This window comes from Saccopteryx leptura, chromosome 5, assembly GCF_036850995.1.
Source record: "Saccopteryx leptura isolate mSacLep1 chromosome 5, mSacLep1_pri_phased_curated, whole genome shotgun sequence".
Lineage (NCBI taxonomy): Eukaryota > Metazoa > Chordata > Mammalia > Chiroptera > Emballonuridae > Saccopteryx > Saccopteryx leptura.
The window spans coordinates 2,830,431-2,893,852 of NC_089507.1; the positions used below are offsets into that span (position 1 = coordinate 2,830,431).

The 63,422-nt window shown below is 62.9% G+C and overlaps 1 protein-coding gene across 4 annotated transcripts; it reads right to left on the reverse strand.

Annotated features, from left to right (window-relative positions):
- Positions 1–14,230: 14,230 nt before the first annotated feature.
- SH3TC1 (SH3 domain and tetratricopeptide repeats 1) lies at positions 14,231–60,634 on the reverse strand. 4 transcript variants are annotated; one of them, XM_066387721.1, is made up of 18 exons: positions 60,479–60,634; positions 44,422–44,644; positions 41,908–41,976; positions 40,469–40,596; positions 38,979–39,084; positions 38,107–38,253; positions 37,174–37,408; positions 36,352–36,485; positions 35,308–35,503; positions 33,390–33,523; positions 32,498–32,539; positions 26,798–28,465; positions 23,583–23,763; positions 22,362–22,512; positions 20,405–20,527; positions 19,265–19,415; positions 18,120–18,316; positions 14,231–15,272 (listed from the first exon to the last, which is right to left on the reverse strand). In XM_066387721.1, the coding sequence occupies exons 2-18, from the start codon at positions 44,594–44,596 to the stop codon at positions 15,015–15,017; spliced, it is 4,095 nt and encodes a 1,364-aa protein (XP_066243818.1). In that variant the 5' UTR covers positions 44,597–44,644; positions 60,479–60,634; the 3' UTR covers positions 14,231–15,014. The 4 variants fall into 4 exon arrangements, with proteins under 4 accessions (XP_066243818.1, XP_066243821.1, XP_066243820.1 ...); XM_066387724.1 differs by lacking the exon at positions 60,479–60,634 and adding an exon at positions 56,191–56,312; XM_066387723.1 differs by lacking the exon at positions 60,479–60,634 and adding an exon at positions 48,504–48,871.
- Positions 60,635–63,422: the final 2,788 nt, after the last annotated feature.

Below are 63,422 nucleotides of genomic sequence, written 5' to 3' on the forward strand. Positions count from 1 at the left end.
TGCTCGGATAACCAGGCTAAACAATAACCGGAGATCCCACCGATTGAGTCTCTGCTACTCCTCAGGCACAAACCGTCTGTGTCTGTCTAATCGTGACTGCAGACAGCCTCGGAGCAGGTCACTGACACGCCCACTGCACAGAGAAGACAGCAGGGCACAGAGAGGCGCAGTGACTTGCCCGAGCTCACACAGCGAGAGAGCCACAGAATCGGGGTGGGCACCCCGGCCATGGCACTCAGCCTCGTGGACAAAAGCTGCTTGGAAGCAGCTGATGCTACAGCTCGGACGAAGAGAGCCGATGAGCTAGGAAGGGGGGGCAGCGGTGCGCAGGCCCCCGCCCCACGGTGGGGTGTCTGATTGACGTAACGTGGTCGAGGGCCGCCCAGCGGGCGGGGCAGGAGTTGGTCTTTTTTCTTTCTCATAAGACAACAACCCTTACTAGCTTCGAGTGACCTCAGCCCAAGACTTTCTTGGAAATCACCCCCACCCCGCCCCATCCTCGACACGAGTTGGACGTGAACCTTCTCCTGGACCGGAGCGGCCTTCCACTCTGGGGGGAGACGTCCTGTCCATCGCGTCCAGCCAGGCGGCCAGCTGACTGTGCAGCTGTCCTGGGAGCTGCCCGGCCTCTGTCTGCCCTCCGCGGAGCCACTCCTGAGGTCCCTTCTCCATTCTCTCCAGAGCTGGGGAGGGTGGAGGGGGGTGGGGGTGGGGTTGACGCCCTGACACGTCGCTCTGGCCACCCAGGGTGTCAGGAATGGGCAGGGGTCCGCGGGGCAGGACCCTGAGCTGCGTCCCGAGGTTCCCAGGGGCACCCTCAAAGGTCTCCCTCTGTGGAATTGGCTCTCGTTGGTTAGAGGACTCACCCCTAAACCAATCACTGAGGAAGAGGGGCGGGATATGCTGATGGACTTGGCCAATCAGGGCTTAGCCTTGACTGGCCCTGGGTTCAGTCTCACCTGAGTTTCATGATCAAGGACAGGAAACCAGGCCCCTGTTGATTGGGAGGATGGGGAGCATTCTGGAAAGGCGCTGGGGTCTGCCTCCAGAGGTTGGTACTGCTGCAGGGTGGGTACCGGGGGAGGCATGCCAGGCAAGCTGGGGCTGGGGGGTGGGCTCGAGCCAAGGGCCCCCTGGGGAGGAGCTGGCGTTTGATTCCCAGCCTGATGGGGGACTGGGGAGTGAGCTGACTGTGTCCTTAAAGGGTGGCATTGACCACTGTGCGGGTGGAGGACGAGCCAGAGCTGAGACAGGGCTGTGGCCTCAGCATTGCCCAGGGCTGTGTCCTCAGCATTGCCCAGTCTCGGGCTTGGCCCTTTCCAGGCACTTTGATGGGCAGATCAGATGCCTTCTAACCTTTGGACTTCAGGCTGATGTGTGGGATGGAACCGGCCCCCCCACACTCGGCATGACACTGGAGTGGAGGATGAATGAACGAGCCGCGGTGTGCTCCCAGCCAGCGCGCGGCCGGGGCCCCTGTAATTTTCCTGCACGATGGGCAGGAAGCTGCAGCCATGTGGCGGCCGTGGTTCCCTGAGCCAGAGAGGCCCCAGCGTCACCCCAGTCTTCGAGGTGGCTTTGTGCAGACACAGCACTTCCCGTCCTGCTCTGGCCTCAGCCGTCCCGGTGACCTCACCCCCGAAACATGCCCCCCTCCCGCACCCCTTCTGCCGGCCTGGCCGGTGCAGGGCTCCCAGCCTGGCCCTCCAGCGTGTGGACGGAGCTCCTCGGCCTCCCCAGGGTGCAGCCCGGGGCCTTCATTTCCTGGGGCTCCCTCGGCCCCCCACCCTCTACTTTCCAGACTCACGGGCTCCCTGCAGTGACATCTGTCTCCCCCTCCCTCTGGCCCCTGCTCCCACCTGCTCTCTCCCGGGCGCCCTCTCTCTGTCCTCAGCACCCTCACCCGCCGCACATTCTTCCTCATCTTTCAACGTCCATTCGGTGTAGGCACCGCCACCCCCAAACCCCACAGGGTGGGGCAGCGCCCCTGGACTGTCCCTGGGCTTTCCCTAAACACCCTGCGTGGCATATGTCACCTCCGTTTTCCTGGACCACCGCAGCCTAGACGGGAACCCGGCCCCATTGTCACAAATCCTAAATCTGCGTTTTGCAGACGCTCCCTCCACGGCTAATGCAGCCCCTGCTCTCACGCTGCCGCTCCCGAGTGTTTCTGGAGGAGTCCGGCATGTCTCCGGGCTCAGGGGCTAACTGGGCACCCCGTCTTGTAGCACACGTGAGGCCACAGGACAAAGCCGAGACGGAAGCCCCGCCTGTGGGTGTGTTGTCCACTCAGGTGTCCCGGAGATGAGATGTCACGTGTGGAGTGGGTGTGGGAACGGAGGGGTGGGAACGGAGGGGTGGGAACGGAGGGGTGGGGGTGGGGGTGGGGGTGGGAACAGAGGGGTGGGCCCCGCCCCCACCCCGCCCCCACCCCGCCCCCGCCCCACCCCTGCCCTGGCTGCAGCTAAGGAGCCCCTGCAGGCAGTCTCCTGGTCCTGCGGGGGTGATTGCTGCTGGTAAGAGGGCCGCGTCCCCCCAGGCAGGGGGGCTCCCAAGAGGGCACAAGGAAGTGGTCCCATCGAACCGGAAGAGACCTGTCACCTGGCCATTTGGGGCTGTTCACTCCACGGAACATAATGGACAGAGAGGGGGTCACTGTACTGGCTGGGGTGTGCTCCTGACTCTCCAGGGGAAGTGGGGGCACATGGTCGGGGGTCCCTGGGGTGCCTCTTCCTACTCACATGCGTGTCCAATGGTAAAAGTTAATGAAAACTTATAGCAACCAAAAAAAAAAAAAATAGATTGGGGCGCCAGAGGCTCAGACCCCCAGGAATAAAGGCTAGGTCGCCCCTCAGCTCAGGAAGCCCTGCGTAGGCCGTAGGAGGTGGAAATTTGAATAATCATGTCTCCAGCGACAGATAGGAGAACTGTAGCAGTTCAAAGTTTCTTTTGTTTCTTTTCGCCAACTCTGTTGAGATACCACAGTCATATACTGCTGTGTAACTTTCAGGGGGACAACGTGTTGGTCGGACAGGTGTATACTGTAATCGAGTTACCACCATAGATGAACGACCGTGTCTCTTCTGGGGTGAGAACAGGAAGATGATCCCCTCAGCAGCTCTGAAGCATCCACTCCAATACTGTTCTCCGTAGCCGCCACGCTGCGCGTCACAGCCGGGCCTTACTCATGGCCTGGCTGGGTGCTTGTGCCCTCTGACCAGCGTCTGTCCGGCCCGGCCCCGGCTAACCACCACCCTACCGTCTGTTTCTACGCGTTCAGCTTTCCCAGGTCCCCCGCATGTAAGTGACATCGTATGGCGTGTGTCTCTCTCTCACGCACGTCACGTCACTCAGCAGACCGCCCTCCAGGTCCACCGATGTGGCTGCAAGTGGCCCGATACCAGTGTTTCGGACCCACGTTCCCCTTCCTGGGCCCTCCCCCGGGTCCCTGCTCTCCTGGGCATGCAGTCGTGTCCTAGGCGGGTTATACACCCCCTCCCCAGGGACCAGGAGCGTCTGTGTTCCGTGAGCAGCACGCCGGCCACACCGTGGGGGAAGGTCTTCCACGGAACCACTGGAAGCATGACGTCGTGAGCCGTGGTTTCCGTGAACACGACCAGCCCTGTGGGGTTCCCTCCCCGGCACAGCGGCCCTGCTCACCACGGTACGGGCCAGGGGGGGTCCAGTGGCCAGCACAGTACTGCGGGAGGAAGTCACGTGGTCGCTTGTACAACATCAAGGGCAATTTCAAGACCCTCCCCCGCCCACCCCCATCCAGGAGTTTCCTGTGCTGGACTTCAGAGTGCGGGGGGCGGGGAGAGACCAGGCAGGCAGGCAGGGAAGGGGTCTGGTGCAGGCTGCCTCGAGCTTCCCAGGGGTGGACTGAGAGGAGATTGTTAAGGCTTTGCACGGATGGTTAGTGGCAGGTGCGTCTGCAGGGGTGCTCTGGTGACCCTGCCTTCACCGCTGCACAGCGGGTGGTGTGAGGGGACCCCGGGCATGGCCCTGGTGGCATGCCCTCATCTCCACGTGAATGGGGTCAGGTGGGGACAACCCGAAGGGACCATGTGGTGTCATCCTGATAGAGGTTAGCGACAAGGACACTTATCCATCATCCTATCCAAACCTGGAAGCACATTCTCCTAAACGGGCCCCAGGGTGGTGGGAGGCTGGGCAGTGTTTTTCTCACACAGATTGCCGTTCTGCGTATTAACACGTTCGAGCCGTGTGTGTGTGTGTGTGTGTGTGTGTGCGCTTTCACAAGTGTGCGTGTGTGCGTTGTGTGCTGTGTGCGCGTGCACGTGTTTGCGTTGCATGTGCGCTGTTTGTGCACACGTGTGTGGGTATTGCTCTGCCTGGTGTGTGTCCGTGTCTGACTCCAGCCACTGTCTCGCCCAGCGGACGTCCTGGTCCCCGGGGCCCGTTCCCAGGCCAGGATGAAAGCTCTTCCTAGACTTGCGGTCCGGGACTCTTTCTGGAAGGAAGAGGCACAGACAGACGAGGGCGGGGGGCGTGTGGTGGCCAGCGGGGGCCAGGCAGAGGGCTCCCGGAAGGCCAGGGTCCCAGCGGGAGACAACTTGCTTTTCCGCTCATTCAGCAGGGAATCAGAGTGTGGCAGCGACTGAGAGAGCATCCTCCTCTGTTGTACAGGGTGGGGAAACTGAGGCGAGGGCGGGCACGCAGTGTGCCCAAACAACAGCCCGGGCGAGCAGCCCGTGGGGGCGTGGGCTGGGGCTCAGCACCAGGGCCCCCCGCCTGGCCTCACGGGCACGTTCCTGCCTGCCTCTCCAGTCACCAGCCCTGCAGGGTCCCTCCTCCTCGGGGCTGGACACTGGTGACACAGGAATGAATTAGACATGAGTCCTGCCCGCAAGGAGAGAGGGTCCCGGAACATGTATTGAGCACCACTGTGTGGCGTGCCCCCGGGACAGGCGAAGGAACATGTGTTCCAGTCTGCGTTCAGCAACATCTGAGCTGAAAGTGTCCTCGAGACCCCGTGCCCAGTCCACGTCACAGCTCTGCCACCCTCCCCGCCCCCCCCGCTGTGAGTCTCGAGGAAAGGGGGCAACTGTGGGAGGCACCGCGTCCTCGCACTGAAGTGGCGGTGATCTTGCTGATGTCACCCCCAGGGACGTGACTGACCTGCAGGTCAGTACTCACAGTGCTGCCCAGACGGTGCTCCGCTCTTCTGAGTGCCGCTCCCCAAGGTCCCTGTCCCCACTCTCTCAGAGTCAGAGGACCCCCCGGCCGGCTGAGGAAATGCCTGTGTGATGATGTCACCCTGACATGCTGACACAGGCAACTTCCACCCTGTTCGGGGAGAGCGGGTGAGAGAGAATGAGGACTTCTGCACACTTGGGGGGGCCTGGCAGCCACCCTCTTTGTCAGCTATCTCTCCTTTTCTGTTTCTGGCTCTCAAGTTGGAAAAAATAACTTTATTTTTATATAATGTGCTCCTTATTAGCATGATTATTACTGATTGTGTGTCTGATAACAAAATATCATTGTGAATCATTTAGAAAGTAGCAGAATATGCAGAAAAACTTTTTTTTTTTTAAAAAGTCACCTCCATAGTAGGTTGAATGGTGGCCCCAGAAGAAGGTGTGTCCACATTCTAATCCCCCCCCAATCCTGTGACTGTGGCCTCATTTTAAAAAGGGTCTTTGCTGACACGATCACGTTAGGGTCTCGACATGAGACCCTCCCGGATTACCTGGGAGGGTCCTGAACACTAGTGATAAATGTCCTCATGAGACGCAGAGACTGGGGTGATGCGGCCACAGCCCAGCGACATCTGGAGCCACCAGGAGCTGGGAGAGGTGGGAAGGACTCCCCCAGAACCTCGAGAGGGGGGTGACCCTGCTGACGCCTCGAGCTTGGACTTCTGGCCCCCAGGACTCGGAGAGATTAAATTTCTATTGTTTTAAGTCACCAAGTGTGTAGTAAGTTGTTTCAGCAAATGTCCCAACAGTCAGGGTGAGTCCTTGCTGACGTCAGGGTCACTGTCCTCTGGTCTGAGTCAGGGCGCGCGCGTGTGTGTGTGTGTGTGTGTGTGTGTATGTGTGACATAGTTAAGATCAGGCTGACAGACCTTGCAGTATCTTCATTTAAAAAAGAACACAACAGGCCCTGGCCGGTTGGCTCAGCGGTAGAGTGTCGGCCTGGCATGCGGGGGACCCAGGTTCTATTCCCGGCCAGGGCACATAGGAGAAGCGCCCATTTGCTTCTCTACTCCACCCCCTCCCCCTTCCTCTCTGTCTCTCTCTTCCCCTCCCGCAGCCAAGGCTCCATTGGAGCAAAGATGGCCCGGGCGCTGGGGATGGCTCCTTGGCCTCTGCCCCAGGCGTTGGAGTGGCTCTGGTTGCAACAGAGCGACGCCCCAGAGGGGCAGAGCATCGCCCCCTGGTGGGCAGAGCGTCGCCCCTGGTGGGCGTGCCGGGTGGATCCCGGTCGGGCACATGCGGGAGTCTGTCTGACTGTCTCTCCCCGTTTCCAGCTTCAGGAAAAAAAAAAAAAAAAGGTAAAAAAAAAAAAAAGAACACAACACTATTTCATGAGAATTTTCTCATTCTATCAAGTAATTTTTGCAAAATTCACTTTTTTTTATTAGCAAATACATATTAAAAATACACGTTGACTTTGTACACTCTGGAAGATACAGGAATACGGTATGTAAGAAATAAAAAAAATTATGTTCGATTTGCCAACCAAAGATAACCATCATTTCTAGGTCTGTGCATCGGTCCAAATCCTATCCGGACATGTAAAATGGTACGGCCCCACTCTGGAAAAAATGATTGGACAGTCCACACTCCCCCCCCCATACCAAAAAAAAAAAAAACCCGCAAAAAACTAAACACGCACATATGACACTCCTGGGCGTTCCTCACAGAGCAGAGAAGCCCAGGTCCACAGCTGAACCTGGACAAGTGACCTCAGCCTTTCTGGGCGACGGCCCGAGGCTGTCGGGCCACGGACGCTCCAGCGGAGAGGAGGACGCTGCCCGGGTGCAGCCACCTGGGTGGGCGGGTCTCAGAGGCATTCTGTTGATTTTAAGAAGTCCGTCTCACAACGTCACAGGCTGTGGAATCCCATGTACGCGCCCACTTTGGACGGACGAGAGGTCGGACACGGGAGCGGGTGGGTTGCCTGTAGTTAGGACAGGGAGGTGGTGGGACCCGGGAGAGCCTGGGTTCGGGGGGCGGGGGCGGCGGGCGGGTTGTGTCCGATGGCGGCCGAGGCCACACACACATCTGCACGCGTGCTAAGACGACGCGGGACCGTGCGCCCGTGGCACGTCGGTGGTCCCGGTCTCCACGTGCGCTGTGACATCAGAGGCCGTCCCCGGGGAAGCCGGGCGAAGCGTCCACGGGGCTTCCCTGTCCCATCTGTGCAGCTTCTTTTAAACCAGTAATTAGTTCAACATAAAGAGTAAAAAGAAAAAGAAAATCCCGCCAGGAAAACAGAAGCCAGTTCAGCCATTTCCAACAGGTGGTTGTAGCCGGCCGGGTCCCACAGGGATGGGAAAGCAGTTCAGCCAATACTCCAGAGCGCTCCTCCAACCCCCGGGGGGCCCACTGCCGCCCTCAGGGCCACCCCTGCCTCCCCGGAGTTCAAGCTGGACTTCCAGCCCGGCCAACAGGCAAGTGCTACCTGCTGTTCGTTTTCTGTCTCCGTCTCCCAAAGGGCAGTGCGGCTTGTCCCCGGCTGCAGGGCGAGAGCCCTCACAGGGCGGTCAGTCACATAAACAAACCATTAACAAGGTAAACCAAGTGTCAAAACACACACAGGTGAGGAGGAGGCGCCAGGAAGGGACAGGAAACAGCCCCTGCTGGACGATGTCCAGGCTCCAGTCCAGCCTGCCTCCCTGCCCCCGGGACCTCCTGACCACCCCACGGTTCGCAGGGACACACCCCGCCCTGGATGCAGGTTGGGGGCAGCTGGCAGCCGCAGGTGAGGTCTGGCTTCTGCCCTTCCCAGCCCACGTCTGGGCCTCGGCCAGGCTTCATCCTGAAAACGCCACATCCCCGGCCGGCCGCCCAGCACGGGTGCGGTGGTCCGAGCAGGAATCTGAAAACCGGCATCTGTCAGACAGGCGGCCCGGCCAAGTCCTCGGCAGCAGGAAATCCAGCAGATCTCCGCTGGCCCGTCCTCGGGGGAGATTATACATGACAGAAACTCAGCGGCAAAAAAAAGTCCCAGGAAAAGAGGAGCTCAAGGGATTTCTGAGAAGAGAAGAACATTCTGTTCAGTGCAGACATTCTCCAAAAATCTCCCTCCATGGGGCTTCAAAGCCCTTTCCCAACCTCACAGGTCACACCTGCCTCCGGGTCCCAGGGAGGCTGACACCCTCTCCAAGTCCCCCCCAGCCCTGGGGAGCCCCCGCCTGCTTTCTGACCAGCTTCCCACGCATTCTTACCCCTGCATTGGATACACGTGTTGCCAATGTCTTCTCCAAGCTGCCTGGTCTTTGTCCCGGGTGTCTTTCACGGGCATGGTGTGCTCTCGTAATGTGGCCAGACGTGTCCATCTTTCTCTCTCGGGGGGGAGGGGTCTGCGTCTAGCTGGAGACGTTCTTCCCCACCCCACCCCACCCCACCCCCGCTGGTGAAAATGCTCTCACTTTATTTATTCGTTCTTTTGTTGTTCTTAGAGGTTCACATTGTATCTGCTTTCCATACTTTGTTTCGGCATCTGACAGCAGCCACTCTGAGGAGGCGGCCAGGCAGGGACGCGGCTGGGCACCCCTGCACCGGTGGCGGGAGGACCCCTCCTGGAAGTCAGGGGTCCGCGCGTTGGCGAATGCGGTGCCAGGCTGCCTGTAGCCTCCTAGGGCGTTGTTTGACCCTGTCCCAACACTGGCCCGTATTCATGAAATAATTTTATCGTAAACCACCGGTTCTGATAAGGCAAAGCCCCCCCCCCCCCATTTTTCCTCCTTCCTTAGGAGTGCCCTGGCTGTCCCTAGCCCCTTGTTCTGCCTTGTGAAGTTTGGGATCTGTTTGTGAAGTTTTACCTAAACCCTGTGGGATTTTTTTTTTCTTTTCTTTTTTGGAATTGCCAGGAAGCCACACGTCAATGATGAGAAGGGACTCTTGGCCACATTGAGTTCTCCTGCGCATGAGCACACTCAGCATTTGGTTGGATTATGTCGGGGGTCTCTTGTCGACTTATCGTGATATCTAAACGGTCGGCGCGTGAGTGGAAACTGCATCCCCCAAGCCTTGGCGGCTGGTCCGCGGGGACGGGCGGACTTCGGCTCACACCTCCCTGCGGACGCGACGCTCTCTCCATCCTCCGGGCCGGGCCGCCTGGGCCCCTCTCGGGGTTCTCTCCCTCAGCGGTCAGCTTGTCTGTGATGGAAACGTGTGTGTGTGTGTGTGTGTGTCTTTCACTGTCGTCCAGGCCGGATCTTTTCCCTCGCTTCGCCACGCCTCCTGGGACCTGCCCTCCGCTGGGACGCTGACTGGAAGTGGTGGACGCCGGCTGGCCTCGTCCCGGAACTGACCACTTCTTCGGCTGCCCTGTCAAATGTGGCGGGAAACCCTGTGCAGGTTGAGGCGGGCTGTCCCCACTGCGGACGGTGTTGGTCACATTCAGGTGGGGACAAAAGAGCACCCGTGGAAGGCTTTTCCCATGACTGCGGAGAGGGCTCTGGGTCGTTCCGCCTGGGCCCAGGTGTTGGCCGGAGGTGGGAGGGGGGCGTACGAGGGCTGAAGCTCCCGGAGAAGCCCTGGAGCTCATAGCCCGCAGCCTCCGGCCGGCCCGGGGCCCAGGGCAGGTCCAATACGAGAGGGCCGCCCCTGCGGGCCAGGCAGAGGTGAGGAGGTGAGGTCCCGTCCTGCCTGACCGCCCCGTCCCAGGCAGGGCCCTCTGGGGTGTGTCCTGGAAAGCGGACTTGGCAGGGCTGGGACTGGGTCAGAGCCCAGCCACCTCACACTCAGCTCTGGGATCCCGCCGGGTTGGGAACGGGCGTGTCTGCCCGAGCTGGACCGGGAAGCCAGCAGGGTGCAAAGTCATGACTGTGCCCTTGGGGCCCTCCCCGCCAGCCTGCTGCCCCGGGCCTCCCTGGGTGCCTGGGCAGGGCCAGCTCCTGGGGCAGGGGCAGGGGCTGCCCCATGGGGCAGGTGGGGTGGGTGGTGGGCAGAGAGGGGGTCCCAGTCCTGGTGAGGAGTCTGCTACCTCGGTGCCTCCCCCGGCCTCCCCCCCCCCCCCAGCAGGGCCTGTTCTTGAGACATCAGGTCAGAGCCTGAGACATCAGCTCTCCCTCCCTCGGATTTCTCTGGAAACCCAGCCCCGCCCTCCTGCAGCCTCATGGCCTCCCACCTGATGGATCCCCAGAGAGGTTCCCTTACCCCTGTTTGTTCTGGGAGGGGCGCCCCTGCTTCCCGGAGACACCTCAGGCCCTGCGTCCCCTCTTCCCGGGACGCCTGCAAACCCAGCCCAAAGACAGAGTTGTGTAATCCTGGTTTGGGTTCTGGCCGGGCGGTGAGGGCCGGTCGCAGGAGCACAGCAGCCGGCGAACAAGGGCCAGCTTGCAGCTGAAACGGCTGCATCAGGGGGAAGAGTCCAGAGCCCAGACCCCTCAGGCCTCGGGTCCTGCGCAGGGCAGTCATGCCCTCTGCTGGGGAAGGGCCCTGGGTCCCACAGCTGCTAGAGGGTGGCTGGAGCCTGCGATCCGACACCTGGCCCTCCCTCCCTCCCTCCTTAATTAGTTCCAGGTGTGGAAGTTAAACCTCGAGACTGGGCACCTGGACTGTGGAGCAGGGGCAGGTGGGCAGGTGAGGACGGAGGCCTTTGGGGAAGGGCCGCCAGGTAGGCTGCGGAGTGTGGGTCCTTCAAGGCGGGACTCCAGGCTTCAGAGACAGCAGGGAGGCTAAGCCTTGGTGTTTGCCATCTGGGCTCTGTAACAAATGATCACAAACGTAGCAGCTGGAAGCCGTACCCATTTATCATCTCGGTTTCTGTGGGTCAGGAGTCCGGGTCTGGGTCCGGTTTCTGTGGGTCAGGAGTCCGGATCTGGGTCCGGTTTCTGTGGGTCAGGAGTCCGGGTCTGGGTCCGGTTTCTGTGGGTCAGGAGTCCGGGTCTGGGTCCGGTTTCTGTGGGTCAGGAGTCCGGGTCTGGGTCAGGAGTCCGGGTCTGGGTCCGGTTTCTGTGGGTCAGGAGTCTGGGTCTGGGTCCGGTTTCTGTGGGTCAGGAGTCCGGGTCTGGGTCCGGTTTCTGTGGGTCAGGAGTCCGGGTCTGGGTCCGGTTTCTGTGGGTCAGGAGTCTGGGTCTGGGTCCGGTTCTCACTCAGAGTCTCAGTAGGCTGTAGTGGAGGGGTCACCTGCAACTGGGATTTCCTCTCGGGCCTCCTCGGCTGCTGGCAGATTTTAGTTCCTTGCGACTGCAGGACCGAGGTCCCCCTGTGGTCTGGAGGGCTGCCGGCTGGCCCTGCTCAGCTTCTTGCCATGTGGCCCCTCCGCAGGAAGTTCACACCATGGCCGTTTGCTTCCTTAAGGCCATAGGTGAAGTCCTGTAGCTTCATCTCTCCCCGCGGGGAAGGCTGGATCCTCCGGTAAGGGGCTCGCCTGATTAGATCAGGCCCACCCTGGGTTCTAGCTCATTTGAGTAACTCGGTCAACCGATGAGAGACCCTAATTACATCTGCAAACCTCTTCACTTTGTCACATCATGTACCCTAAATATTCAGCCTCACCTCCACTCAAGGGGAGGGGATTATAGGAGCCGTTTTAGAGTTCCTGCCGTCCATCTGGGCCAAAGCACATTCGTGTGTTCATTCTTATCTTCATGGCAACTCTGGTGAGTGTAATAAGCCCTGGGGTGGGGAGTGGGGAGGGGATGCCAGGTGCTCATCTTCCTAACAATCTGGTAAGGACCATCACCCCCTTTTACAGATGAGAAAACTGAGGCACACAGAAGGCAGACCCATTGGCACATGAAGGGTGCCTTCTACTCGGTGTTCCAGGTCACACCTGTCAGAGGGAGGCAAAGCCTGGACTTGCACAGACCCTCACTCTGCTGTTGGTGGACAGGTCCCACCACCTGCACAGCCTGTAACCACCAGCCCCCCGCCCAGGCCAGGGAAGCACCGCCGACGGCTTCTAAGCTCCCCTCCGATGCAGCTGGGGTCACAGATGGCGCAGACCAGAGTCGGAGAGGAACCCTCATGCCCCGAGCACACTCTCGGGGCTACTTGTGCGGGAGGCCCTCTGTGGCCTGCTTGGACCCTTCCGCGGATGGGGAGCTCACTTCTCCCTGAGGCTCCCCCATCACCAGGGAGAGAGCGCCACTTCACGCTGAGGCACGCCCACCTCCCTGCGTTCCCATTCGTTGCTCAGAGGCGATGGGGCTAAGGATAGATAGAGGCTGTGCATCCTAGGGTTCGTCACGATCCCTCTCTGAGCTACAGTTTCCTTATTCAAATCTGAGGCCAACCGGAGTTGGGTCAACATTTGCCCCTCGGATGAAGCCAGGGCAGAGGAGGGTGGAGACAGCCATGCCAAACGGAGCTCCAGCACCTCGAGGTTGGGGAAGGTGGGTGGCTGGCTGTGTGACCCCCGGTGGGATGCTTGCCTTCTGTTGGGGGAGGGGGTTGGGAGAGCCTCCAGGGACCTCCAGCAACCAGTGTGATTTTACCCCCGGAACCGGACCCCAGCGGCCCCTCCAGGAGTCTCCCCACGTGGCTCAGCCCCGCGCCTGGCCTGCAGTTGTTAATGGAGCTTGCACGCAGTAGGTGCACAGTGAGCCTGTGGGGCAGGGTGACTGGACAGATCCTCCTTCTCCAGCCAGGCCAGTGGGCTCCGGGCTGTTTGCACATTGCTGCGCAGGGGTGAGTGCCTACCATGTGCCAGCCACATGCCCACCTCATGCCCACTCTGCAGGGGTTGCTGCCCGGGGCCCTGGCCTCAGAAGGGGCAAAGTGGGACTGGGCTGGAAGCCTGGGGCCCAGCCGGTCAAGCCCGGCCTCTACCTACCTGCTCCTCACGTCGACCACAAACACGAGACCACTGCCCAGTTCCGTGCGCACCCACTCGGTGCCCAGCACATGGTCTCTCTTCATTCTCAGAACCCGGAGGCATGGTATGTCTTTGGTTACAGACGAAGAAGAGACTGAGGGTCTAAGAGGTAAAGCAAGTTGGCCAGAGTGACCGATCTCTGGTTCGGCGTCCTGCAGCCTGTGGTTATTGGCGCTCTCCCTGTAGTAACAAGGACCGCTAATAGGAGACAGGCCAGCCCCGGGTCTGAGCTGAGCTGAGCTGGCTACTCAGATCCTCCCTTCGCCCCAACCCAGGGTGTATCCGCCTGGTGTTAATTGTAACAAACTGGTACTCGGAGAAATAAACTCTCTTCCCCACAAATCCCACAGCCTAGAAGTCGGGGCTTGAATCTGAACCCAGGGGTTGGATGACTGAGCCTCCCCTCTGGACCTCCGGGTCTGCTGCTGCCTAGAACAGGGTCCCAGGAGACCAGAGCCCCCCCAGTGGGTGGGCGGACGAGAGTCTGTGGAAGGTCAGGGAGGGCACAGCTTCCAAGGAACCACGTTCTCTGAGGCAGGTGGCCCGCCGTTGACCTGCTGTGGGTCCCACCCCACTCTGAGTGGCTACAGGCCCAGGCCTGGGGCGCTGCCTGGCCAGCCAATGACCTCAGCGATGTGTCCTCGGGGTTATTGTGATGGGCACGTACTCAGGCCTTCGTGTTTTCAATTACAGTGCGGACTCCTCCCCACTTTCCAACCCAGCCACGGAGAGGGCAGAGTGAGGTCTCGGTTAGGAGGTATGGCAGCAGCTCTGGTGTGGTTTCTGGAAAGCTCTCTGCTGCCCCCTGGTGGGAGAGCCCTGGGGGTGCCTGCAGGCTGCCTCTGAACTGGGGGGGGGGGGGGGGGGTTCTGGGGCTCCAGGTACCAGGACCAGAGGAAGAAGGATGGATCTTCCCTGCCCTCCTCCCCTGGGCTCTCCGGGGTCTGACACCTCTCCTGGGCGCAGAACCCAACCCAGGACTGGATCAGGGGGAGCCCTTCTCCAAGCCTCGGGGTCCCCTTCTGTTCAGGGAGGGTCTTGGGAGAGGGGAGAATGAGAAGTGACTGGTTCAGGGGTGCCAGTTTTCCTGGGGTGATGACAGTGTTTTGGACTTAGACAGAGGTGGTGGTTCCACAGTGTTGTGATGACAAAACAAACAAACAAACAAACCCACAAAAAAAAAAAAACAATGTCACTGAACCGGTCACTTGAAATGGTTCATTTTATGTTCTGCGAGTTTCACCTCATTAACAAAATAAGTTAAAGTGGAAGAAGAGGTTGGAACAGTGCCGTGCGGGTAAGAACCACCTGGATACAACTCTCGGAGCCCCGCCCTCCATGCCTGCTAGGCGGGGAGAGGAACGCCTGGCTTCCGCTGTCGGCTGGCTGGTGATGCGCAGGTGGGTGGGCTGGGGCAGGCACACGGCTGAGCCTGCCGGGACCACACTCGGCAGCTGACACCACACATCCCTGCAGGCAGGCTGGCTGGGCGCTGCCGTGCTTACCAACTGCGCTGGGCTCCGGCACTCTGCACCCACCTACCTACCTACCTACCTACCTGCTGTGCGACAGTGGGCAGGGCACCTAACCTCTCTGGTCCTCATGTCTTCAGCAGTCACAGAGGACCACCGCAGTCCCGACCTCGCAGGGCAGTTTGAAGGTTAAAGGCAGAGCACCGTCCGGACACACAGCCAGGATCTCCGTGAAGGGAGAAGGGGAGTGACTTGCCCAAGGCCACACCGTGAGCGGCTGGCAGGGGACCTGGCCTGGGTCTGCGGGACCCACGGCCTTCCCACTTATCCCTGAGAAGGGGGTGCAGCAGCAGGGTGGCCTCCAGGATGGGGCTGGTCCCCGGGAGCTCCCCAGGAGGCCAGCCGGAGACGGGGCCCTGCCGGCTTGAGGAGGTGACTGCAAAACCCTTTATCCCTCCTGGGCCCCGGCCTTTACTTCCCGGGAGACAGCCACCGGGACCCACACCCTCGAGGATGCGGCCCTCAGGACGGGTGGCCGGGGACCAGCCAGGGTGCCCGCCCCCAGGTCCGCTGGGGGGCCGTGTTGACCCGGCGGATGTTGAGTTCAGAGGCAAAGGTCCTGGCCTTCTGGTAGAAGAAGAGGGACTTCTCGCGGTCCAGCAGGAAGTTGTGGTAGATGGTGGCCAGGCGTGCGTAGATTTTCATCTGCGCCTTCTTGTTGCCCAGGTCCACGGCTGCCGCCAGCGCCAGCTGATAGTACCCGGCCGCGTCCAGCGGGTCCTGGTGGGGACATGTGACATTTAACCCTTAGGGCGGGGCGGGGGGGACGTGGGGAGCCCGTCTGCCCCGTGCCTGCCCTCACTCTCTTCTCCCCAGGCGGTCACCCTGCGGGCTGCAGCCTGTGGCAGACGGGACCCCGTGAGGCCAGCGACAGGTGCCTTTGGACTCGGCCCCTGGGTGCTAAGCTGCCTGAGGGAGGTGGACATAGGCTCGTGTCAGGGGTCGGAGCTGGAAGTCTGCATTTCGGCTGCTCTGGGTCCCTCCTGCCCTCGGGACCCCATAGTGGCTTCCCCTTCCCACCCTGGAGCCAGGGCCTTGCACCCTGTGGTCCCCTCCCCCGGCCCCTCGTGCTGGCTGCCTCTTCCCCTCTGAGCCCCCGGCCGCCACCCTCCTGGAGGACCTTCTGTGGCTCTACCCTCTGGGCAGAAGTGGGGCGAGCCTCCTGCAAGACCCAGCCCAGCCCGGCCTGGAGCCCGCACAGCTCCAATCCCTCCGGCCAGTGTTCAGCAGCTGCCAGCATGGCAGGCCACCACAGGGGCCACCTGGGGGAGCAATCTTTGCCATTGTGATGGGGCATGACTCCCCCAGACACCAGCTCCTGCTGCAGAGGCTCCTTGGCCTCAAACCCCAGGTCCTGAGTCAGCATGCCCCACCCCCGCCCCCACCCCCACTCCTGTCTGCAAACCCGGCCTCTCCCCAGGTCACCCAAAGACCCCTCTAAAACCTGAGCCTGGCCTGTCCGTCCCCTGCTTGTGCGGGTTCCCAGCGTGGAGGACAAGTCCGGATGCACCAGCCCGGCCCCTCGCTGCTCCCGTGCGGAGCGAGGACCCGGAAGAAAACACGGCAGGGTCATGTGTCGGTCCCGCCAGCGCTGCCCCAGCCCCTCCCTGCCAGGCTCTGGACCCTGTGGAGGGCGGGGACCATGGCTGACCCTGGGGGTGACGGTGACCACAGGCGGCAGCTGGAGCTATCACAGAGGGGAGCCTGGAGGCCTGTGAGAGCCCAAGGGAGGTACCTGAGTCCGCATGGAGTGGGAGGGGAGGGCTTCCTGGAGGAGGGGACATCCCAACTGAACAGAGGGAACTAGAAGAAACGAGCTCTTGGAGTGGTGTGCTGGGATGAGCATGTGTGCAGAATGTGTATTCGTGTACATGTGTGTGCAGCAGCTAGTGGGTGTCACACCCAGAATCACACCCGGAATCGCACCCACATCAGTACTAATCCAAGCCTCACTCTCTTGGCTATGCCCATCACAGGCTAAAGATGACCCCACTTCAGTGAGACCATCAGTCAAGGTGCTTGAGGACTCTGTGTCTCCAGAGTACCCTTTGTGGGCCACCCCCACACCCCTCTTTCCCCTCCCTGTCCTGCGCTGGGGTGCCCCTGGGTCACACACAAGGCATGAAGGGGCCTCTCTCCCTCTTGGGCAAGTGGCCCCTAAGGGATTTCCAAGGCCTCAGCCGCTAGACAGGCTGGTGGCAACAGTGCTCAGGGTGCAGCTGTGGGCAGCACAGACTGGGAAGCCAGTCTGGAAGGAGGCAGAGGAATTCTCTGCCCCTTGACCCCAGCCACTGGGCCCAGGGTCCTTGGACTCTCGGCTGATTGGGGAGAAAGGTTCCCACCCCCAGGGCCCCATCCCAGGGTCTGAGGTGAGCCAGTATTCTCAGGCCTAGAGCGCCCCTTGGCCTGGATCTCCATACACCCCCTCTCTGTTCACCTCCCCAGCCTCAGCTTCCCGTTCTGGTGGAGAACTGCTTGGTAATCAATCATGTGGAACCCAGGGTGGCACACACCCTGAGCAGCCCCCTCCTCAGACCACCCAGATGTCAGGGGCGCGTGCTGAGCCCGCCTCGCCTCGCGGTGGTCAGACGGCTCTGGGCAGACAGCTCGGGTGAAGCTGGCCACAGCTGCCCCCCACCACGCTCCCCCACACTGAGGAAGGCCTGGCCGGGAAGTGTGGGCACTGACAGGGTGTGCCCAGGGTCACACACCACAGGGGCGGGGACTTGCTGGGTTATGGAGCCAGCAGGTCTCAGGGGCTAAAGCTTCATTACACTGCCTCTAATCTGACCTTGGTCAGCGGCCCGGGACTAGCCTGTCTGCTCCCTGCCCTGTGGGGACACCAGCTCCTCCCAAACAGCGGGGCATGCAAAGGACCAATGCAGAACCCAGATCACGTACAGAGCCTGCAGCTCAGTTGCCCTGGTCACCACCGTCCATAGGCTCTGACATAGCGGAAGGATGGAGTAACTACTTCTGACCACCAGGTGTCGCTAGCACACAGCCAGGGCCACCTAGGAGGGGTAGGGGGATACCAGCCCCTCCAGCTGGGACAGGGCCTGGCTTCCTGCCGTGGTGTCCCTGCTTGGGAACCTGGGTCCAGTCACACCCAAGTTTCTTTCTACAAAGTGGGATGGTAGTGCCTGCCCTACCCAGGTGACATGAGGATTAAAGGTGTCAGAGTTCCCAGGAAGAGCTCTGCATAGACTGGCGGGCTTCCTGGAAGAGGTGCCAGGATTTGGGTTGTATCTTGCATTGTGGGGATAAGTGTGACCTCCCTCCTTCCCTCCCAAAAGTCTTTCTCCCATCCTGCATTTTTGTGGCTATCTCCTATCAAGACTCAGCTTTGCAGCCACCTCCTCCAGGAAGCCACCCTATCTATCCTCCCATTTTACCTAATGGCTGTGGCCATCTGTTCACAGGTCAGCCTCCTCCACTGACCCTGAGCTCTGAAAGGCAGGGGCTGGCCTCCCTGGGACTGAGGACCTGGAACCCAGGTCAGGCCTCTGGGCTCTGAGCGCAGATGGCCATTGAGCACCAGAGCCCCACCTCCCTCCCTGCTCCCACCTTCAGGTCCTGGAAGGTGATGTCCCCCAGCGCCTGGTACACCTTCACGTAGTACAGAGTCTCCTCGTCGAACTCCAGCGGCGAGCTGCAGAGCGACAGCGCCTTGAGGTAGAAGTGCTCGGCCAGCTCGCCCTGGCCCAGCCGGTGGTGCAGCGTGGCCAGCCGGTGGTAGGCCACTCGCTCATTCAGACGGTTCCCTGGAGACGCAGGGAGGGCCGCGCGTGAGGATGCGCTGGATGTGGAGGTGGAGGCGGCGGCGGCGGCGGCGGAGGTGGAGCCAGTCTGGCGCGTCTCCAAGCTCCTGCCGATCACCCCCCCATCCTGAGACTCACTCTTCCCGTCTGTACAGTGGACCCAGGAATGCCTGCTTCCTGCCCACCTGGGGGGGTGGCAAAGTGGCTGATTTGGAGACCCCACCTCCGAGCCTGCACATCCCACCAGGATGGGGCGCAGGCTTAGTTACTATTTTTACTGAGACCCCCCCCAAAGGTCATGCCGTCTGCATTCCCAGGTGCCAGGGCTCCCGTCAACCTCAGAGGTGACATCTGACTCCTGGTGGGTCAACAGCAGGCCCACCCCCTCCTCGGAAGTCACCCGATAGGTGGGATCCAGGCCCCTCCCCTCCCCTCGCTCCGCCCCTCGCTCCGCCCCCTCCCGGGTGAGGGCTGTGGGGCCTGCATGCAAACCCTGCTTTGCCCCTGCTGTGCCGCAGTCCTATCTGGGCCCCCATCTCTGGGGGAAGGCCCGGGTCAGTACAGTTAGGTGTCAGGACAGAGGGATGCCTGGCACAGAGGGACCGGCTTCTGGAAAGGGGATTGGGATTTTCCCGGTCAGAGAACAGCAGGGCTGACACACTCAGGGGTGGCGAGAAGCCGGGAACGTCTGGGAGGCAGGGTGCCGTGGCCGGGCCACGAGGTCGGCAACGGAGAGAGGCGGAGAGAGGAGGCCACAGAGCTGGTGGAGGAAGTCCAGCCAGGCAGTGAGTGTGGCAGCCCCCAGAGACTGCACACTGGCCTGGCCCCACCCGGCAGGGACTGGGAGGGGAGTGGCCCGCAGCCGCTGTCCTGGGCTCGCCTCTGCCTCCTTCAGCTCCTGCCCTCCTGATGTCAGAGGCGGTGGCCCCGGGGGCAGGGGTCTGGGCTTACCCAGGGTGATGCTCAGTGCCAGGGCCACATGGGCGAACTCCAGGCCCTCCTGCTGCGTCCCCAGTTCGGCCAGCAGCACCACCAGCTTGTTGCACAGCCGAAGCTCCGCCTCCTGGTTCCCTGTGGTCACAGCCAGGGGCAGAGCCCGGTCCTGCCCAGGCCAGAGGGTGGGCAGCCGGTCAGGCTTGCTTCCTCCTGCAGCAGTCTGCCCACACCCAGGACCCTCCTCGGAGGGAGTTGCCCACCCCCCACTGCCTCACTGGACCTTTACACAGCTCTGTCCCCAAGAGAAAGGTCAGCTCAGAGAGGTCCTGACACCCTCATAGCCACTGGCCGTAAGTAAATCGGGGTGTGACCTGCAGCCCATCTGACTACACAGCATAACCTCGGACCAGCACCTCCCCTCCTGAGCAGCAGGGGCCAGGCCAGGAGCGTCCCACCCCGCTCTGTGCTCTGACAATGCCACGTCTGTCTGAGCCTCGGGGCTGAGCCGCACGCCAGGAGCTGGGCGGACAGGAGAAGCCTCCGGGGGCACCTGCGGTCAAGGCCCGGGTCCCTGTCCTCCCCTGATGTGCTGTGTGTCCTTTAGCCTAGCCCTGTGCTTCTCTGAGTCTCAGTTCCCTCCTCTGTAAAATGGGGACGGATTTGCACCCCAGGATGGTTGGAAATGATCGGAATGCGTGCCGCAATCCTGAAGCTGCCCGTGGCCCCCAGACGGTGCTCCTGACCATCCAGACGAGGCAGGGGTGATCCTGCCTCCTGGGAGGCCACTGCCTCGCTGCACCTGTGCCTCGGCCCGCCCAGGGACGCCCACGGAGCCCCCTGCCCCGCTGCACCTGTGCCTCGGCCCGCCCAGGGACACCCACGGAGCCCCCTGCCCACTGCCCCGCTGCACCTGTGCCTCGGCCCGCCCAGGGACGCCCACGGAGCCCCCTGCCCACTGCCCCGCTGCACCTGTGCCTCGGCCCGCCCAGGGACGCCCACGGAGCCCCCTGCCCACTGCCCCGCTGCACCTGTGCCTCGGCCCGCCCAGGGACGCCCACGGAGCCCCCTGCCCACTGCCCCGCTGCACCTGTGCCTCGGCCCGCCCAGGGACGCCCACAGAGCCCCCTGCCCATCGCACCGCCCGGGTGCCCTTACCCTGTAGAAGGACACGGCTTTCTCCCGCTCCCAGGCCCCGTTGAAGAAGATGTCTCCGGCAGCTTCGAACAGCTCCAGCCCCAGGTTGGGGTCCCCCGTGTACAGGGCTGCGTTCTGGGCCACCTGCAGGGATGTGGAACCTCTCGTGAGACCCACGGGGCTCCAGCAGGACAGGTGGCCCTCCCACCTGGTGGGGGCCTCGGAGCCACCTCCCGGCCACCCGGGGACCCTCAAGCTGTGAAAAGACGTGCGTCGTGAGCCTCTTCCTTCACCCACGTCAGGAGTGTGACAGGTCCTGTGCCTTTTGGGGTCACAGTCACCCACTGGTGTGAGGAGGGTAATGTAAGCCCTGTGTCCCATGAGGAGGCTTGTCCAGCTAAGGCCTCAGAGCCAGCAGGTGTGGACCGCTGAGGAGCTTGGGACAGAGCTGAGAGCGGGTCCCTGAGTCCTGCTGGCAGTGCCCAGACTGTGGCATCCTCTGCTCCGGCTGCGCTGGGCTCCCACGTCCTGGACCCTGTGCCTCCACTATTCCGCCACTCCCATGCCCCTTAGAGCCACCTGATGGCACATGTCTGCCTGTCTGTCCCACCAGAGGAGTGAGGTTGTCAGCTTCTCTGCTGCGTCCGGGGCCTGGCACAGTGCCTGGCGCATAGTGGGTGCTCAACAAATACCACTGACTGAGTGACTAGCCCCAGCCACACCCAGAACTGGCCACCCTCCCGTGCACCTCTGGGTCCTGCACCGGTGAGTCCTGCTGCTGGGGACCCCCCCCCCTTGCAGTGGGCCCTAGCCTCCCCTCACTGCAGCTCACCCGACTTCAGTGACCTCACACGGGCTGGAGTTTACCCGGCCACTCATGTCTGCACCTCCGTCCTGCCCCAGCCTGGGGTCCCCGGGGCCAGATTGAGGAGCCTCTCTCTCTCCCCCAGCCGTGAGCTCCTGACCTGGGAGCTGCAGCCCCCGGCCCAGGGAGGCACATAGCAGGTACCCAAAAAGAAAACTCACAAGGGTCGTGGGCCTCCCAACCTGTCCCTGATCACGTCATGTTTAAAGCAGACGTGCCGTGTGCTGCTGAGCAAGGCCCTCCACGCGGCAGGCACACAGCACACACGTGTGCTGAGCCCTTGCTGGAGACTGACATGTGGGAGGGGCGCGTGCTCCGGCCCCCAGGAGCTGAGGCTGTTGTGAGAGATGCTGGCAGGCAGCAGGGGTCCAGGGGCCGCAGGGCGACGGCACGGGCTCCTGGCACACAGCTCAGCAGTGGCTTAGGGAAGGGTGAGTGTACAATGCACGCCCATACTCACACCTGCTCATCCAGGTGCACCAGCCCCTCACACCTGGACACACAGGTGCCCCGGCCCCTCGCACCTGGACACACAGGTACCCGGGACGCTCGCACCTGGACACACAGGTGCCCCGGCCCCTCGCACCTGGACACACGGGTGCACCGGCCCCTCGCACCAGGACACACGGGTGCCCCGGCCCCTCGCACCTGGACACACGGGTGCCCCGGCCCCTCGCACCTGGGCACACGGGTGCCCCGGCCCCTCGCACCTGGACACACGGGTGCCCCGGCCCCTCGCACCTGGACACACGGGTACCCGGGACCCTCGCACCTGGACACACAGGTGCCCCGGCCCCTCGCACCTGGACAGACAGGTGCCCCGGCCCCTCGCACCAGGACACACAGGTACCCGGGACCCTCGCACCTGGACACACAGGTGCCCCGGCCCCTCGCACCAGGACAGACGGGTGCCCCGGCCCCTCGCACCAGGACACACAGGTACCCGGGACCCTCGCACCTGGACAGACAGGTGCCCCGGCCCCTCGCACCAGGACACACGGGTGCCCCGGCCCCTCGCACCAGGACACACAGGTACCCGGGACCCTCGCACCTGGACACACAGGTGCCCCGGCCCCTCGCACCAGGACACACGGGTGCCCCGGCCCCTCGCACCTGGATGTACAGGTCCACCAGCTCGTTCTGCTGGAGGAGGTAGTAGATTTTCCCCGCCTGCAGCCAAGCGTACGCCTCCTTCTCCTTCTTTTGGAGGTCGATGAATATCCCCAGGCTGCGCTTGGTGTAGTCCAGCGCCGACTTGTAGGCCCTGGAATTAGACGCGATGGTCAGAACACGCGCCCACAGGCCGGTGGCCGTGAGAGAGGACCCGCCTCTGCCGGGGCTGGTCTGGGACGTCAGGAGCGGGAACGGAGCCTGCCTGCCCGGGCTGCTGGGAGAGCTGGTCACACGGGCCGCACGGCCCGTCCGGCAGAGGTAAAGGAGGCTCTCTGGAGGGAAATGTCGGCCACGTGGCCGAGAGGGGCACACCATTCCGTCTCTGCCCGCCTCCCATACACAGGTGCCCGCCCTCTCTGGGCACAGCACGGCAGACATTAGAGGTTGTCTAGGCCAGAGGCTGCGGCTCGAGTGAGCGGCAGAGACCCCTGCAGGGCTGTGAGCAGAGACAGCCAGTTTCCAGCTCTGGGGCAGGGCCTGAGAAAGTGCATCTCCATCCAACAGGCTCCCGGGGATGCGGACCCTGCTGCCCTGGGGACCCCACTTAGAGACGCACTGATCCAGGGCACAGGCCATAGGCCCTGCCGTGAAACTAAGGCCCAGGACTGGCCCTCCCGAGCCCTGTGGAGGCCTGGCTCCTCCCTGCTCTCTCTGAACGTCCCCACACTGAAGGGCGTGTCACTGGTTTGTCTGCCAGGCCCTGGGGGCTGTGTCCAGGTGCGTGTCCATCACCGCACCTGGTCAGGAAGCTCAGTGTGGGCTTCACAAGGGACATGCCACCCTCCAACTCTGCCCCCGGGGAAGCAGTGGGGGCAACCAGCTGTGTCCCGTGCACGAGAGTCCTCTGAGCACAGGTGAGTGCTGTCCTTGTATCAGAACCGGGCCAATGGGGGCAGACTCGGGGCAGACAGAGGTCAGCTCCCAGAAGCCACCATGGCCGGAAGAAGAGTCCTGAAGCAGCCACTCTGCCCGCCCTAGAGAGGTGAGCAAGCGGAGACCAAGGACAAGTGTGTCATGAGCGACAATCAGGATTCCCCGAGGCCTGCGACCTCAGAGCTTGACTGGCGCTAAGGAAGGAAACGGTCCCCAAGGTGAGAAGCCGCCGGGAGGCTCGCCCAGCGCCCGGGCCACACCCCGCTGCCCGGGGGAGCCCGCCCTCACCGCTCGGTGCCCAGGGACAGGTAGAGCTGGCTGATGGTCTCCAGGAGCTGGCCCTCCAGCACCTTGTCGGCCACCCTTCGGGCCAGCGAGAGCTGGAACTCGTGGTAGACGACACACTGGGCCTCCCTGGGCTTCACCGTGCTGTAGAAGTGACACAGTCGCTGGATGGCGTGCAGCTGGCCTGGGCAGGGGAGACACGAGGGTGGGGGGGGGGGGGGACACACTGTTCATCGCAGCAACGTCCCCGGGGGGGGGGGGCGGCCCTGCCGCACGCCTGGCCCTCCCGCCTCTGTGAGCTGGGGGCCACCACGGATTGGGAAACTGAGCTCGGGCGGGCCGAGCCACCTGCTCACGGTGACGCAGTGACGAGCACACCGGGCCGGGGCCGGGCGGGGCACAGCACGGATGTGTGAGAGACGGCACCGGCCGTTTGGATGAGCCCACGCCTGGGGGTCTGGGCAGGCCTTCCCGCAGCTCCGGGGCGCCTGGTCCTGCGCCACCAAGCTCCTCCCGGCCGGGCCAGCCCCTCACTCCAAGCCGGGACAGCCCCTCACTCCAAGCCGACAAGGCCGGGCGCCAGCACCCCCCGTGTTGCAGGTGGGCACACGGAGTCCAACGCTGGGTGCCGACCCGCAGTGGAGATGGGGTTCAAGTCCAGCCTCCGGGATTCTGGAGCCAGCGCTCCGACAAGAAGCCGGCCTCCCAGCCCCTCCCGAAAGCAGGGGGCCTGGGGACAGTCCAGAGCTTTCACTGTTTATCAGGACCCAGCAGTCAGCAAGGAGACAGAAGGCCTGAATGACCCAGTGGCCCCACAGACCTTAGCGACGTCTGCAGAACACCCCCAACCACGGCACAACCTTCGGTGCCACAGGACGTTCTCCAGGACAGACCAGGGACAGGGCCGCGAAACAATATTCCCCGTCAACAGGAGAGGATCGAAGCCACACAGCGTTGTCCTCAGGGACCACAGAATGAAATCAGAAATCTCTGACAGAGGGAAGTCTGGGAAATTCACACACACATGGAAATGAGCAACATACCCCTATGTAACCGGTGGTGGGGGTGGGGGTGGGGACAAGGGGGACATAGCAACAGACCCTGGAGAATGTTTTGGGATGAGTGGAGATAAAAGCACAAGATTCCCACGCCGTGAGACGCAGAGCGTTCGCGGGAAATTTATACCTGTCAGTGTCCACATTAACCAAGAAGGAAATCTCAAAAAAACAAAACAAAACAAAACAAAAAAAAAAAACGAAACAAAAAACTTTCAAACTCCACTCCCAGAAGCTAGGAAAAGAGGCGTTAGCTAGATGCCAAGCAAGCCAGACAAAGAGGAAAAATTAAGATTCGAGGGAATGATGAAGAACAGACAGGAGAACAGTCAGTGGAACCGAAATCTGGTTCTTCAACAAGATGAACAAGACGGACCCATCTTTAGCCAGAGGGACCAAGGACAAAGAAAAAGAATGCACATGGCTAAAGTCGGGAGTGAGAGGGACATTGCTCACAACCGGGGACACCGGTCTTACAGAAATGAAAGGGCTATGACACCGCGCAACGCTGTGGACCAGCAAGGTGACCCAGAGAAAATGGACAAACGCTTCAAGGGGCACGAACGACCGAAGGAGCCTGAAAACTTGGCCCGGAGCCAGCACTGGGCGACCCTGGGTGGGACCCTGGCCCTCGGTCTCCTTGCTATTTGATATGGGGGGAGAGGGAGCAACATGACGCCCCCCCCCCAGGTCCCACAGCTTGGCGTTCCCAACCCTGAACCCTGAACTGCCCCGGTGGGCCCCCTTGCAGGTTTCTGAGAGGCCCCCAGGGGCCACTGGCAAGCACTGCCCAGAACAGCCTGAGGTCATGGGTCCCTGTACCCTGGCTCTTGGTTCTTCCTGGAGGTTCCCCCTGCCAGCCTCAGGGAATGTTCTGCCTCCCTCATGGCTCTCCAGTGCTCTCAGGGAAAATGCCAAACCAAATCCCAGCCTATGTTCTCCTACTCCTGCCTGGGCCCCCAGTCAAGGTTCTCACCCACGCACCACCCAGCTCACCCAAACCTTGCACCTCAATGCATGCCAGGGCCCAGCTCACTCACCCCAGGGCCTTTGCACAAGCTGTACCTCATATCACTTAGTTAAGGCGAAACCCTCCTTATCCTCAGGTCCCAGACTTCCCTGACTTTCGAGTGAGAGCCTAGAGCTGCCCATCACCACTCTAAGGACCCACTTTGTGGTTCTTGTGACCTGGGCATCTGTTTCCAACTAGAACCACTTGACTCCCATTTGTAGGGGTGGGGGGGCTGCACAGAGCCTGGTGTAGTCGCATGACAAGTGGCTGTTAATAAAGCTAACTGCTCCGGCCCTGGTCAGTTGGCTCAGCGGTAGAGCGTCAGCCCGGCGTGTGGAAGTTTCGGGTTCGATTCCCAGCCAGGGCACACAGGAGAAGCGCCCATCTGCTTCTCCACCCCTCCCCCTCTCCTTCCTCTCTGTCTCTCTCTTCCCCTCCCACAGCCAAGGCTCCATTGGAGCAAAGTGGGCCCAGGCGCTGAGGATGGCTCTGTGGCCTCTGCCTCAGGCGCTAGAATGGCTCTGGTTGCAACAGAGTGATGCCCCAGATGGGCAGAGCATCGCCCCCTGGTGGGCATGCCGGGTGGATCCCGGTCGGGCGCATGCGGGAGTCTGTCTGACTGCCTCCCCACTTCTCACTTTGGAAAAATACAAAATATAAAAATAGATAAATGAATAAAGCCAACTGCTCCTTGACCCTGGAGAGCCACCCAGCACCTGGGAGGTCTCTGGTGTGCAGGGCTATCGGGACATCGGAGGACGGCACTGGCTACCTGACCGCACGTTCAAGGCCCACACGGCTCCTCTCTGCTCAGCCACCCCTGCCCGGCCTGGGCTATGACCAGGGTGACCCACTGCCTGTTGGCCCCACAACTCTGGGGACTCCCGGGCTATGGGACTTAGAATGCTCACAGCAGGACGCCCCAGGCAGACGGAGCGGAGCTGGTGCCCAGCTTGCATCTTGCTCAGCGTGGGAACACCCACAAGCACCTGCACACAGCTGCTGGTTTCTCAGACTCAGCGCTCTCGGTGGTGGAGAACCCACAGCCCGCCTGTGAACCGTGACCCAGGTGCACTCCGACCGGAGATGGAAAAACAATAAAACCACACGTTCTTTCCAGGAAGCCAGAGCAGGGCCGGGGCAGCACTTACTCTCCAAGTGGTCTGTCTCCACGGCGACCAGAAAGGCCCACTCGTAGTAGCACTTGCCCTGCTGGGCGAGGGCCCGGCCGGTGTACAGGTGCCCCAGCTGCAGGAGGACGCGGGTGAAGTCCCGGCCACACTCCGCGCTGGGCAACTGCGAGAAGAGCCTCACGGCCTCCAGGAGGTAGTGCTGGGCCAGCCGGAGGGCCCCGGCCTGCAGGCACAGCGCCCCGAAGTTGGCCAGGACCACCGCCTGGTTCCGCCGCTGGCCCAGGCCCCTGGCGATGCTCAGGGCGCGGTAGTAGCCCTCGGCCGCCGGCCGGGTCCTGCCTGTCCTCTTGAGGGCGATGGCTGCCATGTTGGCGATCGCGCCCTCCTGGTCCATGCTGGCCACTGCTGCGTCCAGGACGGACTCCAGGATGTGCAGGGCCACCGGGCTCTGCCTGTGGAGCACGTGCAGCCAGGCGAGGGCCACCAGGTGGTCCACCACCAGGCGGCCGCCGGTCTCGGCGTCGGCTTCCGCCGCCCGCGTCATGAAGGCGATGGCCCGGCCGTGCTGGCCGTGCTGGCGGTGCAGCTGCGCCAGGCTGGCGAGGAGGGCGCTGCGCCAGGCCGGAGGCCGCGCGCCGGGGGCCAGGGCGGCCAGCGCTTGCCTGAGGTGGTGCGCGATCTGGGCGGGGAGCCGCTGGGGCTGGGGGGCGCTGCGCAGGACCAGGTCCACGCTCCGGAGGGAGCTGGCCGGCGAGCCCTGGGTCCGCAGCGAGGCCACCCTGACGCAGCTCAGCGCCAAGTGGGGCAGGCACTTTCGGCTGTAGACGTCCGCCAGGAGCAGGTAGCAGTCTGCGGGCCACGCGGCGTCCGGGGACCCCGAGGCCCCGTGCAAAAGGAGCAGCCTCTCCAGGAAGGGCAGGGCCTCCTCGGGCTGCTTGAGGTGGACGTGGTGCTTGGCCAGCAGGAAGCAGGCCCGGGCCTCGGCCTGCGGGCTCCGGACGCCGATGGCCCTGCGCAGAGCATGCCGCAGGAGCTCCGACTCGGCCTCGGTGCTGCAGACGTGCCCGGGCGTCCCCAGCAGCAGGGCGGAGGCTTTGGGCATCAGCTGCCCGCTCTTCTCCCGGTTCTTCTGCTTCAGGTGGACGGTGGCCAGGTTGGCATACAGGGCCACCACCAGGTAGGGGTCTCCAAAGCAGCCCCCCAGGGCCCCCAGGGCTTCCTCGAAGTACACCCGGGCCTGGGACAGCTTGAGCTTGCGCACGCACAGCCGCCCCAGGAGGAAGCAGAGCCTGCCCAGCGCCATGGGGAGGTCCGCCTTCTTGGCCACCCCCCGGGCCTGCGCCAGGCGCCTGGCCAGCTCCTCCTCGTCCGTGAAGCCGCAGAACAGGGTGCTCAGGCCCGGCGGGGAGAGGCCGTACAGGCCATGGAAACAGGCCTCGTACCCAGGAGTGTCCAGGAACCGCAGCAGTGAGCCCAGGGCCTCCGGGTCAGCCCAGTCGTCCTCAGCGTTCAGGCAGAAGGGGGGCCCCTCGGCGTCCGGCGAGCTCACACCACTGGTCTCGGTGGGGAGACCCCAGGACACCGGCTCCTCGGGGCAGCTCTGGCAGGACTTACATTGTTCTAGAATGTCTTTCACCTTCTGCAGGGTCTCCCGTGGCTCCGGGTGCCAGCCAGGTGGAGATATTTCTGCAAGTCACCAAAACCCCCAGGTGGATTAGAGTCGGGTCCGAGTCGAGGAAGGGGCAGGACATCCCTCCCTGGGCAAATCCTCCCTGAGAAAGCCTTCTGCTGATATTGTCTCCCCAGAGAATGCCCAGCGCCCAGCGGGAGCCCAGCACACTGTGGGCGCTCAGTCACAGGGTCACAGGGAGGTCAGTTTGGCCAAGTCACCAAGTAGCCTCCTTTTCTTTTCTTTTTCTTTTTTTTTTTTTTTTTTTTTTGCACCCTTCCAAAGCTGGAAACGGGGAGAGACAGTCAGGCTCCCGCATGCGCCCGACCGGGATCCACCCGGCACGCCCACCAGGGGACGACGCTCTGCCCCTCTGGGGCGTCGCTCTGCCGCAACCAGAGCCACTCTAGCGCCTGGGGCAGAGGCCAAGGAGCCATCCCCAGCGCCCGGGCCATCTTTGCTCCAATGGAGCCTCGGCTGCAGGAGGGGAAGAGAGAGACAGAGAGGAAGGAGAGAGGGAGGGGTGGAGAAGCAGATGGGCGCTTCTCCTATGTGCCCTGGCCGGGAATCGAACCCGGGACTTCTGCACGCCAGGCCGATGCTCTACCACTGAGCCAACCGGCCAGGGCCTTGGCCTCCTTTTCTTAGTCTTTCCTGTTTGAAAGCAGTGTCAGGAGACTAGTGTCCCAGCTCCATGACCACTCAGAGACCCCTTTTTGCTTTAGAAAGATGCAACGCCACCTCATGGGACATGCATTTGGTGCTGCAACTGCCCATGTGTGACGGTATCAGCACCTCGGGCCTCCAATCAGGGGCAGGCGTCCCCTGTGACATCATCCAGGGCCAATCAGATTTTAGGAAGGACCCGCCTGAGCTCAAACACCAGCCCAAAGACCGGAGAAAAGCAGCCACCGCGGAGCAAAGCCTCTTTCTAGCAGGGGACCGTTTCCACCCAGAAAGACCGGGACTGGCCCCTCCCCCCTTAGGTCCTCGGGTGCTCTGAGCATCTGAGGCCCACGGTCACTAAAGTGTTAAAAAGGGGGGGCAGGGAGCTGGGGAGTCTGGGGACATCTCGCCGTCCACACAGCCTGCGCCCCAACTGACTGTTGGCTTTGGAAAGCGTCAGAACCCAAAGGCTGCTCAGCGCCACAGAGCAAACAAGCACAGGTCCTGCTGGGAAAACACAGGCTCAAAGGGGAACTTGTCTGCCAGGGAAAGACCCAGCAAAGAGGCTTCTGTCTCAACTTCACGTGTAAAAAAAAAAAAAAAGAGTGTGCAAGATTAACTGTCCTTCTCAGTCTGCGAAGTCCAGGGATGGGAGAAAAAAGAATTAAGTGTGGCTTAGGGGCAAGTGTCCGAACTTGACTGTCTATTAGATTTGCTAAGAAAACGCCCTCGTCCGGCCAGGCCAAGGGGCTCCTCTGGGCGTGTGCTTTTCCCAGACGGGTGCTCCCGGGACTGGGCAGGGTGTGACACCCCGCATGCACCCTCCGGGAAGGAGAGTCTGCAGAGCCTCCCCCGTCCTCACCCAGCTGAGAGTCTGCGGAGTCTCCCCTGTCCTCACCCAGCTGAGAGTCTGTGGAGTCTCCCCCTGTCCTCACCCAGCTGAGAGTCTGTGGAGTCCTCCCCTGTCCTCACCCAGCTGAGAGTCTGTGGAGTCTCCCCCTGTCCTCACCCAGCTGAGAGTCTGTGGAGTCCCCTCCCTGTCCTCACCCAGCTGAGAGTCTGTGGAGTCCTCCCCTGTCCTCACCCAGCTGAGAGTCTGTGGAGTCCTCCCTGTCCTCACCCAGCTGAGAGTCTGTGGAGTCCCCTCCCTGTCCTCACCCAGCTGAGAGTCTGTGGAGTCTCCCCTGTCCTCACCCAGCTGAGAGTCTGTGGAGTCTCCCCTGTCCTCACCCAGCTGAGAGTCTGTGGAGTCTCCCCCTGTCCTCACCCAGCTGAGAGTCTGTGGAGTCCTCCCTGTCCTCACCCAGCTGAGAGTCTGCGGAGTCCCCCCTGTCCTCACCCAGCTGAGAGTCTGTGGAGTCCTCCCCTGTCCTCACCCAGCTGAGAGTCTGTGGAGTCCTCCCCTGTCCTCACCCAGCTGAGAGTCTGTGGAGTCCTCCCCTGTCCTCACCCAGCTGAGAGTCTGCAGAGTCTCCCCTCCCCCTGTCCTCACCCAGCTGAGAGTCTGTGGAGTCTCCCCCTGTCCTCACCCAGCTGAGAGTCTGCAGAGTCTCCCCTGTCCTCACCCAGCTGAGAGTCTGTGGAGTCCTCCCTGTCCTCACCCAGCTGAGAGTCTGTGGAGTCTCCCTGTCCTCACCCAGCTGAGAGTCTGCAGAGTCTCCCCCTGTCCTCACCCAGCTGAGAGTCTGCGGAGTCTCCCCCGTCCTCACCCAGCTGAGAGTCTGTGGAGTCCTCCCCTGTCCTCACCCAGCTGAGAGTCTGTGGAGTCCTCCCCTGTCCTCACCCAGCTGAGAGTCTGTGGAGTCCTCCCTGTCCTCACCCAGCTGAGAGTCTGTGGAGTCCTCCCTGTCCTCACCCAGCTGAGAGTCTGTGGAGTCCTCCCCTGTCCTCACCCAGCTGAGAGTCTGTGGAGTCCTCCCTGTCCTCACCCAGCTGAGAGTCTGTGGAGTCCTCCCTGTCCTCACCCAGCTGAGAGTCTGCGGAGTCTCCCCCTGTCCTCACCCAGCTGAGAGTCTGTGGAGTCTCCCCCCTGTCCTCACCCAGCTGAGAGTCTGCGGAGTCTCCCCCTGTCCTCACCCAGCTGAGAGTCTGTGGAGTCTCCCCTGTCCTCACCCAGCTGAGAGTCTGCGGAGTCCTCCCTGTCCTCACCCAGCTGAGAGTCTGTGGAGTCCTCCCTGTCCTCACCCAGCTGAGAGTCTGCGGAGTCTCCCCCTGTCCTCACCCAGCTGAGAGTCTGTGGAGTCTCCCCCCTGTCCTCACCCAGCTGAGAGTCTGTGGAGTCTCCCCTGTCCTCACCCAGCTGAGAGTCTGCGGAGTCCTCCCTGTCCTCACCCAGCTGAGAGTCTGTGGAGTCCTCCCTGTCCTCACCCAGCTGAGAGTCTGTGGAGTCCTCCCTGTCCTCACCCAGCTGAGAGTCTGTGGAGTCCCCTCCCTGTCCTCACCCAGCTGAGAGTCTGTGGAGTCCTCCCCTCCCCCTGTCCTCACCCAGCTGAGAGTCTGTGGAGTCCCCTCCCTGTCCTCACCCAGCTGAGAGTCTGTGGAGTCCCCTCCCTGTCCTCACCCAGCTGAGAGTCTGTGGAGTCTCCCCTCCCCCTGTCCTCACCCAGCTGAGAGTCTGTGGAGTCCCCCCTGTCCTCACCCAGCTGAGAGTCTGTGGAGTCCCCCCCTGTCCTCACCCAGCTGAGAGTCTGTGGAGTCCTCCCTGTCCTCACCCAGCTGAGAGTCTGCGGAGTCTCCCCCGTCCTCACCCAGCTGAGAGTCTGCGGAGCCTCCCCGTCCTCACCCAGTGGACACTTGAGAAGAGGACCCTGGAACAGCCCAGGGGGTTGGGTGGGAGGCGGGGCTTCGGTGGATCCCGTTCTCGGGGATTCTCAAAGGGACCTTGGACCCCAGGCCCTCTTCAATGCAGACCCTCTGCTGGGGAGGGGAGGGAGCTTTGGAGAGAGCAGGAGGGCTTCTCCCTGGACCAGCCCCTCAGGGGAAGGAGCAGACCCTCCTTGAGGGACTTCTCCAACATAAGGCTCCAAATTCGCCCTTCAAAGCCGAGCACCCCAGGAATTTCAGCTGCTCTGGGGTGGTGCACAAGGAGCTCAGGGCCAGGCATGGGCTCGGGCAATGGAAGAAACGCCCACCTTTATCTGGGGACAGGACAGGAGGTCTGGTGTGTTTGCTGGGCACCCCCGGCCGTGGCGGAGGGAGCGCCACCTGCACCTCATCCAGCCTCCAGGGCAGGACCGCCCTCCCACCACCCCCTCCACCCCATGGAGGAGCGAGTTGTGCCCAGCCAGCACCCAGGGCAGCTGGCTCTGCGGCCTCTGCCTGGCGTTGTCCCCAAGGCCCAGCCCCGTGACCAGAGGAGTCCGTGCCCTGTGGGAAGAACTCACCCTGTTCTTCCGGCTGCTCTACCTCGGCTTCTCCAAGTCTGTCTGAAAAGGGAGAGAAGTATCAGCCCCCAGCCGGTTCCCTCTGGGCCCGGGGCCATGGTGGGCAGAGGTGGCAGCGCCAGCATGGTAACAGTCCAGACCTCAACACCCAGGAGGGGCCAAGGGGCTCGGGGGGCCCACCATGGAGGGGCCAAGAAGCCATGCCTCCCAGGGCCTGCCCACCGCCACCTGCCCCCCTGCAGGGCTCTGTCCTCCAACGAGAGGCGTGGCTTCCACTGCTGCCCCTCTGGGGACAGGGCGCCCTCAACGCCGTGGGCTCTCCAGGGACACAGGGTCCTCCGACCCTTCGTCCCAGGGCCAGCACCTCCCTGAGCCTCAGTGTCCACCTCCTTAAAGAGGGCTACACTAACAGTTCTCTGGGTTGCCATGAAAATGAAGTGATGCAAAGAGGTGTGAAAGACGTGTAAGGTGCAGACGACGTCATCTGTGATGACACAGAGCTGGGGAAGCCAGGCGGCGTCCAGCAGAGAGAGGCGGACCCCTAGAACACCCCCCCACCCCACCCCCACGAGGGACCCAGCAGGGCTTCCTGGGAAAGAGAAGAAACCGAATGCCAGGCTGTCCTGAGCCTCGCTAGGCCGAGGTCGAGTGTAAGTGAGCTGTAGTCACATCCCCACCCGCAGAGCCCTGACCGAAGAGTCTGTTCTGGCCTCATCCCCCCTGTCCCCCGTCTTCCCACCGTGGGGGACACCCTTCCCTCCACTAGGCGGCAGCCCTCCGATGAATCCTACTGGCAGGGGTGAGGTGAGGCGGGGGCAGCAGCCCCGGGGCCCCACCCCCCACACCTACCCAGGCTGTACGCTGCGCAGACGTCCCCGCCCCCCACACCTACCCAGGCTGTACGCTGCGCAGACGTCCCCGCCCGAGGTCCGCCTCAGGAGCCGCCTGGCGTCCTCCTCCGAGAAGCGTCCCTCCTTGCTGAAGAACGACCTCTCTTCCTCATTGAGAAAAATCGCATCTTCCAGCCTGGAGGACACAAAGGGCCTCATTCAAGATCCCGCGTTCCCAAAGTAAACACCACCCAGGAAGACCCGTCTCCCCCCCCTCCCCCCCCAGCCCTGTCGCTTGACAGCGAAGACACCAAGGTCACAGATGAAGACACAATGGGCCCTGCCTTCCAGGACACCTCGTCTGGCCTGAAGCAGACGCCAGAGCAGAACAGGGTGTGAGAGACAGTGGATACCGAGGCCAGGGGGGAGGTGAGCTCCTAGGCAGCCTTCAAAGCCCAACCTCCAAGGCCCTTTCCCCTGTGAGGCCGGCCATGGCAGCACAGGCAAAACTGACTCGTCCACACACTAAGTCCCTCACACAAGTCCCCCCGGGACTTCCCACAGCACCAACGCAAACACGCGTGTGCTCCGTGAGGTCAGAAAGAGGAAACCAGGAGGAGGCAGACGGAAGGACGGGGGTGGGGGAGGGGGAGGAGGCCATGTTTGCTTATAGGACTAAATCGCCGCAGAATCGGAGACTCTGAGATGCACGTGGGAGCTTAGAGGGAGCTGTGTGGAGAAGGTAAAGGAGACCTTAGAGAGGGGTCGCTTGTGAGGGCGTTGGACAAAGTGCTCTTAGTGTCCGGGCCCAAACAGGTTCCGACGGCTTCCCACGGACAGGCGAGAGGAGCAGGGGGTGCTCACATCGGGAGGAAGAGGACCTCGGTCTGCATCACAACGCCAGAGTGGCGGCTCAGATCTGGCCTTGGGGGGTGCTGGTCTCTCCCAGAGCCAGACAAGGGTGGGGACAGGCACCTCAACAGAGGGGCGTGGGGGCCCACACAGGGAGAGGAGCTTGGGCCAGGCCAGCAGTCCCCAGGGATGAGCCGTTGGAGACGGACTTCGAGCCGGGGAGAGCCCGGAGAACGAGAGGGTCCGGGTGGAGGGGCGAGCTGGCCTTACAGCCAGACTCAGGGTGAGCGGATACTGAAGGGTGGCCTTTGAAATCGGGGGGTCACTAAAGTTTGGGTTGTGGGGGCCTCGAAGGCCAGACCCAGAAGCTTTGCCGGGTTTGCAAAGTAGGGAGGCACGGTGACCTGAATGGAACAGGGTCCCTCAAACACATGTCCTCAGAAGGGAACCTTGTTTGGAAATAGGGTCCTTTCAGATGTAATCAGGTTAAGTATCCTGAGCTGAAACCATCGTGGGTTATTGAGGGGGGGCCTAAATCCAGTGACTAGTATCCTTATAAGAGATAGAAGGGAAGAGGCCATGTGACGACTGAGGCAGAGACTGGGGTGGTGTGGCCGTTGGGGACCCTGGAGCCACCAGGAGCTGGAGGAGGCAGGAAGCCCCCCCTACCCCCAGTCTCAGGAGGGAGCGCGGCGTGCCCCGCCCTGTGACGTTCGCCCTCCGGCCTCAGGACTGTGACAGGACACGTGTCTGCTGATTTAAGTGGCAGCCCCAGCTCCGTTGTGTGAAACTACTTTGCCTTTCAGGGAGAGCCCCTGGAAGCACTTGGAGCCGGGGTGTGAGGGGCCCAGATAGGAAGGTGACAGTGACACCAGGGTCCCGAGGGGACCAGGGGATGGCAGCCTGGGCTAGCTCCAGCCTCGAGAACAAGGCTGGGATAGACTGGAGAGAGGCGTGATCCAGGACAAAGTCCAGGTGTGTCCCCTGTGAAGCAGTCAGACTGTTTCCGGCTCTCACGGAGGCGGGGCGGGGGCGGGGCTAAAGAAGGGCGGGGCCTCAGCCACTCAGACCTCAGCTCCAGTTCTCACGGGGGTGGGGCTTAAGGAGGGCGGGGCCTCAGCCACTCACTCAGACACGTGCCCCTGCACATTGACGAGGCTCACAGGCACAAACCCGACCTGGCCCGAGGTCACGTGCCGGCCCAGGAACCAGGGCAGGCCGGGCACCTGGGCGCCTAGGATCTCAATGAGGTTGCCACTTTGGAAGGTCATCTCTTCAGGTGCGGAGCCCTGGTAGTCTGCCACCGCTGAGACCAGGCCCACCGCTGTGGGAGGAAGGGCACAGGGTCAGTGCTGGGGTGCAGGCTGGCTGGGTGGACAGACGGTGGCCCTCAGCCCTGGACACACATGCAGCCCTGCTGTGGAATCACCTAGCACCTGCCCAGCACTGGGGTGGAGCTTGGCCACCGCTCATGAGGGGTCCTCAGGAAGGCTCACCCTGGGACATGGGTGAGAAACCAAGTCCCGGAGACGTCCATGAACTAGGCCGGAGTGACTGCCTCCGTGGTCAGGACCCTTTTTTTCATCCCACCCCGGTGAGGCCAAGCCAGGGCCCACCCAGGGCTCATGTAGCTATAGACATCCCCATCCCTCCTCCCATGGGGCCTCGTGTCCATGAAACAGGGACACAGGGACATCCGAGCACTAACCAGCTTGGGGCAGAGCAGAAGGCACCAGACCAGGAGCCCAGGGTCCTGGCAGTACTGGCTTTTCAAAGGAGGACCCGGCCTCACCGTCCTCCATAAGCACTAGTGGGGCATCCAGCCACAGCCCCACTCGCTCCAGCCCACCCTGTCCCCCGGGTCCTCTGGGGGGTTTAACATGGTGCCGGACAGAAAGCCGAATGGTCCGTGGACACCACACATCAGAGGCAGGGCGGCCAGAACCCTGGCCTAGCTTCGCCATGGGCTGTGTGAGTCTGCACCAGCCCGCAACCCTCTCTGAGCCCCAGCTAACCCCTGGCGAGCTGGAGGGGACTCTCGCTGTGTCTTCCAGCTCGGAGAGCACACAGGTGATGCTGAAGCTTCCGGAATGCTGGTGCTGGCCCTTCCTCACCCCCCTTGCCCACCTACCCGGCGCTCCCCCAGGGGAGAAAAGCCAGCGGAACACTCACCCATCCGCTGGAGGTCCGGCGTCACGGGTCCGCCCACGGCGTCCTCGAGGGGGTCCCAGGGGACCCTGAGAGCCCATCTGGAGTGGGGGAAGGGAGGTCTGTGCTGCAGGATTTCAGATTTGGGGTAACTGAAACTGTGTGGAGCTGGATGAGTTCGTGACTCACGCAGATCCTGCCACCTGTCCCCACCATACACACACACACACACACACACACACACACACACACGTGTATACCTGCCCAGGTGTGTGGCCTTTGGGCTCAGGCGTGGCACTGCCCCATGTTCCCCAGCCCAGTTGCTTCCTGCCCTCCCTCGCTCCCTCAAACGTGTGTCCTCGGGGACATCCCTGTATTTGCTGGGAGCGAAGCTGGGACACAGCCTATCGTTTCGGGGACACTGAACTTCCGGAAATGAACACTCAGTTTCTGCTGTGGCTGCCAGGAAGCTCCGAGGCGAGTTTACGCCCCACAGCCTGCGTGTGAGCAGGAGCTTCCGTGTGACCTGGGTTGACACGTGTGTGGACCCCCGTGGGCTCCCTCGCTGCGGGCGCACATGTGCAGCTCCCTCAGCTTTCCAGAACCAGCCAGGCTGTGAAGCGAGAGCCCATCGGTACACCCGGTACCATCTCATCCCGGAGAGCCCAGCCGGGAGCTGCCAGTGCCCGGTCACCTGCTGTGCACGCAGCAGTCCTGGGGCATGGAGGTCTGCCTGGGGCTCACATTGCTCTCCGCACACCCCCCCTCGTTGGCCAGCCCGGGGCCCGGGGGGCGTCTCCCCGAGGCCTGACAGCGGCAAGCAGAGAAACAAAGGTGGGTACCTACTGATGAAACGGAATCAAAGGTTCCACAGTGGACGCTGCTGCCACCTCCTCAGAGGGTACGCTGAGGCCGGGGGACGAGGGCTCCGCTGCTGCTGCTGCTGCCGGTGCTGCCCCCGGGGCCGCCTCTCCCCAGGGAGCCCCTGAAGCCCGCCTGAGGGGCTGGGGGCTCCTCCCCGCACCCTGGGGAACGGTCATCGCTCTCACATAGCGGTCAGGACACAGGACAAAGAAAGGCCCTTCAGAACGACAGAGGTGGGTCATTCAGGGTGGTGGCGGTAGCTGTGCAGGCGGGACCCACCCATCCCCCTCCAGGATGCAAGTGTGGAGGCAGCATGTGCAGGAGCCCCCGCCCACCCCCGCCGCCAGTCCCTGCGTCCGCAGAACCCAGCTGCCCGGACACCGGAGCCCCAAGGGGCTGGTGGGAGGCTGGACCAGAGCCGGAGTCCTCGCTCTAGCTGGACTTTCCCTGGCGGTCTGGCTCGGCCTCAAACTCTTGGGGCCTCAGTTTCCCCTTCTGTGCTGTGAGGGGCCAGGTGTGTGATCCCAAGGGCCCTTCCTGCTTGGACAACCACGGGCAAGTTTGACCTCTCTGTGGCCAGGGTGGGACGGGCAGCTGTACGTGGTTCGCCGTGCACTCGGGACCCTAGTGAGAGGCCGCGTGGCCTTCAGGGCAACCACGCAGTCGGGAACGCGGGAGGGGCGCTGTTTGCTAAACCCTCTTCCTGTTCCATCTTTGGGAGCCGACCAGGGTCTTACAACTACGTGATAAAAGGCCGGGCACATCACCGACGGTGTCCCCTGCCCGAGCCCCCTGCAATCCCCCCACGCACGCCGCACCCCGGCACCTCCAGAGCCCTCCTGCTGCCCAAGCCCCCCGGGAGTCCCTGGCGCAGCACGGAGCCAGCCGAGGTCACAGTCACCGCGCAGCGCCCACCTTCCTGGGCGAGGAGGTTCTCGTGCGTCAGCCTCAAGGCCTCCTCGTCCACGTGGACCCGGATGGCCGTCTCCTCGTCCTCCCCGGGCGCCAGCAGCCAGAAGGCCTGGTCCACGAGCAGGTTCTCCAGGCAGTGATGAGTGAAGCCTGGGGAGGCGACGGGCCCGGGTCACCGGCGGGTGCTGGAGGGGGGCAGGGAAGCCCTCCCGGGACCGTGTTGGGCGAGCGTTGCGCTGACCAGGCTCAGGGAGACACGCTTCCCTGCCTTCTGGACTCACGGTGTCTCTGCCCCAAGCCAGGCGGGCCAGCCACCTGCCTGACTGTCTGAGCTGCACGTGGACCAGCTGTGACCACGGACAGCTTATGGCACCTCCCTGGGCCTCGGGAAGGTTAAACAAGGACAGGTCACTTCCTCTAGGACCCTCAGTCTCCTTGTCGATGAGACAGGGCAGGAGCGTTCGACAAGACCGAGAACCGTGGGGGACGGGAGGGGCTCTGATGCTTATTTTCAAACTCCTCCGCTCTCAGACTGGGGTGAGTTTCTCCAGGAGCCCCTGCAAAGGCCTCCCTCTAGAACAGGGAATGTTCTGGAGAGCAAGCACCGTGGCCGAGGTTGAAACACTAGCTTCCTGGTCTGTGGTCGGCCAGTCGAGCTGGTCAAGCAGCGCTGGGCGGCACAACGTCAGAAGGAGTTTGGCCCAACTCGCGCACGCAGCCCAGACAGTGAGTGTCGGGGCCTCACCCCGCCCAGACCCCCCTACCTGAAGACAGGTGAGCACACTAACCCCGCCGTTTCCTCAAGAGAGGGCCGTGCACCGACCCACTCTACAGCCCCGGTCTGGGTACCAGAAACGCGTGGTTCTGGGCTTTACCGAGAGCGTGGTATGTGGAAAACTTCCAGATTTCTTCGAACGTCTTAAAGGTCACCACGATCCGAGCCTGGTCGCTGTGGATGGACAGCAACCTGGCCGAGAGCTCCTGGGGGGTAAGAAGCAGGAATCGGAAACAGCCCCCGCGACTCGGAGGCACCTGACCGACAGGGGGGCGGAGTCACAGGGCGTCAGGGGGCGGAGTCACAGGGCACCTGACCGTCAGGGGCGGAGTCACAGGGCGTCAGGGGGCGGAGTCACAGGGCGGAAACGCTCTGCGGAGGGAGGGGCGTGACCCCTGGTGGGGGCGTCTCTCGACCACCCGGGCAGCTCCCTCCTGCTCTCAGGCCCACGGAGGCTGCCCAGTGCCCGGACCACACCCTGCTCCTCCCCGAGCTCCTGAGCTCCCTGCTGGGAGACACTCCCTCTGTGGCTCCCCGCCCCCCACTGCTCTGTCTGCCTCCTTAGTTCCCTCCCCACTGGTGACACCTAGCCTCCTCGCGCTCGCGGGCCAGCCTGAAGGACTTTCGGTTCTAACTCCAGGACTTGTCTCCTCTGACGTCCACCCCATGACCACTCCTGGCGGGGGGGGGGGGGGGAAGCACTGAAGCAAGCCTGCCGACACTGGAGCACTCACACCTCAGGTGTATGTGTGTGTGTGTGTGTCTGTCTGTCTGTCTGTGTGTGTGGGGGGGGGGCTATCGTTGTCCAGTTTGCCTGACCCTCCGTAAGTGGCACAGGAGGAAGTCAGCCAGGAGCAGCAGGCGTGACCACGCAGCTCTCCCCTGGGGTCATCGGGGACAGCCCACCGCTAAGCACAGGCCGGATGCTCAATGGTGCTGTTTGTGGGGTCCTCACACTGGCTCCCTCTCTAATGGTTCTAAACGTCCACATCTGCAGCTCAGGAAGCTGGGATCACAGAGGCAAAGGGGCACTGGCCAAGGTCAGGCCAGGCAGACTGCAAGGGCAGATGGTAGCCATCGGTCCTGAAGCCCCAGGACCTCTGCCAAGGGGCAGTCACTGGGTCCAGCCCCCTCCCTCCACCAGCCTGGCCATCCCGGAGAGGCCAATGGAATGGAGGGTGGGCTGGCCCCATCAAAGTCAACTCACAGCAGTCCCCTGACTCGCCATAACGAGACCTTTCCAGTACTGGCAGGGTGGGGGGTGGAGGGAGAAAGGAATCGGGGACATTGGAGACACGGTGGCCCACGTGCCCCTGGGCCTGCCCGGCAGGAGTGTCCTGGACCAGACACCCAGGGGAGCAGAGGGGGCATGTCACAGCGCCACCACAGGGTGGGGTCAGAGGATGACCTCTGCTCCCATGGCCTTGACCCCTTGGGAGCCTGGACTTCATGGACCCTCCTCCTGGGAGGTCCACCTGTCTCCTGTGCACGGCCCTCCCCTGTCTCGTTGTCCAGCCAGGACCCTGCACCTGAGCTCACCCAGGCTTGCTCCAGTACGGCCCCAGCCCCCGGGGGACTCGGGGGACTCACCCCGAGCGTGCGGGCCACCTCCCAGCTGTCATTCTCGAGCAGACGGAGCTGAGCCCGCAGGGCCTGCTGCAGACCAGGGTCCGGCAGCCCGCTCTTCCTCCGCACGGCCAGCAGCTGCAAGGTCAGGTCTGGAGGGGGCAGGTCAAGGTCAGCCCGTCTGCGTCCCCCCGCCAGCCCCCAGCCCACAGACTCAGGACCCGGGTTCAGGGCCCAGGTCAGGCACTGCCTGTGGGGTGAGTTCCATGCTCCTTACACCTAGTCCCCAGGAGGGGGCGGCACTGAGTGAGCTCTCAGTAAGTGGTCCTGAGTCACTGGGACCCCCAGGTCTGACCTCTCCCACAGCCCCAGAGAGGGGCAACCCGCCCCAGGCAGGCACCCCACAGACCTCTCAGCCCTACCCCATGCCCACCCCTTCTCTTTCTCTTCCAGCCCAGTCCTGCTCAGACCAGGCCACCTCTACCTTCATCCATCCACAGTGACCCCACTGACCCTCCCTGCCAGACCGGGCCTGGCTGGCCACCCTACATGCAGTTCTCAGCTCAGATGCCACCCACCCTCCCACCTGCCCCCCACGGAGGCTTCCACACCTCGAGTCCCCACAGCAAGGGCTGCTGGGGGTGGGGGGAGACAGAGGGAAGGAGACAGAGGAGGGAGGGTCCCACACCCTTTGCACAAGCTTTGCACTGGCCTTAGAACTTTCTAGCAAGGGCCCTGGAACAGACACCCCTCCCCCCTTTGCCATGGGGCAGGGCCAGGGACACAGATTCTGGAGAGTTCTGGAATCTGGGGTCAGGCCAGCAGGAAGCTGGCCCAGCATTTCACAACCGGTGCTAAGATGTGACCCCTCCTACTCCCATAAAAGGGCGGGGTTGCATTTTTAACTCCCAGATAATTTTCCCTGATGCTCAACCCATCCTGTGCTCCACCCGGGTGACCACAGGTGGCTCTGACCCCCTGAAAGGAAACTGGGAGGACAGGCCAAGGCAAGACACCAGCCAGGCCGGGGTCTCCGGGTCCTGCACAGCGTGGGGTCTGCGGGGTGAGGTATCCATTCTTCCTGCCCCCCCCCCCACCAGCCAGCCCACACACTTCCCAGGGGTAGCCCTCTAGAGACCTGCCCCTTCCACAGAGTCCCCTCCCCAGACACCGGCCCTAGGACACCTCCCAGAGGGCCCTTCCCCTCCCTCTGCGCCCCCGACGTAACAACGGCCTCTTTCAGCTACTTCTTCCTCTGTCCCACCTGTCGCCCCCTCCCCCCAGAGCGTCCCTCCCCTTGAGTCCTGGGCCCGACCCCAGACAGAGAGAAACAGGACCCAGGCATCCACATGTAACAAGCCCCTCCCTTGCCCCCACGGAGGGAAGGGGCCCAGGGATCCCACATCCACATCCGCAGTCTGGATTTAACCGCGTGGTGTGGCACAGCGCCCCAAGATGTCTACCTGTGGGGTACGCGCCCATCTGGCCAGGAGGGGTCCGGGGGGCCGGGAGACCGGGCGGAGCGGCGGCATCTGCGACAGAGCAGTCCGTGTGATTCCGGTGAAACTCACCACTCTCACCTGCACAGGCCCCCCCCCCCAGGTTGGTGGCACCTGAGAGCTGTGTCCACAGCCCGACAGGCCACGGGGCACACGAGGTCCCTTCCTCCAGTGTCACAAAAGCCAGCACGAGGATGGAGGGCGTGGGAGTTTCCTCTGGGTTGTTACCCCCAGCTTGGTGGCCCCAGGTGTCCCCAGGTGTGGAAAAGGCCTTGCCGGCTGCAATCAAGGTCTGGGCAGGGCCGGTCCCTTCTGGAGGCTGCAGGGGGCTCTGTTCCTTGCCTGTCTCGGCTTCTCGAGGGGCCCGCATCCCTCGGCTCCCGGCCCCGCCTCCCTCTCCGAATCCAGGAAGCCTGGGGTCTTGGGTTTCTCCCCGACTCCGACCTCAGGACAGTCTCCCGATTTCAAGACCCCTGGCTTCAGCCCGCCTACAGGGTCTCCTGCCTCAGGAGGTGACGTGCACACAGGCACCGGTTCTGGGATCGGGATGTGGACTTGTTTGGGGGTGGGGGGGAGTCATTATTCCGCTGGTCACTCAGGGGAGGCGGCGACCCAGAGGGAAGGCGAGGTCTGAGCAGACGAGGCTGCGCCCCCGTCCGGCTGCACCCACCCTGGTCCGTGGCTGGGGGCGGCACGTGTCTTGTGAGGCTGGTGGGTGCGGCTCACAGCCTGGGCGAGGACGAGGGAGGTACCCCGAAGTTCAGGGTCAGAGGAGGGGCTCCCGCTGCGGGGACCAGTGAGAGCAGTGGGCGGGCTCTGCAGCCCCGAGTGACAGCTCAGTCCTCTGTGGTCACCCCCATCCTGCAGTCCCCCCTCCTGAGGCCAGCTCCCCGTTTGCATCTTGGTCTCCGCCCTGCTCAGTGTGCTTGTCTGTAAAATGGGACGAGCCCGTGGGGCCTTTGGATCGAGGTGGGTCTCCCTGGGGAAAAGCCTGCGTGGTTCCCGCAGAGGGCGTGACCTCCAGAGCGGCCGGTCCCCCTCCCCTCCAGGACGGTCCTCTCAGAGCCGTGGACACGGCACTGCCGGGCCGGCCTTGGACCGGACAGTGTTCATTTCTGCTCTGTTCCCCTCAGCATCTACGGAGCACCGAGGGAGCACCAGCCTCACAGGGTGTTGTGGCCCCGGGTGGCCAGAGCCCATACATGTCCAGGCCTCGCTGGTGTCCCCAGGGCCTGCCCCAGACCCGAACACGCAGCAGGGACACATCCAGGGAAGCAAGTGACATCCTGATCTTGGCCATCAGCACCATATCCGATGCAGAAGCCCGGCTGCTGGAGAAACAGCCGATTCTGGGCCTGGGGGCCACGGAGGGTGGAGAAACAGCCGATTCCGGGGCTGGGGGCCACGGAGGGTGGAGAAACAGCCGATTCCGGGGCTGGGGGCCACGGAGGGTGGAGAAACAGCCGATTCCGGGGCCGGGGGCCACGGAGGGCGGTGGCCCTGTGGTCACCAGAGCAGGACTGCTCACAGGACGGTGGAGGCCGGGAGAGGACCAGAGCTGGGGCGGTCTGAACGACAGGACCCACACTGAGGACAGAGGCCACAGCCCACAGAGGGCAGCCCAGGCTGGTGAGCCCGCAGGACAGTGTCAGTGAATCGTGGGGAGGGGGGACAGGCCCCCTTAGAAGTTACGTAGTCATGACTTTCCGGCAGAGAAGATTGTCAAACAATCTGAAGATTGTCAGACAACCTGGCCTCCAGCTACGCTGTGCCGAGAGACACAGCACTGGTGGGGTGTTCCCGTCCCGAGTGCTGGACGTCACCGTGGTGACATCACGCTGTGAACTCACTGAGGGGCGTTCTGTGGGACGACTGGCCCGAGGGCCTCAAATCCTCAGCCAGAGACAGGGCACCAGCGTGCGTGGGGCCGCCCAGGGTCTAGCGGGCGTGACCGGACAGACAGACAGACGGCAGGGCCTGAGCGGGGTCTGTGGGTTGTCACGTGAACCCCCCTGCACGGCAGCTCGGAGAGCACGCCCTGGTCTGGGCAGACACACACGCCAAGGCACCAGGGGCTCAACCTGCCACACATGAACGCAGACAGGAAACGAGGGCAGGAGAAAGCCCTCGTCCTGGTCCGGCTGCGGCCCCGTTCCCTCTCGGGCCGTGGCTCTTGTCTGGGGGAGGGGGGCGAGGGGTGCCCTATCCCGAGTTCCCGGGGGTTCTGTCCTTCTGTCCTGGTGGCAAAGCAGGACGGTGGGGACGTGAAGGTTTGTGAAAGCCGTCAGCGCGTGAGGGGCAACTGTCCTAGAATTTCCACGCCCCCCCTCTCTCTGCGTCCCTGTGGTCATCACTGACAGTCCCCTGGAAAAACACAGCTGGCAAGTGACTCACCGGGCAGCTAGACGCCGGACAATGCCGGCAGCACGCTAGCCCCGGACGGGAGGACGAGGGGGTGGGCCTCAACACCGCACTCACCGTCTCTGCCTCTGCCCGGAGCCGGGGCCTCCTCGGGTTCCGCTTGCGTCCAGCTGACCGACGAGCTCACGGCCTCTGTCTGGACCTTGTCGCCACCGCTGCCACCCGAGGGCTCCGCGGTCACCCTCGCCGTCGGGGCCGGCTCCTCAGCGGCCACCTCGGCTGGGTCCTTCATGGCCCACAGCGGTCTCAGTGCCCAGGGCTCGGCATGCCAGGCTGGCCTCTGTGGAGAGAGGAGGGGTGGTGGTCAGCAGTGACCACGTCTCCGGGAAGACAGGCCCCCAGGACCAGCCTGGATGCTGCCCCCAGAGTTGGAGTTGCCCCTCACTCACCCCCACTGCACCCCCGCCCCCCACCCTGTGCCTGGTGGGTCCCCGCTCAGCCTTCCTGGGTCCGCTTGCCCGTCACTTCCTCTCTGACCAGCACAAGCCCCCCTGGAACAGGCTGTCGGAGCCACACGCCAACGTTTGCAAGGTGGATGTCCTTGCAGGCGGGGTCACTGACAGACCCCGAGGACACAGCTCAGAGCCTGCCATGTCATGACGGCTCAGAACAGGACTGCGGACGCCTAGACCAGTGGTGTGCGAGCAAGGGACCGCGTGGGGACAAGGAGCAGAGACGGCCTCGGTGCACACCGTGGCCCCGTGCTCTGGCGATACGCCCACCGCACGCCTGGCTGGTGAGCGCTACCCCGAGGACCCCCTGGAGGCAGCTCATCCCCCAAGAGATAACTGCCCAGTTACATGTCGCACAGGCCCCCGCCGAGCTGGGGTTCCTGAGAGGTCCTGGTGCTGCCATGACAACCCCGTGGCCCGAACCAGCCCCGGGAGGCAGGTCTCCCCCAGTGGAAGAGGCCTGGACTGTGGCAGGGTCCCTGGAACGTGTCCTGTTTGTCAGGAAATGGGCCAGGTCCCTGCAGATGGGTTGGGGGTGGGTGGGGAGGAAGCAGGTGATGGAGGGCAAGGAAAGGGAAGTGATTGAATCTGAAAGAATAACTTCTCCCCCCCCCCAGGGGGCCCCCAGCACCCCCCACTGAGAGAGCAAACCATCAGCCTGGTCCCCCCTGGGTCAGAGATGAGAGAGAGCCCTTATGGCCAGACAGACCACGCTCCCGGGGGTGGGGGCCTCGTCACCAATGGGAGCAGACAGAACACAGAGCTTGCTTTCGGGCAGGAAACGCAGGTGCAGGGTGACAAGGACAGCAGGCCGCCTGGGCCGGGGCTGGGGAAACGCAGGGCAGACTCCCAACTTCAGCCACAGACTGTCTGCGGGTACCGGGGTCAGACACCCCCCCTCCACCCGCGTCATCGGGACCACGGAGCGCGGCCTCGCTCAGCGCCGGTGTGTGGCGTCTGCAGTCTGGACACTTGTCCCCACCCAGGTCCTTGTCCTCCTCCCCTCTGCCACCTCGCCCCTCAGGAGCCAGGTCTGATGTCCCCGAGACGGAGCAGGTAGTCCCACAGCCGGGGGCCACGTCCAGGGCATGTGCCTTCATCTCTCCAGCCCCTGGGGGACGAGGGCAGGACCAGCCAGCGGGTATGTGTCAGGGCCCCACACTGGCCTGCCCAAGCACTCAGGGGACAGGGACCTGAGCACAGGGAGCCTCCCTCCCGCTCGGTGAGGAACCCGGCTGCTGAGGACAACTGTACGCCCGGAGTTCCCGGTGACAGTCCAGCCATGAGGAAGTGAGTGCCATCTCCACAGAAGGGTCCCCTCCCCACTGGTTCCTAAAATGGCCTCGCTCGGCCTGAGGCCTGCGGCCCGACTGCAGGCAGCAGTGGCTGTCCAGGTGCAGCCTCGGTGGTGTCCCTTGTCCCCTAAAGGGCAGCTGGCCGGGTCACCATCGAGCTGCCCACAAAGGCTCTTCTTCCTCAAAGCCTTGATCTCCTTTGCTCAGCTTCTTGTGGGGACAACAGCCCAGCCCCGCCTCAACCCCAGGGAGCCTGGGGTCAGTGGGCGGGGCGACCGCTCTGTGCCTCAGTTTACACACCAAGAGAATGAGAATGAAAACATCGGCCTCGCAAGGAGGTGGAGGGAGGGGTTAAAGGAACGGCGCTCCTGGGGTGCGTCTGGCGTTCAGCAGACGGGGGGGGGGGGGTGTCCCACACGGGGAGAAGACGGAAGCGATCTTGCCTCGAAGGGACTTGGAGGGTCTGGTTGGAGCTGTCACTGGGCTCGTGGTGGACAAATAAATACTTCAAGGGCCCAGGCAGACCGTGCCCACTTCACCAAGGAGCGCTTCTTGAGGGTCGTCTGGTTGCCCCCGTCCTGGGGCAAACAGTGTCTCCCCCCAAATCAGTGTCACCCAGAGCCTCTCAGAAGGTGATCTCATTTGGAAACAGGGTCCCTGCAGACGAAGTTAAGATGAGGGCACACTGGAGTAGGCCAGGCCCTGTACCCAGTGACTGGTGTCCTAGTTATAAGAGGAGGGACAGTGTAGACATGTGACCACAGAGGACAGACTGGAGTGACAGGGCCCCGAGCCCTGGAGCCACCAGAGACGGGAAGAGACCGGAGGCGCCTCCCCCGGAGCCTGTGCAGGGAGGTGGCCCTGCTGACACTTTGATTTCAGACTTCTGGCCTCCAGCCCGGGACAGTAAATCTGCGTGGCTGTGTGCCCCCCGCGTGGGGGACGCTCCTCGGGCCGGAACCCCGTGCCCTGACTGTGTCTGCCGTGAAGCGGGTCAGCCTCACCCACACCGGGGTGCTCGTGGTGAGCAGGACTCAGAAGGAAAGGGCTGCTGTCGTGTCGCACGCGGCACAGCTGCTGACTCGGGAGGCTCCGTCACTGTCCACGGCGGCGGGACCGTTGCCTACAGCAGCCACCACCCTCCAATCCTCGGGACACCCTGGAGGACGGTGTCCTTGTGCCCAGTTTCACAGAGGGTCAGTCTGAGGCTCAGCGAGGTTGCAAAGGTGAGATTTGAATGCAGGAGGGTCCGAGTCCAGCGCACGCCTGCCCTCCCCTGGATGCGCCCGCCGGCCGGCACCTCTCGTCCTGGACACTGCCCTGCCCTCCCCGGCCGGCCATTACTGCCATGAGCTTCCCCAACTCCAAAATGTTGGGAATCGCCACAGACAGGGCTGTGGGTCCCGGACTCTTGAAGGGGTCACTGAAGGCAAGACCAGGTCAGTGGTGTCCACGAGCCACGTGCCCAGGGCAAGACCAGGTCAGTGGTGTCCACGAGCCACGTGCCCAGGGCAAGACCAGGTCAGTGGTGTCCACGAGCCACGTGCCCAGGGCAAGACCAGGTCAGTGGTGTCCACGAGCCACGTGCCCAGGGCAAGACCAGGTCAGTAGTGTCCACGAGCCACGAGCCCAGGGCAAGACCAGGTCAGTGGTGTCCACGAGCCACGTGCCCAGGGCAAGACCAGGTCAGTGGTGTCCACGAGCCACGTGCCCAGGGCAAGACCAGGTCAGTGGTGTCCACGAGCCACGTGCCCAGGGCAAGACCAGGTCAGTGGTGCCCACGAGCCACGTGCCCAGGGCAAGACCAGGTGTTAGGTGGTCTGGGTCTGAGTCCTTCCCTAACCCTTTCTGGTCAGTGCCCCTAGTCAAGGTACTCACCCTGTTGTAATGCTGGAAAAGAGTCCCCAGGGTGGTGACCTGAGTGGCCGGGTCACGGCTACAGTGCCAGCCCAGGCTGGGCACCTGGTACCAACCTCAAGTGGGCAGGAGGTCCTAGTTGAGACCCCCTAGACCTGGAAACTTGGAATCCCTTATCGCAGGCTCAGGACGCACTCACTCCTCTCCCCTGTGGAGAGGTCAGGAGAGTTCACAGGAGCCATGGCACTTTATTCAGCCTGACCTCATTCCTGGGCACCGTCTCTGCCAACCACACTGCCACCTTCCTGGAGCTCTGACAGGGCCCATGGCCTTCCAGGACACCCCCCACCCCCGGCTTCAGGTCTGCTCCCCCCAATCCCAAAATGTCAGGAAGTCTTCGAGAAAAGGAAGGGCGGAGGCTATTCTTAGATCCTATTGGCAAGGCCCCGCTCTGTGGGCACGGCCTTCTCGGCCAGTCCACGTGCCCGTCACCCCCTGTCCCTCCAGCAACCCGCCTGCCCCAGCACCCTCATACCTGCGCCGGCTCCTCAGAGGCAGCTCCCGGGACAGCAGACACCAGGTGGCTGCTCCTGGCTCCTCCCGGCCCGGCCCCGAAGGCTGTCTGCGCCAGCCCGAGCCGGCAGGGCCGCCCTCCGCCAGGCTGACTGCTCAGCGGCGGCCAACGCCCCCTGCTTCCTGCCCCACTTCCTCCCCGCGCCTGCCTGCCCGGGGCCAGTGGCGAGAGGCAGGCCCAGCCAAGGCTGCCAGCTGATCATTAATGCTCCTTCCTGGGCCAGCTCCGGGGCGTCCCCGCCTGCCCACTGCCCGCCCCCAGGTGCCGGGGTGGAGGCCCGGGGAGGAGGCCCAGGCTCCCTCCCGCCTTGCCCCCAGGATTGGGGAAGTGCGCCAGCTGCCAGGCCTCCCTGCCAACCTCAGTCCTGCTCTCTGTTCCCCTTCCACTGACTGCACGCTCACACGCAGGCCTGTGCCGGCACCCCCAGACGCGCATGTGCGCTCCTGCACGGACGCAGGTGCGGCTCCGTCACGCCGCCCCCGCCCCCCATGGAACGTGGGCCGGGGACAGGTGGGGGTCCAGCTCCACAGCTCTCTGTCCCTCCTCTCGGGCTGGCTCTAGGCCCCCCCTGGTTTGAGAACAGGGAATCTAGCCCTGCTCGCTGGGGAGATCGGACTGGGTCTCCTGTCAGCTTCCACAAGAAGCAGGAACTGATCTACTGATCTGCTGATCTGGGGTCGGCGCCCCAGCCTCACAGCCCTGCCCCCCCCCCCGGCCTGGTCTACTCTCACGCCCTCCCCCCTCCCCAGGCATGAGCTCTGGTCCCAGCCCGGCCCTAGGAGGGCGACCTTCACGTGTGGCCTGGTAATACCAGGAAGAGACTCTACATTAAGTGGTCATGTGCCCATTTTACTGGCAGGAAAACTGAGGCTCAGTGAGCTCACGGGACATGCCCAAGGCCGGTGACAACTGCAAGGCGAGCTGGGGCCATGTCTGACAGACACTGAAAGCCAGAGGCGAGGGTTTCCAACCGCGGGGTGCCGGCCTGAGGGAGAAGGCTCTGCGTCTGGAGCAGGGCTGCCGGCCTGGGGGAGAAGTCTCCACGTCTGGAGCAGCGCTGCTGGGCACAGAGGTTCAGCAGCCCCCCTCCCGGCCTCTACCAACTAGATGCCAGCCCCAGCTGTCACACTGAAGCCAGCTTCAGACAGTTGTCCCTGGGGGGCAATGTCCCTGGGCTGAAGACCATCAGTCCAGGCGAAGCTGCTTCTGGGTGAGGCCGTGGCGTCCCGTCTGCGGTCTGCCCTCCCCCGTCTGTCCTTCCTGGTGCTCCTGCCCGCCTCCTCGGGCCTCGGGGAGGCCTCCACGGGGCCCGGGCACCCGTCCTGTAGCCTCTCCGGGATGCGGGCCCTTGCCGCCCATGTCCCACCTCTCCTCCGTCCACGCCCGCGCTGGGTCCTCCGTCCAGCTTTCTGCCGCCCCCTTTGAAGCCCGTGCTCGGAACCCTCTGCCCCGTCCACAGCACGGGAGGTTGGACCTTCCCGTACTTGTCTCATATCACGGGGGCTCCTCTGGGTGAGACTGCTGTGCCCATTCAGAGGCAGGTGCCCAAGCCCCTCGAGAGTGGCACCCAGGGCCCGTGGATGTCCACAGATGGGCCAACACCACCCTCTACCGGGAACGTCTCTCCCTGGCTGCACCCCAGGCTTTCAGCTGCCTCTCTGGCCTTCTCCACGGGGGTGAAGCCCCGGGCGCCCCATCTCCAGCACAGGCTGCCCCACAAGGCAGGAGTGGGCCCGCCGATGGCACCCATGCCCACTGTGAACACCAGCGCTGCTGTGCCGGTCACACACCCTTGGCCTCCTCTCGCTCAGAGCACGCCCGGGAGGGGCAGGCGTGGCCTATTGCTGGGCTCTGGGCCGTCCAGAGAATTCACTGGATGGGGATTCTCTAGCCGGCCAAGCCCAGAGAACACACACAGCCGGACTTGGGCGTCTGCTCCTGTAACAGAGCCAGTGTCCGGGCCTCCCCAGGGCCAAGGCACGGAGCCCTCCAGACCCGTGGAGGAAGAGGGACACGTCTGGAAGACCAGTCCCTGGGCCTGGACGGACGCCCACTTCACACCTCAGGGCTGGCCTGCCTCCTGCCCATGAGGGCCCAGTGGGAGGGGGCTGCAGAGAGAAGCTGGGCAAGGGCACAGAGACCACCCCCCCCCCCCCGGGGAGGCCTGCGCTTGGCCTCAGTCTCCTCTCTGTGAGGCGGAAACGGTTTTGCAGCCCACGCCCCACGACCACAGATTGTGCAGAACACGGGATGCTTGGCTCTGCTGCCCTGTGGTGCTGGAAACGGTGTTGGAAGAGGCCCCGACAGGCTCCACATCCATACACCGGCCCGGACACATTTCCTCTCCTGGACATTGTCCCCACAGCTCGAGCCGAACCCCGCATCCTGTTTATCCCTGCAGCTGTGCCCTGGGCCCACGGCCAGAGGGGTTTTCCAAGAGCCTCTCCTGCTGTGCACAGGGCACCAACTCCACAAATTCACCTCAACTCTGCACAGAGCACCCAGCTCCACAGAATGCACCCCGACTCTGCACGGAGCACCCAGCTCCACAGAATGCACCCCGACTCTGCACAGAGCACCCAGCTCCACAGAATGCACCCCGACTCTGCACAGCGCACCCAGCTCCACAGAATGCACCCCGACTCTGCACAGTGCACCCCGACTCTGCACAGCGCACCCAGCTCCACAGAATGCACCCCGACTCTGCACAGTGCACCCTGACTCTGCACAGAGCACCCAGCTCCACAGAACGCACCCCGACTCTGCACAGAGCACCCAGCTCCACAGAACGCACCCCGACTCTGCACAGCGCACCCAGCTCCACAGAATGCACCCCGACTCTGCACGGAGCACCCAGCTCCACAGAATGCACCCTGACTCTGCACAGAGCACCCAGCTCCACAGAATGCACCCCGACTCTGCACAGAGCACCCGGCTGAACAGAATGCACCCCGACTCTGCACAGAGCACCCAGCTCCACAGAATGCACCCCGACTCTGCACAGGGCACCCAGCTCCACAGAATGCACCCCGACTCTGCACAGAGCACCCAGCTCCACAGAATGCACCCCGACTCTGCACAGCGCACCCAGCTCCACAGAATGCACCCCGACTCTGCACAGAGCACCCAGCTGAACAGAATGCACCCCGACTCTGCACAGTGTACCCCGACTCTGCACAGCACACCCAGCTCCACAGAACGCACCCCGACTCTGCACAGAGCACCCGGCTCCACAGAATGCACCCCGACTCTGCACAGAGCACCCAGCTCCACAGAATGCACCCCGACTCTGCACAGAGCACCCAGCTCCACAGAATGCACCCCGACTCTGCACAGAGCACCCAGCTGAACAGAATGCACCCCGACTCTGCACAGAGCACCCAGCTGAACAGAATGCACCCCGACTCTGCACAGTGTACCCCGACTCTGCACAGCACACCCAGCTCCACAGAACGCACCCCGACTCTGCACAGAGCACCCGGCTCCACAGAATGCACCCCGACTCTGCACAGAGCACCCAGCTCCACAGAATGCACCCCGACTCTGCACAGAGCACCCAGCTGAACAGAATGCACCCCGACTCTGCACAGAGCACACAGCTCCACAGAATGCACCCCGACTCTGCACAGAGCACCCGGCTCCACAGAATGCACCCCGACTCTGCACAGAGCACCCAGCTGAACAGAATGCACCCCGACTCTGCACAGCACACCCAGCTCCACAGAATGCACCCCGACTCTGCACAGAGCACCCGGCTCCACAGAATGCACCCCGACTCTGCACAGAGCACCCAGCTCCACAGAATGCACCCCGACTCTGCACAGAGCACACAGCTCCACAGAATGTACCCCGACTCTGCACAGAGCACCCAGCTCCACAGAATGCACCCCGACTCTGCACAGCGCACCCAGCTCCACAGAATGCACCCCGACTCTGCACAGAGCACCCAGCTCCACAGAATGCACCCCGACTCTGCACAGAGCACCCAGCTCCACAGAATGCACCCCGACTCTGCACAGCGCACCCAGCTCCACAGAATGCACCCCGACTCTGCACAGAGCACCCAGCTGAACAGAATGCACCCCGACTCTGCACAGAGCACCCAGCTCCACAGAATGCACCCCGACTCTGCACAGAGCACCCAGCTCCACAGAATGCACCCCGACTCTGCACAGAGCACCCAGCTCCACAGAATGCACCCCGACTCTGCACAGTGCGCCCCAACAGCCTTCTAGAGGAAGAACCGGAGCCTCCCCGGGTCGGAGGACTTTCCCAACAGGGGTCCCTCGGGAGGCTGAGGACGGGGCTGACCCGCACGCAGCCCTGCCTGCAACTGGCCGCTCTAAACCCCGCCGGCCCGGCCTTCGAGTCCCTCTGGGTGGGCCTGTCACTCCCCAGGCCTCAGGGATCGCTAAGTGCCTTCAAGCCCAACAGCTCTGACTGCTGACACGGCTGTGTTCTCCTGGGGGGCAGCGGAGGGGGGGTGACAGGGCCAGCCGGGACAGCTCCCCAGCCGGGCCTCCACCCGGCCCACTCTGCCGCGGGCATGGAGCTGGCGCAGCCTCCCATAGCCGTGTCCAGGTGACAGCCGGCAGGGGAGGCCTGCGAGAGGCCTGGGCCGCACTCTCCAGGGTGGCGACGCCCACTTGGCCAGAGTCTGGCTCTGTCCAGCAGCTTCAGCCACAGCGGTGGTCATTCCAGGGCAGGGGCAGTGAGTACTTTGTGTCTGGGCTTTTGGGGCCGTGGGGTGGGTCTTGGCCACAACCCTGTCATCACCACGTGGAAGCAGACGCAGGCCACAGTGGACGGGGGCGGCCTCGGGTCTGGGCCCTGCTCCAGAGGAGGGTCAGGCTGAGGGGCAGCTCCCAGGATGTCCCGCTGCAGCAGGGAGGGGTCGGCACACGGGCGCTCCCGGCCACACTGGGAATTGGGGTGTATGAGGTTCAAGGTCACAAGAATGTCTAAGCGGGGAGTGGACTAAGGCAGGCGTGGTGGGCAGTGATGACCAGACAGCTGCTGACCGTCTTGGGCTTGAAGCTGGCTCAGGACATAATGAAGCCGGGCCCCGCCTCCCTCCTCCTGCTGGACATGGCTGTGGCCCTGAACACAGGTAGTTCCGTCACCCGTGTGCCATGGTGAGCAGGGCCAAAGGCAGGTGATTGGATAACAACGCGCTTCGGGCTTACAAACGGGGAAACTGAGACCCAGGAGGACTGAGTCCCTCCGCCAAGGTCCCACGGAGACGGCTCTGAGACATCGGCCCCCAGCGCAGCCAGGTCCTGCCTGGTGACCAAGCCCGCGCCTGGCCTGGCTCCACACCCTGAGGCACCCCACTGTCTCTCCTGGTCTCCGGTTCAACATCTGTGAAATGCAGCTGTGAACCAGCCGAACGCAGTTCCCCAGAAAGACAGACAGACACAGTCACCGCCTCCCGAGGCGGCACCCGGTCCTCAGCCACACCCAGGTCTAAAGAACTGGGGACAGGATCGGCCTGGGGGGCCTTTCCCGCTGGCTCCTGCCTGCCCAAGTCCCAGCGGGGATGCCTCTCAGGGACAGAGACAGAAGCTCTAGCCTAGAGCCCGGCGCCAGCTGGGGCCGCCACACCGAGGGCGAGCGACAGGGCCGGTGCCCGCCGGGCTCCACAGGTCTGCTGTTCCGGCCGAACCCCCCCCCCCCCATCAAAGGTGAGCAGGGCGCGAGGCCCCGTGAGCGCAAACACGGCTCTGTGCAAAACAAGGGTGTCGGGAACAAACAACGAGGCTCTCAGATGACCGATGGCCACCCCAGGCCGGGTCGTGGGACTCCAGGAAGCGGTCAGCACTTCCTCCGTGCCTGGGCTGGGCCTCTGTCCCGTGCTGTCCAGCAAGTGTGGCCCTCTTGGGGGGGGACAGGGGGCGCTGACTCAGCAGCCAGGATGGCTGGCCAGGATCCTGGGCCTGTGTGTGTCCGGGACTCCTCCGGAGAGCGCTCCTTTCTCCGGTCGGTCGGTCAGGGCGGCGAGAGGCTGCCCTCGGAGCAGGGGTGCCCCCTCCCGGACACCCCGAATCAGGCGTGTGGGTCCTGGGGGGTGGGTCAGAGAGGCACTAGAGGCTGTGCTCACGGCCCACACAGCGCACGAGGCCCGGGCTGGGACGTCCGTCTGGTCACTTCTCACACTGTGGGACAGGCGGGAGGTCACGGGTGGCAGGGAGGGAGTGCACAGGGGACACGGGTGGGGGACACAGTGGGTGTGTCGCACAACTGCCCCTTCCCCGGGAGCCTGAGAGACAGCACCTCGGCTTAAAATGAGCCCCAGGGACACCCCAAACCCCGGCCTTCCTGACTCAGTGTGGGGCCCCCCCCCCGGAGTTCTGGACATTCTGGGAGCCCAGTCACCAGGGGGCGGATTTTGAACCTGGCCTGTGCAAACATTAACCCAGCCGAGCACACGGTCTCCCAAGGGCCTCGCTGGGGAGTGAGTCTTTCTTGCCCATCTCCCTGGAAACCAGGCCCAGGTCACTGCAGGCTGAGTGGGGTCAGGAGGGCTCAGTGGGACTTTCCACAGGAGTCCCCAGGGTCCCCCGCAGGCCATGCCGGGACCTCGGTGATGCGGTCAATCCTCGGGCCGCTGCCAGCAGGTTCAGGGGGTGCGACCCTGCCCCTCCGCTCCCTTCCCCCAACACCCACCTGCAGAGCCTCTGCCCTGACCGCCCACATCCCTCCCTACCCGGGCCGGCCTCACCCACCCTCCCGGACACGGTCCTGTCGAGGCCAGCAGCACCCACTACGCTGCTAAACGCAGAGGTCTCTTCCTATTCCTCCCTCACTGGCCTCTCTCTCTGTGGACACTCCCGCCCAGCTGGCCACACCCTCCCTCCCAACACCTCCTCCTGCCTCCACGCTTCCTCCCCGCCCAGGCCACACCTCTCGGACACGAGTGTGCCGGCGGGGACTTCCACGGCCACCTGTCCACGCTGACAACCCAGCGTGCCCTCTCAGACCTGAGGGCATTCCCCTCGGGGGGGGACCGGACACTGCCCCCCATTACCCAGCTCCCCTCCGTTCCCTGAACCCCAGGAACGGGCACCCCGCCACTGGCTCCTGGCCCTTCCTTCTCCCCACCTACTCAGGCCCAGGCCCCTGCCTGACGGAGCCCACCCTTGGGCTCCTGACTCCCCCGTGTCCCCCACGGCCCTGGCCTCTGCACATCGCCCTTCTGCTGATCTTCTCCTCCAGCCTCTGAGCTCAGCTCCTGTCCACCTTCCGTGGGCCTCCCTCGGGTTTTACCCCCCCCCCAAGGCCTTTGCTGACCGAGGACAAGTCAGCCCCCCGACCCCCCAGCCCCTGAGAGCCCTGACCACAGGCATGCTATAACTGGGGCCTCTACCTAGGCTGCCCCTTGGTTAAACCGAGAGCACCTCACAGCCATGAGTCCCGCAAGGGCATTGATTGGGCACTCTACAAGTGTTTGTTGCATGACTAACAGAGAGGTACCAGCAATGGGGGGAGCAGTCCAACCAAGCCCCTGGGGACCCAGAACAGACATGTAGAGGAGCAGACCCCTGGGTAATGCGTGCCCCTGATCAGGCAAAGCCACAAGCAACTCTGTCCCTTTTCCTTCAGCCCCTTTCCAGTCACACACCCTCTTCCTGGGGTGGGGGGGACTCACACAGCTGGGAGGGGCTCTGGTCTCTCCCAGCCTCGTTGGTGAGACCTGCCGGGTGTATGGACAGGGCCTGGTCCTGCGCTCTCTGCCCTCCGACCGTAAGGCTGGAGATGAAGCCGGGGTCACAGCCTCATCGATGAGCCCCCGAGTGGCAGCCCCTTGTCAGGCTGACGTGCACGCCGGCATCCTTCCCAGGCCAGTGTCTGTCAGCTGCAAGGTCTCCCGGGTCACATGGGGGGTGGGGCGGGGCGTGGCCAGAGCACCCACTGCGGCATGGGCACGTTCTCCACCTCCTGTCCCTGGCACAGTCTTCCTGCGTTCACAGAAAGGCCACTTGGGGTCCACGCACCTCACACACCCACACTGGCCCACACAGTACGAGCTGGGGTGTCGCATGGCGAGGGAGCGCACAGATTGTGGAGCTCTTGCCGTGGGTGTATCTGTGGGAGACTGTAAGTGGCAGAGCCCTTGCAGTTTGAGGCTTAGCAAGAGGCTAAGCTCTCCCCCCCACACACACACACACGCACACGCCTCCACATTGGCTACGAAGCTGAGTATTTGCACTCATCCCACCCCACCCCCACCTCACTTGCTTGGTTAAGTTGCTAAAGGCTAAGATTTTCTCCACACCTCCATGTTAGTTGTGGTGCTGGATGGATCGTTTCTATTCCTCCTGTCCTATCCGTCCTATCTTCCATGTCCCCGGAAGAGACTGGAGGTAGTTTTCTTTTCATTCTTTGTTTTGTGAAGTTAAGATGTTATGCAGGATGGAGGGTTTCTGCACTTGGGAGAATTCTTGGGATGCCTTGGAAATGTGACTTTGTTTTAATGATCTCTTTGATTTGCTAATGACTTCACTTTGCCCTATAAATAAAGCAGGTGGGGGGGTGGTGGAGACATCTTTTGCAAGCTGTCTTTTGCATTGCAGGGAGTCCTCCCGGAGCCCACCTTTTTTCTCTTTAAACTTATTTTCTTAATTCCACGCCATTCCCACTCAGGACCTGGAATTACTAGCTGCGCTGGTCCCCGGCAGGTATCAGTCCGGCCCAGCACCCTGGGCGTGGAGCAGAGGGCCCCACAAAGGAGTGATATTATGATCACTATTATTCAATGGAAGCAGGGCTGGGAGCTAGCAGCATTGCCCAGCCCCAAGCCTGGCAGCCCTGCTCTGTGCCTGACCCGAGCCTGGGCACCCAGGACGGGGCTGAATCGAGGACGGGGCTGAATCGGAAGGCCCTCTGCCCGGAGCCCTCAGCCCCGGGACACGGGACAGGGAGGCTGGCCACGTGTCCTGCACGATGCACTTCAGTTGGGATTTGGTGTCTTTCTCAGTCTTTTAATTTTTAACAAACAAGATTACTGCTGGTTTCGGTTCAAAGCCTGCTGGACCTGGCCCCTCTGCCAGCAGCTATTTTTAGTCAAACTGCACCTGAGACGTTGGCCTGGAGGCCAAGTCAGAGGACAACATCACAGCTCTGCAGAAACACAGGGAGGGCCAGGAGCAGCCGGTTCCTATCTGCCTGTCGCCTTAAAACACATGAAATAATGCTCAGTCTCTCCGCAACCGCACAGGCAGAGTGAGCCCGAGACCCTCCGTCACTTCCCCGCCTGGCAGCACCTGCCGTCCGTGGCTGCGGGGGAGCAGTGCCCGGGCCAGTCCGAGGGCCGCTTGCCAACCCAGTGGCCATAAAACCGCACGTGGGCTTCACCCTTTGACCAGAAGCCCCACCTCCAGGAAGTCCCAAGTCTAGACAGCAGGGCGACGGAGGTGCGGACACTTGTTATACCAGCGACACCTTGGACAGAACCCAGGTGTCGAGTGACTCACGCCCCCCCCCCCCCCCCCACTGCAGAGCGAGCAGCCCAGAGAAAGAGCAAGGAGGTTCTCTGAGCCACACGGAAGGACCGGACACGGGTTACGTGGGAAGGAGTGCGCTGCAGAGTGGGCCACCTTTCCTGTCCTTGGGGGGCCAGGACACAGGCACCTGTGCTGGCCTCTGTGAGCAGACACCAGGGGAGGGTAGAGAAGTGAACAGCCGTGGCGGGGTGGGGGGGAGGCTGAGGAGGGGCCGAGGGCTCTCGTCAGGTGAGGAAGCTCTCTGCCTGGCACTGTGATGGTGAATACTCAACATTCCACACTTGTCAAAAGACACTCGACTTAACAGCACAAAGCACGAACCTTAATGTCCACCAATAAAACTTGGAGGAGGCTGGAGGGTTTCTGCACTTGGGAGAATTTCCTGCATTTGAGAGGGTGTCTGCCCTTTGTATCCAGGAACAACACAGTGAACACGCAGCAGCCTCCCTGAAGGGGAGGGGGCCGCCACCCAGCAGCCCTGGCCGTGGGTGGTGGTCTGTGAGCCTGAGGATGAATGGAACCACCGCAGGGTGCCCTGGGCTCTAGCTGACCACGCTGTTCCCCACGGGGCCTGGTTACAAATTCCTTACTCCCTTCTATACCCGGACTGAAAAGCTGGAATATGGGCATTTAAGTCAGGGTGGGTGGTGGAACCAGCTATGCCCCTATCGGAGTAGGGGGGGTGCAGAAAATCAAGGGGGGAGGCTGGAACGATCCTACCCACCCCCGTGGTCCCCTTGGCAATGTATCAAAGACATCAGTGTGAATTGATGGCTCCCTTACTATAGATACAAATGCTACAAATAGAGATACTTATTAGATACATGTGTATACATGGATAAGTGTATCCATGGGTTAGCACACTTTAGATGTATGTATGTATATATAGGAGTTAGGTACATATATATACTAACTTACAGATATGCATTACATAATGGGTTAGTATACTTTATACTTATAGCTACATATATGCACAGGTGAGTATACACTCTTGTATCTCCAGGCTCTGTCAGCTGAGAGGTCTTAAAAGAAAAGACATCCAGTCTGGCCTGTGGTGGCGCAGTGGATAGAGCACCAACCTGGAACACTGAGGTCGCTGGTTCGAAACCCTGGGCTTGCCCGGTCAAGGCACATACAACAAGCAACCAGTGAACAACTACAGTGAAGCAACTATGAGTTGATAGTTCTGACTTTTACTTCTCTGTAAAATTGAGAAATAAAATCTCTTAAAAAAAGAAACATCACCCAGGTAGCAACACGCACAACCAACACACAAGAGAGATCTTGGGGTTTCTCAGAGCACCCTCCAACAACGGAAATCAGGACTCTGGGAGAAACGACTGATTCTAGGGCCAGGCCAGAAGGTATACGAGATGAGCCGGGCTTGTAGTGGCAAAGAAGCAAAGGAGTGGATGACCGAGTGATAAATGGAACCCCACAACAGTGGCGTGTGTCGAAGGGACAAAGGACCCTCTATTAGATTATAACCCAAAGGTCCCACGAGTCTATCTGATATAAATAAAAGATTGGGTCAATAAATCTTAGAAACAACACTCTGTCTGGGGCCACACGCACTGGGAGTGATTCCCGCAGCCCCTGTGGGACAGAGAGAGGCGGTCACCGGGCTCCCTGGGCACGCTGATAAATTGAGAGAGGTGCAGCCAACCTCTCCTGGGGCCACGGAGCTGTCCCCTCACCCCTGCCAGCCTGAGCAAAGTCCAGATTCCTGGTCCCAAGACTGTGGGGGCGGAGACCCACCTTCAGCCACCACCCCCTCCCTGCTGCAAACCCACTCGCAGGCCCACCCCCAGGAAAGGAGGGGTGGTGCTCAGGGCTTCAGGGACTGGGCCCCTGAGGGACCTGGACGGGGGGCTGGGGCTGGGGGCTGGGGAAGGGAGAGCCCCCACCCTCATGCAGACCTCTAGGGAGGACAGGGAGGGAAGCCGGGAGCGGCCAGGCCGCCCAGCCCGGGATGCTGGCTCCTCTGCTTGGTGGCTGGACGGCCCTGCTGAGGGCACGGCCCCCACTGACCGCGTGTGGACACTGTGCGTCCCGACAGCACTCTCCTCTTGTAGACTGGGAGACCAGGCTCAGAGGGGCGGGCAGTACTAGCCGCCCAGCCATTACCAGACCCCTGGGCCCACTGCCACCCCGGCCCTCATGAGGTCCCCCGAACAGTAAGGAGGCGCCTCCCTACCTTCCAATTGCCACCTTGAGGACATCCAGCTCCACCCACTGGGCTCTCAGCCCCTTTCTCAGAAATGGGGACAGCAGGCTGGCCCTTTCCCGGGCTCTGAAACCCTTTGGCGCCCTGGCCAGGCAAGTTTGAGGGCGTACCCCGCCTGTTTCAACAGGTGACCCAGCATGGGGCTCGGGGCTGCAGCATGTGGCTGCCCTCTTGGGACGGGTCCAGCTCGGGGGTCTGGAACTTACCTGCCTGGGGCAGACACTTCACAGGCCCCTCAGGAGGGTTTCCACTGCCCAGCACACAGCCCGGGACCTGAAGGCGCACATTCTCAGGGAGCCCAGCCCTCCAGCTCCAATCAATTGGCCTGAGCCTTAGGCCTGGGTCATTGGCTGTCCCCGTGGCTGACCCGCCCCAGCAGGAAGGGGCTGGCTCCTCCGTGACCTTTCTCCTCCTTATCAGCTATCGGGGAAGTGTCAGCATTCCTGGTCAGCATTCCAGAGCCAGCCAGCATCTCCCGGGAGCCGGCATTCCCGAGCAGGGCTGGGAAGAGCCACAGCAGGTGGGCTGGCCGGCTTCCAGCCCCACCTACCGGGCTGGGGACTGGCCGACATCTGGAACAGGTGCAGGCCCTGGTCGCAGGCCTCACGGAGGGGAGAGACACTGGGCCTGGGGGCAGCTGCTAGGGCCTCCCCCTAGCTGGGCTGGGGAGAGCTCTCTCCCTTCCTCCCGGGGCTGGGTCTCTGTAGCGGGGTTGGGGGCAGCCGGCTGGGAGTTCGGCAAGCATTCGCTGAGCACGTGCGGAGTGCACTGGACAGCCACGGGGCCGATCTCTGTGTGGTGTCCAGAGAGACTGGTTCCTAAACTTGCTCATAGTGAGTCACCTTGGGGTGCCCTTCAAGTTACAGGGCCCAGCAATCCGGACTTTTAATGGGTCACCCAGGGGTCCCGGTGGCGACGTTGCCGGGAAGCCTGGCCACATGGGCAGTCCTGGAGGCTGGCCCAGCCCCGCGCCGGCCGGGACCTTTCGCCCTGTCAGGCGACCTCCGGGTTTTGGACTCATGCAGGAAAAATTTCAAAACATAAGTCTAGCAGCAAGTTAAAGGAAGTTTGCTAAAGTGTGGGACAGAGAGGCAGAGGAAGGGCCCCTGGAGACCGGATCAGGGGTGAGTGCAGCGGGGGCAGAGCTGCCCTCCGCTCCCCTGGGCGCCAGTCTCCTTGAGACCCTCGGAGTTTAGGACAGAAGCCAAGTACACGCCTGAGGAGGGTGGGGTGCAGGGCACGCTCGAAGAAGGCTCTGTCCTTTGTCCGGAGGGTTTTATCTGTCTTCTGCAGGCAGAATTTTAGGGTGGGCCCGAGTGAAAATCTCAACAGAACATTCGTTAGGTTTCCGGGCCCGTCACTTAGAATGCTGCTGTATTAAAACGGGCGTATAATGGGGTCTGGGTCACTCTCTGGTTGGTTGGTTGGTTGGACCTCTGTCTCGGACTAGTCCTGCTCTGGTTGGGTTTTTGTTACCTCCCTCCCTGGCTAAGGTGATGAGACCACCTGCTCTCAGGCATCTTCCGTGAGGGAGGGTGGGCTCTCGTGAGCTGGCCGTTCATTGCTCAGCTGTTGTTCCAGCCGTCTGTGCAGTCATTTGCCTCAGTTTCCTCACTTCACTTGCCAGAGAGTTTTACTAGTTTCTTACCAACCTGCCAGCATCGGACAAGTCTGAGCAGCCCCTGCTCCTGGCGCTCCTCCCACCGCCTGTTCTGAGCAGCCCCTGCTCCTGGCGCTCCTCCCGCCGCCTGTTCTGAGCAGCCCCTGCTCCTGGCGCTCCTCCCACCGCCTGTTCTGAGCAGCCCCTGCTCCTGGCGCTCCTCCCACCGCCTGTTCAGAGCAGCCCCTGCTCCTGGCGCTCCTCCCACCGCCTGTTCTGAGCAGCCCCTGCTCCTGGCGCTCCTCCCACCGCCTGTTCTGAGCCGCCCCTGCTCCTGGCGCTCCTCCCACCGCCTGTTCTGAGCAGCCCCTGCTCCTGGCGCTCCTCCCACCGCCTGTTCTGAGCAGCCCCTGCTCCTGGCGCTCCTCCCACCGCCTGTTCTGAGCAGCCCCTGCTCCTGGCGCTCCTCCCACCGCCTGTTCTGAGCAGCCCCTGCTCCTGGCGCTCCTCCCACCGCCTGTTCTGAGCAGCCCCTGCTCCTGGCGCTCCTCCCACCGCCTGTTCTGAGCAGCCCTGCTCCTGGCGCTCCTCCCACCGCCTGTTCTGAGCCGCCCCTGCTCCTGGCGCTCCTCCCACCGCCTGTTCTGAGCCGCCCCTGCTCCTGGCGCTCCTCCCACCGCCTGTTCTGAGCCGCCCCTGCTCCTGGCGCTCCTCCCACCGCCTGTTCTGAGCCGCCCCTGCTCCTGGCGCTCCTCCCACCGCCTGTTCTGAGCCGCCCCTGCTCCTGGCGCTCCTCCCACCGCCTGTTCTGAGCAGCCCCTGCTCCTGGCGCTCCTCCCACCGCCTGTTCTGAGCAGCCCCTGCTCCTGGCGCTCCTCCCACCGCCTGTTCTGAGCAGCCCCTGCTCCTGGCGCTCCTCCCACCGCCTGTTCTGAGCAGCCCCTGCTCCGCCGGCGCTCCTCCCACCGCCTGTTCTGAGCAGCCCCTGCTCCTGGCGCTCCTCCCACCGCCTGTTCTGAGCAGCCCCTGCTCCTGGCGCTCCTCCCACCGCCTGTTCTGAGCAGCCCCTGCTCCTGGCGCTCCTCCCACCGCCTGTTCTGAGCAGCCCCTGCTCCTGGAGCTCCTCCCACCGCCTGTTCTGAGCAGCCCCTGCTCCTGGCGCTCCTCCCACCGCCTGTTCTGAGCAGCCCCTGCTCCTGGCGCTCCTCCCACCGCCTGTTCTGAGCAGCCCCTGCTCCTGGCGCTCCTCCCACTGCCTGTTCTGAGCAGCCCCTGCTCCTGGCGCTCCTCCCACCGCCTGTTCTGAGCAGCCCCTGCTCCGCCGGCGCTCCTCCCACTGCCTGTTCAGACAGGCGGACAGAGTCAGCAGGGGCCTGGGACAAACACCGCCTCCCCTGTCCCTCCAAAGAGCCCCCTGAACCACCAGGGACGGGGCCACTGCTTCTGCTGCTGGCTGTGTGACGTCAGGCGAGTCTCTTAACCTCTCTGTGCCTCCCTTTCCTCATCGTTGAGTTCTAAGAACAGCAGATGCTTGGCCTACCTCATCAGTG

Excerpts from the sequence above, each read along its gene's own strand:
- SH3TC1 (XM_066387721.1), bottom strand. The coding sequence starts at position 44,596 with ATGAAGGACCCAGCCGAGGTGGCCGCTGAGGAGCCGGCCCCGACGGCG. Across the intron at positions 36,486-37,173 it reads CCTTTGATTCCGTTTCATCA|TTTCAGTTACCCCAAATCTG; the intron begins GTAGGTACCCAC and ends AGCTCCACACAG. Across the intron at positions 32,540-33,389 it reads CTGCGCAGCGTACAGCCTGG|ACAGACTTGGAGAAGCCGAG; the intron begins GTAGGTGTGGGG and ends CTCCCTTTTCAG.